Source organism: Muntiacus reevesi, chromosome 9 (assembly GCF_963930625.1).
Source record: "Muntiacus reevesi chromosome 9, mMunRee1.1, whole genome shotgun sequence".
Taxonomy (NCBI): domain Eukaryota; kingdom Metazoa; phylum Chordata; class Mammalia; order Artiodactyla; family Cervidae; genus Muntiacus; species Muntiacus reevesi.
The window spans coordinates 7,133,476-7,195,971 of NC_089257.1; the positions used below are offsets into that span (position 1 = coordinate 7,133,476).

General features: G+C 38.0%; 3 protein-coding genes and 4 pseudogenes across 3 annotated transcripts; all 7 read left to right on the forward strand.

Annotated features, from left to right (window-relative positions):
• Positions 1-6,141: 6,141 nt before the first annotated feature.
• LOC136175130 (olfactory receptor 5F1-like) lies at positions 6,142-6,985 on the forward strand (annotated as a pseudogene).
• Positions 6,986-24,850: 17,865 nt separating this feature from the next.
• LOC136174934 (olfactory receptor 10AG1-like) lies at positions 24,851-25,768 on the forward strand. Its single transcript, XM_065945199.1, has one exon. It carries the CDS (start codon positions 24,872-24,874, stop codon positions 25,766-25,768), a length of 897 nt encoding a protein of 298 aa, XP_065801271.1. The 5' UTR covers positions 24,851-24,871.
• Positions 25,769-30,728: 4,960 nt separating this feature from the next.
• On the forward strand, positions 30,729-34,440 carry LOC136175413 (olfactory receptor 5F1-like; annotated as a pseudogene).
• Positions 34,441-37,802: 3,362 nt separating this feature from the next.
• LOC136175414 (olfactory receptor 5F1-like) lies at positions 37,803-38,759 on the forward strand. The gene has a single exon (XM_065945717.1). The coding sequence runs from the start codon at positions 37,803-37,805 to the stop codon at positions 38,757-38,759; it is 957 nt and encodes a 318-aa protein (XP_065801789.1).
• A 1,081-nt stretch (positions 38,760-39,840) lies between these two features.
• On the forward strand, positions 39,841-55,074 carry LOC136175415 (olfactory receptor 10AG1-like; annotated as a pseudogene).
• A 651-nt stretch (positions 55,075-55,725) lies between these two features.
• LOC136175129 (olfactory receptor 5F1-like) lies at positions 55,726-56,670 on the forward strand. Its single transcript, XM_065945439.1, has one exon. It carries the CDS (start codon positions 55,726-55,728, stop codon positions 56,668-56,670), a length of 945 nt encoding a protein of 314 aa, XP_065801511.1.
• A 4,801-nt stretch (positions 56,671-61,471) lies between these two features.
• On the forward strand, positions 61,472-62,313 carry LOC136175116 (olfactory receptor 5F1-like; annotated as a pseudogene).
• Positions 62,314-62,496: the final 183 nt, after the last annotated feature.

The following is a 62,496-nucleotide window of genomic DNA, read 5'->3' on the forward strand; positions in this document are numbered from 1 at the left end:
TTCTGTCGCCATTGTTGTCTGTTTCCTCCTCTAGAACATCAATTGTTTGAAGGCAGGGAGCATGTCTTTTTCACTTCTGCATTTTTTAAACCAGGCACTAACTCGTGTTCAGTATTCGCTTACAGAGTGAATGACTGGTTCAGTGGATGGCTAAGGCGCAGGGTTGTGCACACTCTACTCTCTCATATATGCTTTCTGTGATGGAGGTGAGGGGGTGAGTGCAAGCCCCGCTCAGCCCCCAGCTCCTGTCTCACCTTAGCGGTGCCAAGCCTTGTGACTGACTTCAGTGAGATCCCTGCCTGCTCTTTCTACCTGGTCAGAGTGTCCTTAGGACTTTAATTTTCGTGCACTCACTTATCTTTAGATGTGCTGTTTGCATTATTGTATCATTTACATAATCTTTAAGTCTGATTGCAAAGTCTGCTAAGCAACTTCTCATGAAGGGCAAAAGATGATTTCTGAAGGCCTAACAAACTCTTCAATTGACAAACTAAAGACCCAAACTGTGGTTTTCTAAGAAGCATTTGCTGTTGCAAGTGGCAGATTCATGCCTTTGCATTCCATACTGCATTTGATCTTCTGATTCTCATAGTTGTTTTTACCTTTTATTGCACAACTGCTGTGTTCCAAAATGTTAAGTGCAATTTCTCAGTCAATCTTAACAGTTGATCCTCAGCCCCATTTTGCAGATGAGTTTCAAAATAGATGTGAACTGCTCAAAGTCACATAACTGGAAAGTGACTCAATTAGGATTTGAACTTGGTTGTGGTTGGCTTCATAACTGAAGCTCTTTCTGTTTTGACACAGTGTTATTCCACTATGACTAATTTTGTTACATACCAGTTTATTGTCAAGCTTCATCCTAATGACCCTCCAACTTTCCCCATGAGTTTGAGCAGAGCCATTGGATATTTCAAAAAGGAATCTTTTTTCAACGTCTGTCATCTATGGTGAAAAAGTAAAGTAAAAGTAGAACTACCACATTAACTATCAGTTTTACTCCTGGATATATATCCAAGGAAAACAAAAACACTTTCAAAAAGGATATATGCTCCGGAATGCTCACTGCAACCTTGTTTATAATTGCCAAGCTATGGAAGCAACCTATGTGCCCATCCATACATAGATGAATAAATAAAGATGTAGCATATAGGGGGAGCTTTATAATCAGTTTCAATTTCAACACAGTTGATTAGTCTGTTTATATTTTCTGTTTCTTCATGCTTCAGTCTTGGGAGATTGTTCATTTCCAAGAATTCTTCCAGTTATTCCAGGTTGTCTGTTGTGTTGGCATGTTGTTTGTAGTTGCTTGTAATATGATGCTTTTTATTTCTTGGGTGTCTGTTGTAACTTCTTTTTCATTTATCTCTTCATCACTTTGAGCCAGCTTCCTTTTTTTCTTGATGAATCTGGCTAGAGGTTTATCAATTTTGTCTTCAAAAGGACCAATTTTCATTTCATTGATTTTTTTTTCTATCGTTTTCTTCATTTCTATTTCATTTATCTTTGTCCTGATCTTTTTGATTTCTTCCCTTCTGCTAACTTGGAGTTTTCCTTGTTCTTTCTCTAGTCACTTTAAGTATGATGTCAGGTTGTCTTAGGTTGTGATTTTTCTTCCTTCCTGAGTTAAGACTGTATCACTATAAAATTTCTTCTTAGATCTGCTTTGGCTGCATCATAAAGGTTTTGGATGATTGTCCTTTCATTTTCATTTATTTCCAAGTGTTTTTTGATTTTCTGTTTTATTTATTCTGTGATCCACCGGTTGTTTAGTAGCATATTAGTTAGCCTCCATCTATTTTATTTTATTTTATTTTTCTCTGGTGGTTGATTTCTAATCTCATAGTGTCGTGGTTGGGGAAGATGCTTGATGTGATTTTGATTTTTCTTAAATTTACGGAGGTTTGCTTTGTGGCCCAGCACATGGTGAATCTTGGAGAATGTTCCCTTGTGCACATGAGAAGAATGTGTATTCTGCTACTCTTGAATGGAATGCTCTATAAGTATCAATTAAATCTATCTGACTTAACATGTTATTTAAGGTCTGTGTTTCCTTATTTGTTTTCTGGATGATCTGTCCATTAATGTGTTACTGTCATTTTCCCTTCTCCTTTATTTGGCTGTGTTTGACTTATATATTGGGATGCTCTTATGATGGGTGTGTATATGCTTACAGTTATTGTATCATCTTCTTGGGTTGATCACTTGATCATTATGCAGTGTCCTTCTTGTCTTTTATACTGGTCTTTATTCTAAAGTATATTGTGTCTCACATGAGTATTGCTACTGCACCTTTCCTTTGATTTACATATGCATGGGATCCCCTCTTCAATCTCTTCACTTTCAGTCTATATTTGTCCCTAGGTCGAAGTGGATCTTTTAAAGACAACATACATACCATATATACCATATATCATATATACTTGTGTTTTTATCCATTCAGCCAGTCTGTGTCTTTTGGTTGGATGGCTAAGTTTAGTGTTGTACTTGAGTTTCTTTTTCTTTATCTGTGTGTGTTTCTGTTGAATTGGTTTGTCCAAAGTGTTCATTTGGGTTTTTCTGAAGACCTGAATGAACTCTTTGGCCAACCCAATAGATTTTTGGTTTCAGGTTACCATGAGGTTTTGATATAGTAGTCTGTATATAAACAAGATTGCTTTAAGTTGTTGGTCTTTTAATTCTAAATGCATTTCCAATATACTGCCATTGTGATCTCCTCTATCACAGTTGCTGCTTTTGATATTATATTTGTGTGCAAATGATTTCCCACCTTTCCAGTAGTCATGTACAAATGCGAGAGCTGGACCATAAAGAAGGCTGAGCGCCTAAGTATTGATGCATTCAAACTGTGATGCTGGAGAAGACTGAGAGTCCCTTGGACATCAAGGAGATCAAACCAGGCAATCCTAAAGGAAATCAACTCGTTGGAGGGGAATTGAGAGGAAATTCCAAAGGAAATCCCTCATTGGAGGGACTGATGTTGAAGCCTAAGCTCCAATACTTTGGCTACCTGATGGAAAGAGCCAAGTCGTTGGAAGACCCTGATGCTGGGAAAGATTGAGGGCAGAAGAAGAAGGGGGAACAGAAGATAAGATGGTTGGATGGCATTATTGACTCAACAGACAGGTGTTTGAGCAAACTCTGACAGATAGTGAAGGACAGGGAAGCCTGGCATTCTGCAGTCTGTGAGGTCACAAAGAATCAGGCACAACTTGGCAACTAAATAGACACAACAACTCTATGTTTGCCTTTACTGTTTAGCTTTTCCATTTGTAATTTTCTAATTTCTGGTTGTGGTCTTTTTTTCTTTTTCTTTTTTATTTTTTTCTTGTGCTTAGAGAAGTTCCCTTAAGATTTGTTTGCAAAGCTGTTCTTGTGGTGCTGAATTGCCTTAGCTGTTGCTTTTCTGTAAATCTTTTGATTTCTCCATCAAATTTGAATGTAAACCTTAAGGATTCTTATGTTGACTATGATGGCTACTCCATTTCTTCTAAGGGATTCTTGCCCACAGTAGTAGACATAAAGTTCATCTGAGTTAATTCACCCATTCCAATCCATTTTAGTTTGCTGATTCCTAAAGTATCGATGTTCACTCTTGCCATCTCCTGTTTGACCACTTCCAATTTTCCTTGTCTCCTGGACCTAACATAACAGGTTCCTATGCAATGTTGCTCTTTACAGAATCAGACTTCGCTTCTATAACCAGTCACATCCACACCTGTATGTTGTTTTTGCTTTGGCTCTGTCTCTTCATTCTTTCTGGAGTTATTTCTCCACTGATCTCCAGTAGCATATTGGGCACCTACTGACCTGGGGAGTTCATCATTCAGTGTCCTATCTTTTTGCCTTTTCATACTGTTCATGCAATTCTCAAGGCAAGAATACTGAAGTGGTTTGCCATTCCCTTCTCCAGTGGACCACATTTCATCATAACTATCCATCATGACCCATCTCTTAGTTGGCCCTACATGGCATGGCTCATATTTGCATTGAATTAGATAAGGCTGTGGTCCATGTGATTAGATTGGTTAGTTTTCTGTGATTACAGTTTCTGTCTGTGTGCCCTCTCATGCCCTCTGCCTGTTCGTACTGTCTTACTGTGATTTCTCTGACCTTGGACGTGGGATATCTCCTCTTGGCCACTCACTGCTGCAGTGTGTTGCAGACTAAGAAGGAGTTTAGGGGTTTACAATTAAGAGGGACAAGCTACCATGTGTAAAATAGATGGACTACAGGGATGTATTGTATAACATAAAAAATTATAGCCACGGTCTTGTAATTTTTTAAAATTTTGTTTATTTTTAATTGGTGGAAAATTTTTCTTGGTTTCTGCTGTATAACACAAACCCATTATAATTATATATCTAATTATTTATGTATATAACTTATACTATATATAATTTATAGTTATGCATATATTTATACATAGATAATTATACATAGGATAATTTTATCCAATAAATTCAGGGTATGTATATATATATATATATATATATATATATATATATATATATATTCCCTTCCCTCTTGAGTCTCCCTCCCCTTCCCCTATCCTACCCTACCAGCTCTTTGAATAGAGTAAAATCTGCAGAAATACTTAATTACTATGCTGTTCACTTGAAACTAGTACAATATTGCAAATCATGTATACCCAGATTTGAAAAGTTAAACATTCTTAATCCATTGTCTTAATGCTCAGGGCATAGTATTCTTTTAATCAAACGATGTAGTTAGTGTCCCCTTTGCATTTCACTCAAGAAGAGAGTTAGAAGTCAAACTGACCCAAACCAAAGGAGGAGTACACACACATATACACAAAGGGAAGTGTAATAATTTTATGTGGGTTATGTACCTTTTTGATTAAACTTAACTTATAAATAAAGAGGCAATTAACTATCCAATTAAAATTATTATATTTACTTAGACAAAAAATTTTTAAGTAATATAGAGATCAGAAACCACTTTATGATCCAAGTGCCACATGCTTTATTTCCTTTATTTCCATATGATCAAAGTGCTACATAATGTTTTATTCAGTTGTCTGCATATGATCACATGTTAATTGCTTTGAGACTGAAGCTTCTGTCTTAAGAGGACTGACTCACAATTAAAACCTATAATCTAGTCCCCATGGTTACCCAACCCTCTTTAAGGAAAGCAAAATAAAAAGGCAGTCATGTGTATATGCTCAGAAGGTGGCTTGAATTTTTTGCAGAGAGGTAATTCAAAGTTTTATGACTTTTTATTTCATTTAAAAAGTGTAAATCTTTTTATTTTAAATTTCACCTGAGCTTATTAAGAATTCTAGTAAAAAGGAAAATCATGGATAGCACAACTAAGACTCTAAGAAGGAAGCTATAAATACCTGTTGCTGTCATTCACTGCTGAGGACAGGTACAGTATATGCAACTACGTGGAATTAATTTGATAACATGCTTTTTAATGAGTGCAGTTGTTTTGGTCCACTTGCAAAACACTGAAAAAGCATTCTTAAGAATGTCATAGATGTCAAACTATTGGTTATTCACAGTAGGCACTGTTTTTGCTGCTTGAAGAACACCGGAGAGATTTCTGGATGGTGATGCGTGAATCTTGCTGTTGAAGAGTATACAGAGCAGTCTTGATGAGAAAAGAAGGCTTTTGAGCTGACCTTACATGCTTGTGCAGAGGATGAGTGAGAACTCAGCAAGAATAGTTCTATACTTTGCATTTTGGATGTGAGTGGGCTAGAAGAGAAAGAATGAATGTATATGCTGCATTTTCAGAAACTTAAGTGGACTATACAGACTTTGACCAGCAAACAGGGAGTTCCACAACCCACATTCAATACAATTGCTTATTGAAGTCCAATGCTTGTTCATTTGTCCACTAGTTTCCCCTTTACTACAGGCCCTCTGGAAATTGGTGATGGACAGGGAGGCCTGGCATGCTGAGTCCACGCAGTCTCAAAGAGCCAGACATGACTGAGCAACTGAACTGAACTGAACTGATAGTCACCCTGCTTGCTCTACTATATTATCCCAGGGTTTTATTTTTTCTATGTGTTAGTAACTTCATTAACACTTCTACTATTTCTTGTGAAATTTGGACAATGACATATTTGCAAGGAATACAGGTTTAAGCATACAACATCTTTAACAAATGGCCAGAAATAATTGTACTTTGCTGACAGAGTTCATCCTGTTGGGATTAGCAGACACATTGGAGCTACAGACTATCCTTTTCTTTCTTTTTTTGGTGATTTACACACTTACAGTTGTGGGAAATATTGGAATGATCCTTTTAATCAGGACTGATTCTCGACTTCACACACCTATGTATTTCTTCCTGGCAATCCTGTCTTTTGCAGACGTTGGTTATTCATCCACCATCACTCCAAAGATGCTGGTAGTCTTTTTAACAGAGAAGAAAACCATCTCCTTTGCTGGTTGCTTCCTGCAGATGTACTTCTTTATAGCCTTTGCCACAATTGAATGCATCCTTTTTGGGTTAATGGCCTATGACCGCTATGTGGCCATATGCAACCCTCTCCTTTACTCCTTGATCATGTCCTGGACGGTCTGCCTGAAAATGGCCATAGGGGCTTTTGCAGCAGGTCTGTTGAACTCCATGGTTCACACAGGTTATGTGAGCAGCTTGCCATTCTGCAGTTCCAATGTCATCCATCACTTCTTCTGTGACACTCCTCCAATTTTGAAGCTCTCTTGTTCTGACACACGCCTGTATGAAAGCATCTTGTCCACATTCGCTGGTGTGAATATAGTTGGAAGTCTACTGGTGACCCTCACCTCCTACTGCTGCATTCTCTTCTCCATCTTCCGTGTGCATGCAGGGGCGGGGAGGCGCAAAGCGTTCTCCACGTGTGCGTCTCACCTGACAGCCGTCATCCTCTTCTATTCCACCTCCATCTACACTTATCTGAGACCTACTTCCAGCTACTCTTTGAATCAGGACAAAGTGGCTTCTGTGTTCTACACAGTGGTGATCCCCATGTTGAATCCTCTGATCTACAGCCTCCGGAATAAGGAAGTAAAGAAGTCTTTATGGAATATGATTACTAGGAAAAGGGTCCCTTCATTACTGGGGTTGTTTGGATAATTTTCTGAACTAAATGGAGTATTTAATGAATTTTAAAATACTGGTTGAAGCTTACTATGATTGTGGGCTTCATTTTCTTAACCTTGTAGAGTAAATATTGAACTTTAAAATGCCGGATCAACTTACAATTTTTCATTAGAATATCTTTATGTAATCATGTTGTGTTTATATCCAAATATATGAATCCAACTGGAGATGGAAATTGCAACCCGTCTCCAGGATTCTTGCTTGGGAAATCCCATGAAAAGAGGAGTCTAGAGGTCTTCTCTGTTTGTGGGGTTGCAAAGAATTGGACATGACTTAGCAACTAACCTTCATATGAAATTCTAAAACTTTCATCTAATTGTTCTATATTTCCACTGGGTTCTCAAAAGTACGATGTGTTTCAATGAAAGTTTGGTTAGAGAATAAAAAGGTTAATTATTGGGCTTCCCAGGTGGCATAGTGGTAAAGAATCTGCCTACCAATGAAAGAGATGCAGGGGACAAGGGTTCAACCTCTGGGTCAGGAGGACCCCCTGGAGAAGGAAATGACAACCCCCTCCAGCATTTTTACCTGGAACATTCCCTGGGCAGAGGAGCTTGGCGAGCTGCAGTCTGCCACGGGGTAGCAGAGTGGGAAATGCCTGAGTACCTGATCATTTAGAGACAAAGTTACAGTATCATATAATCTAATCGTATAGAGTATTTTTAAGATCCATTTAGCTTTTCCTTTGACCTTCTATGTCAGAATTAATGATTAGTATTAATAAGAGATAATGATACATTACATATGTCAAAACTACTTAAAATTGATTTCCATTTTAAGTTTTTGAATTATTTCCCCAGGGGATGCTTAAGTCATATTTCAATACTCAACTTTTAATTGTAGCAGTAGACCTTTTATTTCCCTTCTCACCCTCATGCACATATATGTTCATTAAATAATAAGTATGAGCTTATACAAACATATACTGTCAAGAAAATTGCTGACTGACTGGAATGCACCAATTAAAGTAGCACTCTTTGGATCCCTTTCATTCTCCATAGATTTTCCAATGCTCTTCTCACTTTCTCTCTCCCAGACTGAGACATATACACAAACCACAAGCACACACATTTAAATATGGCAATTTTTAAATAGTACATGGCTCCAAAGTCGGTAGGTCAATGCTCAGTGAATGAATGTGACACGTATTCTTTATAACAAGTTCATGGATTTCCTGTGTATGGGAATCTGTCATCAAGTTAGCAATTAAAATGAGTTAAGTGTGTTTTAATGTTAAAGTTAAGCATTATATGAAGCAAGCTAGGAAGCTGGCTTAGTAGGACTCTGGAGGAAACGGGGTGGGAGCCCGGACTTGCTGAGGAGACAGGACCTGAGACGCTGTCAAGCTAACCTTATGCCTGGCACGAAAGGTCGGTCCGCTCTAACATCCATCGCCCTGTGTCCACATAGGTGACCTTCACCAAAGGGATATTCATGAAGTCATCAATTTGTCGGTTCACCCCTGGACCCTGCTCTCACCCCAAAGGTCCAAATGGGCATCTGGTCCTGGAGGCCATGCAGGGGACTAACCAGGCTGTCTCAGAGATGGTTCACTCCTTCACTGAGCGACTCACCCACATTTTTCTGCACCAGCTGGCCGCTCATGGGCTGTGTTTTTCTGCATCCCTTGTCCTGAGGATTCAGTGAAATCATTTACATGGTCAAGATATTTCATTAATAAATATCAATATTATACTCCTTGAATCAAACACTTTAATTTTCAGTATAATTTAGAAATAGAAACAATGTTTGGGAGATTAAATCCATTTATCCTGTGATATAGGGCCTCCCTGGAAGCTCAGAGGTAAAGATCCTGCCTGTTAATGCAGGGAACACAGGTTTGATTCCTGAGTCAGGGAGATCCCCTGAGGAAGGAAATGGCAACCCACTCCAGTTTTCTTGCCTGGGGAAGCCCATGAACAGAGGAGCCTGGTGGGCTGCAGTCCATGGGATTACAAAGAGTCGGACATGACTGCGTGACTAAACACCAAATTCTGAGTTTTAGGTTATATGCATATCTTATTTTGAACCTTGTTCTCTAATCTCTAAGTCTAGTCTCTTATATTTAGCTACTTTCATTTGCAAAGTCTTTAAATATTTTCAACTTTGGGAAGAATTACCACTTAATTATATTTATTAATTTTAATTAAGTGAATATGTGCTGCTTATGTAACTCAAGATTATTTATTTAGCCTTTAATTGCTTGTGAAAATTATTTTAAAATCATATTTTCTTGTTCATTCAAAGAATTTATGTAAAACATATTCAGAATATTTTTTTATATTCTTTGACTCAAAAGAAATTTAGAATGTAAAAGCATTGAGACGTCTAATTTTTAGTTTGATTTTATCCTTCTCTTCTTTAGACTTTGACAATATTTATTAAACCCTCCCTTATGAATGTAGCATCCTTTTGCACCTTTTGCTGTTCACATTTTGTTCTGTTTTTCTAATGTCCCTGTCTTATTTCACTTAAACATTTAATGTTACCACCTACCACTTATCGACCATGTTTTGCCTTATTCAAGAGTTTTTGAATATTTTATTTACTAAAGTTAATGAATTTTGAAACCCATGCCTTTATGCTTTGCTCAGTAAATATTCATCAGCAATTTGAGAAAGCAAACACTAACTTGCAAACCCGTGAATGTCATAAAGTTGGAAAATTAAGCAAACACACTGGAAAGGATGAAATAATCACAAAGATTCAAATATACAACCTCCCAAAAAGATGAAATTATTGGAGTCCTGCATTTAGGAAGAAGAAATGTGCAGAAACAGTAGGTATTAATATATAAAAATAATGTTTTATTTACATTTGTTAAATATAACTAACATGCACAAAAATAATTTTCATTAGTTCATTTGAAAATAGGAAGGCTTACAGTTTGTAAACAACTATTAGGTAAAGGGTAGTGGTGGGTTTAAGTGAAACAACAAGCCTGTTCAACTTCACACAACTCAAGTAAGTTAAAACGTAGTGTATTAACTTATAATTATGCTTTAAAAGACAAAGATAAGTGATATTATGTCAAGAAGACAAAAATAAATGGTCGTGTGTATGGAAAAAAGTAGAATATAAAGTTGTTGAATAAATTTTAAAAGATACAATCTGCAGTAAAAGAAAGCACTATGAACTTTATTGAAAATAAGTAGATTTATTGAAATATATAAATTTATAAAAGCAATTTTAAAACAAATAGTCTTTTAGAAACTGTATGGAATATATCTCAGATAGAAGGTATGGCATCAGAAAGCAGAAATTTGGTCATTTGTTGCTAAACTTAGGTATAATTTACTTGTTTGGCTGGGAAATTGGTAGGTATCATCTTTTTATCTTTAAATTTTGTGGTTTTAATCCTACTGTGAAGACACTGCATATACCTACACTCCATCCTTAAGTCTCAAAATAATCTGTGGGATGTTTAAGTCGCTTAATAAAAATTATTACTCTAGAGTTGTTACTAAAGAAGGATGAATCTTGGCCAAGGAATTTCAAGTTTTTGCAAACAAGAGATAACTGGTTGAAGAACTATGTCAAAAACTTGGTTTCTGAATTGGGCTCCAAGTCCTCAACTTCCTGAAATTGTATGATCATTGTAACCTTGTGTTATAAAACAAATAAACCTATAAGATATCATTCATTATCCATGTTTGTGTTCATTCTGTTTCAGAGTCATCAGCACACTGGTAAGAGAAGACAGAAAGATGAAAAGAACATACAGACCTGGAGAGTACATGGAGATACAAAGTTTATCTAAATGCAATGCCGACTCTTGCTTTAGTATCAAAAAAAAAAAAAATTATTGCAAGATGCATGATGCTGAGCATCTTTTCCTTACATTTTCTTTTAGATGTTTTGTGGTTCCAGGGCTTATATTTATCCTTAATCAATTTGAGTTGACTTTTGTTCATGCTGTAAGATAGTTGTCCAATTTCATTCTTTTATAGGTGGCTATACAATTTTCTCAGTATTATTCATTGGAGAACTGGCCCATTTCCCACTGAGTGTCCTTGGCCCTTTGTCAAACATTAGTTGACTATACACAAATGTTAGTTGACTATACACAGCCGTGTTGTGTGGTGTGCAGGATCTTCGTCCTCCACCACAGATTGAACCCAGGCCCCTACAGTGGAAGCCTGGAGTCTGAACCACTGGACCACCAGGGAAGTCCCTAAAAGACTTGGTCTTAATGCTCACGAGGGGTCCAGGAGACAACATTTTAGGCCTGTAAGGAACAGAAGCAGAGTATTCTTTGCAATAGTGAAGACATGGAAGCAACTTGAATGTCCATTAGTGGATGAATAGGTAAGGAAGATGTTATATGTGTATGTGCATGCACACACACAAAATGGAATTATTAAAAACAGGAAACTTTGTGATTTGTGACAACACGGATGGACCTTGAGGGCATCATGCTAAGTGAAAAACTAACCAATCTGATCACATGGGCCACAGCTTTCTCTAACTCAATGAAAATATGAGCCATGCCATGTAGGGCCAACCAAGACAGACAGGTCGTGGTGGAGAGTTCTGACAAAATGTGGTCCACTGGAGAAGGGAATGGCAAACCACTTCAGTATTCTTGCCTTGAGAACCACTTGAATAGAATGAATAGAATGAAAAGGCAAAAAGATAGGATACTGACAGATGAACTCCCCAGGTCTGTAGGTAACCAATATGCTACTGGAGATCAGTGGAGAAAAAACTCCAGAAAGAGTGAAGAGATGGAGTGAAAGCAAAATCAACATCCTGGTGTGGATGTGACTGGTGATGGAAATAAAGTCTGATGCTGTAAAGAGCAATATTGCATAGAAAACTGGAGTGTTAGGTCCATGAATCAAGACAAACTGGAAGTGGTCAAACAGGAAATGGCAAGGGTGAACATCAACATTTTAGGAATCAGGAAACTAAAATGGACTATAATGGGTGAATTTAACTCAGATGACCATTATATCTACTACTGTGGTCAAAAATCCCTTAGAAGAAATGGAGTAGTCATCATAGTCAACAAAAGAGTCCAAAACCCGGTTCTTGGATGCAGTCTCAATAACAACAGAATGATCTCTGTTTGTTACCAGGGCACATCATTGAATCTCAGGGTAATCCATGTCTATGCCCTGATTAATAACGCTAAAGAAGTGGAAGTTGGACGGTTCTTTGAAGACATACAAGAACTTCTAGAAGTAAAACCTAAAAAAGCTTTCCTTTTCATTATAGGGGATTGGAATGCAAAAGTCAAGAAATATTGGAGTAACAGGCAAATTTAGTCTTGGTATACAGAATGAAGCAGGGCAAAGGCTAATAGAGGTTTATCGAGAGAACATATTGGTCATAGCAAACACCCTCTTCCAACAGCACAAGAGAAGACTCTACACATGAATGTTACCAGATGGTCAATTCAGAAATCAGATTGATTCTATTCTTTGCAGCCTAAGACGGAGAAGCTCTATACCGTCAGCAAAAACAAGACCAGGAGGTGACTGTTGCTCAGATTGTGAACTCCTTATTGCCAAATTCAGATTTAAATTGAAGAAAGTAGGGAAAACCACTAGACCATTCAGGTATAACCTAAATTAAATCCTTTTCATTACACAGTGGAAGTGAGAAATAGATTCAAGGGATTAGATCTGAGAGACAGAGTGCCTGATGCACTATGGACAAGGTTCGTGACATTGTACAGGAGGCACGGATCAATATTGTCGCTAAAACAAGAGATACAAACAAGCAAAATGGCTGTCTGAGGAGGCCTTACAAATAGCTGTGAGAAGAGAAGTGAAAAGCAAAGGAGAAAAGAAAAGATATACCCATTCGAATGCAGAGTTCAAAAATAGCAAGGAGAGATAAGAAAGTCTTCCTCAGTGATCAGTGCAAAGTAATAGAGGAAAACAATAGAATGGGAAAGACTACAGATCTCTTCAAGAAAATTAGAGATACTAAGGGAACATTTCATGCAAAGATGGGCTCAATAAAGGACAGAAATAGTATGGACCTAACAGAAGCAGAAGATGTTTAGAAGAGGTGGCAAGTATACACAGAAGAACTGTACAAAAAAGAACTTCATGACCCAGATAATCACAAAGGTGTGAAAACTCACCTAGACCCGGACATCCTGGAATGAGAAGCCAAGTGGGCCTTAGGAAGCATCACTATGAACAAAGCTCATGGAGGTGATGGAATTCCAGTTGAGCTATTTCAAATCCTGAAAGATGATGCTGTGAAAGTGCTGCACTCAGTATGCCAGCAAATTTGGAAAACTCAGCAGTGGCCACAGGACTGGAAAAGGTCAGCTTTCATTCCAACCCCAAAGAAAGGCAATGCCAAAGAATGCTCAAACTACCACACAATTGCACTCATCTCACACACTAGTAAAGTAATGCTCAAAATTCTCCAAGCCAGGCTTCAACAGAATGTGAACCAAGAACTCCCAGATGTTCAAGCTGGATTTAGAAAAGGCAGAGGAACCAGAGATCAAATTGCCAACATCTGCTGGATCATTGAAAAAGCAAAAGAGTTCCAGAAAAGCATCTATTCCTGCTTTATTGATTATGCCAAAACCTTTGACTGTGTGGATCATGACAAACTTTGGAAAATTCTTCAAGAGATGGGAATATCAGACCAACTGACCTGCCTCTTGGCAGGTTCAAGTATGTCAAGCCTGTGTGCTGTCACCCTGCTTATTTAACTTATATGCAGAGTACATCATGAGAAATGCTGGGCTGGAGGAAGCACAAGCTGGAATCAAGACTGCCGGGGAAAATATCAGTAACCTCAGATATGCAGATGACACCACCCTATGGCAAAAAACGAAGAAGGCCTAAAGGGCTTCTTGGTGAAAGTGAAAGAGGAGAGTGAAAAAGTTGGCTTAAAGTTTAGCATTCAGAAAGCAAAGATCATAGCACCTGGTTCCATCACTTCGTTTCAAATAGGTGGGAAACAGTGGAAACAATAACAGACTTTGTTTTGGGGGGGCTCCAAAATCACTGCAGATGGTGACCGCAGCCATGAAATTAAAAACTCTTGTTCCTTGGAAGGAAAGTTATGACCAACCTAGACAACGTATTAAAAAGCAACGACATTATTCTGCCAGCAAAGGTCTGTCTAGTCAAGTGGTTTTTCCAGTAGTCATGTATGGATGTGAGAGTTGGACTATAAAGAAAACTGAGCACCTAAGAATTGATGCTTTTGAACTGTGGTGTTGGAGAAGACTCTTGAGAGTCCCTTGGACTTCGAGGAGATCCAACCAGTCCATCCTAAAGGAGTTCAGTACTGAATATTCATTAGAAGGACTGATGTTGAAGCTGAAACTCCAATTCTGGCCACCTGATACAAAGAACTGACTCTTTTGATAAGACCCTGATGCTGGGAAAGATTGAAGGCGGGAGGAGAAGGTAACGACTGAGGATGAGATGGCTAGATGGCATCATCAACTCAATAAACATGAGTTTGAGAAAACTCTGGCAGTTGATGATGGACAGGGAGGCCTGGCATGCTGCAATCCATAGGGTCGCCAAGAGTTGCACAGGACTGAGTGACTGAACTGAACAGATACATATATGTTTCTTCATGGTCTCTCAATTCTGATGCTTTTGTTTACATTAGCACCATACTAGTTCAATAGCTATAACTTTTGAATATCATTTGAAGTTTGGAAGTGTGATCACTCCAGATTTGCCCTTGCTCAAAATTCCTCAACTGCAATGGTTTTACCTTGCTCAATGTGTAAGGAAACTTAATGTAGTTGGTGCTAATTAATGAACAGCTTCTATCTGAATACTTTAAAAATTACACCTCTCAGAATAAAGCAATGTGAAAGGGATTGTTGCTATTTCTGGTGTTTTTTTTTTTTTTTTAATTTCTCCATTTACAAATCCATCCATGAAACTTTAAAAATCAATTTGAATCCAGCAAGCAGTGGACTTAGTCATCCTATAAACAGACCTGACGTGGGCAATCATGTCATAACAAAGAAGATGAAAAGAATGGAATCACAGAATACACTTTTAATAAGAGAAACTGAAATGGAAGAAGAAACTGATGACAAGATGCTTGTGAGATGTATTCAGTAAACAATCTCTTGGACAGAATCTGAACTCAGTGACTCAGATTTTAGCATTAATGTACTTTATGTATGGGTGTGAGACTATAAAGAGAGCTGAGCACTGAAGAATTGCTGCTTTTGAAATGTGGTGTTGGAGAAGACTCTTGAGAGTCCCTTGGACTGAAAGGAGAGCCACCTAGTCAATCCTAAAGGAAATTCGTCCTGAATATTCTTTGGAAGGACTGATGCTGAAGTGGAAGCTCCAATACTTTGGCCACCTTATGTGAAGCACTGACTTATTGGTAAAGACCTTGATGCTGGGAAAGATTAAAGGCAGGAGGAGAAGGGGATGACAGAGAATGAAATGGTTGGATGGCATCACTGACTTGATAGATGTGAGTCTGAGCAAGCTCTGGGAGTTGGTGATGAACAGGGAAGTCTGGCATGCTGCACTGCAGTCCATGGGGTCACAAAGAATTGGACATGACTGAGCAACCTAACTGAACGGAACTGAACCTACCAGGTATGAGCTGATAGCTCTTTTGTGGTTTTTATTTGCAAGGCCCTGCTTATTAGTGATGTTGAGTATCTTTTAATACACTTGTTGACCATTTATATATATTCTTTGAAAAGATGTCTTCAAATAAGTTGCCGTTTTAATCTTTTTATTTTATTTTATTTTATTGCTATTGAGCTGCATAATATATTTTAGATATTAACCTCTTATAGAATATATGACTTGGAAATATATTTTTTCCATTTCAAGATAGGCTTTTTGTTTTGTTGATGTTTTCTTTTGCTGTGCAGGAGATTTTTAGTTTGATGCGGTTCCTCTTGTTTATCTGTGCTTTTGTTGCTTAAGATTGACTGGTTTGATCTCTTTGCACTCCAAGGGACTCTCGAGAGTCTTTTCCAACAACACAGTTCAAAAGCATCAATTCTTCAGTGCTCAGCTTTCTTTATGGTCCAAATCTCATATTCATACATGACTACTGGAAAAACTATAGCTTTGACTAGACAGACTTTGTTGACAATGTTATATCTCTGCTTTTTAATATGCTGTCTAGGTCTGTCAACTTTTCTTCCAAGGAGCAAGCTCTTTTAATTTCATGGCTGCAGTCACGTCTGCAGTGATTTTGGAGCCCGAAATAAAATCCTATGTCACTGTTCCAATTGTTTCCCCACCTATTTGCCACAGAGTGATGGGACTGGATACCATCATCTTAGTTTTTTGAATGTTGAGTTTAAGCCAGTTTTTTCACTCTCCTCTTTCACCTTCATCAAGAGGTTCTTTAGATCTTCTTCAATTTCTGCCGTTAGGGTGATGTTATCTGCATGTCTGAGGTTATTGATATCTCTCCCAGCAATCTTGATTTCAGCTTGTGTTTCATCCAGACTAACATTTCACATGATGTACTCTGCATATAAATTAAATAAGCAGGGTAGCAATATACAGTCTTCATGTACTTCTTTCCCAATTTTGAACCAGTCTGTTTTTCCATATCTGGTTCTAATTGTTGCTTCTTGACCTGCATACAGATTTCTCAGGAAGCAGGTCAGCTAGTCTGGCATTCCCATCTCTTGAAAAATTTTCCACAGTTTGTTGCGACCCACACATTCAAAGGCTTTAATGTAGTTAATGAAACAGAAGCAGATGTTTTTCTGGAGTCCCTTGGTTTTTGTATGATCTGATAGATGTTGGCAATTTGATTTCTGGTTCCTCTACCTTTTCTAAATCCAGCTTCAACATTTAGATATTCTTGGTTCACATGCTGTTGAAACCTAGCTTGGAGCATTTTGCATACTACGTTGCTAGCATGTGAGATGATTACTATTGAGTGGTAGTTTGCACATTCTTTGGATTGCCTTTTTTTGGGAATGGAATGAAAACTAACCATTCCCAGGAGGTTATCTGATGTCAAAATGAAAAGAGATAACAAAGTTAGCAAATGTGGTTATGAGAGAATCCTCATACATTGCTGGTATGAAGGTAAATTGGTAGAGTCAGTATAGAAAACAATATAAATGCATTTCAAAAATAAAAAAAACAATAATTACTATATGACACAGCAATCCATTTCTGAGTAAATATTCAAAAGCAATAAAATGTCTCAAAGAAACATCTGAACTCCTTTGTTTAATACAAAATTGTTCACAATAGCCAAGATAGAAGAACAATATTTTTGTCAACAGATAAATGAATAAAAGTGGTGTGGTATTATATGAAATGAGTTATTATTCAGTGTTAAAAAATAAAGAAATCCTGGCATGAATGATAACATGGATGAACGTGGAGGACATAATGCTAAGTGAAACAGGCCAGACACGAAAGACACATACTGCACGCAGCACTTGTATGTGTAATATATATTTAGAAAATAGAACTCATAGGAGTGGAGAGTAGAAACACTGCTTGCCAGGGAGAGGGAAGGTGTTGTTCAAAGGATACAATCTTTCTGTTGTAAAATTAATTCCAAGGGAGGCTTTCCAGGTGGTGTTGGTGGTAAAAGATCCACCTGCCAGTGCAGGAGATGCAAGAGATGTGGGTTCAGTTCCTGGGTTAGGAGGATCCCCTAGAGTAAGAAATGGCAACCAATTCCAGTACTTTCACCTGGAGAATCCCATGGACAGAGGAGCCTGGCAGGCTACAGTCCGTGGCTCACAGTGTCAGACACAACGGAAGCAATTTGGCACATGGCACACAAGTTCTATGAATCTCATGCACTTCATGATGACTGTAGAGGATAATACCGTAAATTTGCCAAGAGAAAAAATAGTTGTATGAGGTGATAGATGCGCTAATTTGATTTTGGTAACTCACAATTTATAGATATATTAAATAATCACCTTGTGTACTTTAAATATATTACAATGTTATAACTTGTAATAGTTTTACATTACAGTTTTGCCAATCATACTTTAATAAAGCTGGAAACAAAACAAAACCACCATTATATTAGTGTTTAAATACCACTCCTTAATTCCTACCATGGCTCTAAAAACTTCAGATTATATGAACAACTTGATTGAACAAGGAAAACTTACCAGAATTATTTTGCTTTTCTATCTCCTCAAGAAAATCAAAAGTTAATCTGATTTGTGCTATCCTTTACATAATTCATCTCTAGTTTTGAATGTTCATGCCATTTACCCTTGAATAGAAAAGCCATCAGGGCCCAGCAATCAGATTTAGTATCTTTGTGATCAGCTCCCGGAGACTTTACGTTTCACAGGAAAGCAGTATAAAGTCGACCTAGACATGATCTACAGTTCATGAGGTAGTGGCCATACTCACTTTTTCACTTCTTCAATGGCAAAAATTTGACTTTCTTCCATGAAAAATGACAAATCAATATTTTTAAAATTTTGTCACAAAATAGTCATATAGAAACATCGTATATTCCAATAATACAAATTTAAGACATTTCCACTTGTCAAGATTACTGAACTACCTTTTTTCCCATTGGATCAAAAATGAAAGAGAACATGACAGATGTGATTACTAATGTGGAAAGACTCAATGATGAAGGTATAAATTATTGAGTCCTTCAAAAGTCCCATAGTTCTCTAACTAGATGGTGCAATACTTGGAGCTGAATGTGTATCAGCAAAAAAGACAAAAGTCTGAGAATCAAGGAATTATGACAAGAGAGAAAGTCAAATCATGGAACACATTTTAAAACATAATATAATAAAGGTCAAACTAGCTATTAGATAAAGAGCACTACAATAGGAATGCTTGCCTTCACCTGCAAGAAAAATGGGTTACTTGTCATAGAATGTGACATACCAGCTCTACCTCAGAGATGAACAGGTGACTGGCAGTCAGATCCTGTCACCAATTTACAGACACCAGTTTAAAGTTGTCTGTGTCTCTTGAAGAGTAGAGCACCACACCTGATAAAGCTAGATTTTTATTGAACACTGCAATAAATAAAGTGCTTCCCTGGAGGCTCAGAGGTAAAGAATCCGCCACCAACGCAAGAGATGCAAGATCAATCCTTAGGTCAGGAAGATTCCCTGGAGAAGGAGGTGGCAACCCATTCCAGTAATCTTGCCTGAGAAATCTCATGGACAGAGGAGCCTGGCAAGCTACAGTTCATGGGGTCCCAAAAGACCAGACACAACAACTAGACAACAACAACAATAAGTAAATAAATAGGTAAAGGCTGAATACATGATGATAAGGAATCATCCTGCAATGCAGGAGACCCGGGCTCGAGACCCGGGCTCAATACCCGGGTCTAGAAATTCCTTGGAGAAGCGAATGGCTACCCACTCCAGTACTCTTGCCTGGAGAATTCCAAGGACAGAGGAGTCTGAGGGTTACAGTCCATGGCATTGCGAAGAATTGGACATGACTGAGCGACTGAACTGAACTGAACTGACACAGCCTACCAAAGATTCAGAGCAGCAATAAAAATTCAATCCATCTTTCTCTCTTATTAAGTTTAAAGCCCTTATGTCATTTTCCAACTTGAGCAACTTCAATAGAAAACTTGAAACCCTGTGTACTACATCCTCTTGTTAAAGCTTATTTTTTCTTAAATATATACCTATAATTAAAGAAAAATCCAATACATGGAATGAACAGAAGGCCATAACTCATAAACAAATTAGATGATCCATGAACACTGGAGAATTGGCAAGATATATCTTGTGAAGTTAAGAAATGGTGCATTAATAGTTGGAAATTTAGTATCCAGTGAATTCATACACAGATATAGATCAAATTTGAGATTCTGAATGTCTCAAGTAGCCTTTCCCAGCAGGAGAATTGCTCCATTTCCCTAAGATGTAGAGGATGGGGAGACAGGGACAAGGGTGTGGCCAGGTGGCGGGAGCTCCTCAGACCATATTCCAGAGAGAGAAACTTCGAGGCGGCACTAATTGACCCAGAGGCTGTCAGAGTTAGTTTTTGTTACCACTTGATAAGCAGTTTATTGAGTTTAAAAATACAGCATGTCATGTAGAGAAGATTCTCCTCAACAAATCAGAGGGTACTTTTTATACCTAAGTTGTACTGATTTAAGCAAAATATGAGCTTCTAGGAAAGTTAAGAATGGATGAATTTGTCACTTGAATACATCAAATCAGATGTTTATATTAAAAAGACCATATTTTTGTAAAAGAGCAACATGTGGTGATTTTTAAAACAAAAGGTAAGCAGCTATAATTTTACCATGGTTAATTTATTATAGCATATTTTTAATTCAACAATCAGAAGAAATACAAAATTTTTTTTTCCAAAAAAGATTCATTTATGAGATAAATTTTCTGAACTTGAGATAAACAGACTGTAACTGATTAAGGTCATTTATTTTTAAAATGATAAGTGAAATACTAAATGGATATTATATCAACTTGCTGTGAAGAATTTTATTTTACCTTATTTATTGATATTGCTCAGAATATTAAATTCAAAATAATTACCATGGAATGAACTGTGAAGCCCATTGAATTTTGATTAACAAAATGGACTCTGGCATTACGCTGCTGAATTTGACATCATTTAAATCACACACTAGCTTCTTGACATTGTACAAGTTACTTAATCCTTCCATGTCTCTGGCTTTTTATGAAAATGTGAATCATTAGAGTATCTATTTCATTTATATTGCAATAAATGAGGTAACAAAGATAAACAAGGTTAGTACATAATCTGTTTAAATGTTGTTAGCAACAAAACATTTATTTCAGATAACCACGCCTCTCTCCTTTCCATTGTTATGACTGTTCTTGTGTCTAGTCACTAAGCTATGTCCTACTCTCTCGGATCCCATGGAATATAGCCTGCCTCCTCCACTGTCCATGGGATTTCCCGAGCAAGAATACTGGAGTGGTTTCCCTTTCCTTTACTGGAGAACCTTCCCAACCCAGGGAGGAACCTGTGGCTCCTGCATTGGCAGGTAAATTCTTTATCGCTGAGCCAGCAGGGAAGCCCACTGCTATGCTTGTTTCTGCCAAAATAGAAAAAATCGGTAAAGGATGGACTGGAGTTCCCATGTTGGAACTGCCAACAATGATTAATTGTTAATGGAGAGAACAGATCAACTTCTGGAAAGATAATAATCAAAGAAAGTTATTTATGGGGGTGTTTCAGATATTAAATAGGATTTGAGTTAGATTTTTAATTTAACTTTGCTTTCTATAACATAGTCTTCTTGTCTCATGTTTTCTTAGTACAACCATTAGAGTTGGCATAGATAAGAGAAGAAGATGCATTGAGTCCTGAAAGTTAGAATGTTTTTTCCCAAGATACTGTTTTTGGCCTGTACCTACCCAGCATAAAGTAATGCACTAATTTTAACTCAGTATTCCTGACAAAACACTGCCTTGTACATTCTTGTCTCTCTTAGGTTGAGAAAAAGTCCACTCCAGGGCCGGATACATATAGCTAATTTCCAAAATTTAGTTTTAAAATAATAATGATAAATACAATAAGTATTATGATTTTCATAAGGAAGAATGCCCTATAGGACTACAACCATCCATTCAAATCAAGTAGTTACATAGTTGATGCTACTTGCCCCTCAAAACAACTGAGTTACATCTTATTGTTACTGTATATATTTTCAACCAACAAAAAACAAGCTCTGGTAATTTAAGTACAGATATATTACAAGAATATATCTAAGTTTAATTTTAAGTCACTCAATGTCAGAATCTTTGGCCAGTGAGTACTTGAATTTGTTTAAATGGACCATGATTGCTGAGATGAGTAGAAAATCTACATGCATGCAGTTGCCTGTCAAGAAAGCCTTATATATAAGCTACTCATCTATGTAAGGGCTTGACCAGTTTTTGGAATATGAAACTGAGTAAGTAAACGAGTGCATTTTTTTTTCCTGGAAAATATTTTACTGTGTTTTCTTAAAAGTAAAAATAAAAGAAGAATTCTGTGATACCCTAAGATATGACAGTCTTCCTCAAGTTATTTTCTGGACCTCCCACAACACCTTTTAATTCTCACTGCATAGACTACACATCCCAGGTTTCTGCCTGACTCATCTGCCTGAAGCCACACTAGTTTCTGAGTTTGTAATGACAGAAACTAAACTCATTATTTATGCTTAGTGTCCATAGTATATAATACACTTTTTATTTAGCACATGCTTAGTATTAACAGCTTTCCCCAATAAACTACAATATATATGATAAAATATATATATGACAAAATATATATTGATTTACTGTCGGGTTTGATCCCTGGGTCGGGAAGGTTCCCTGGAGGTGGAAATGAAAACCCATCCAGTATTCTTGCCTGGAAAATCCCATGGACAGAGGAACCTCGTGGGTTACAGTCCATGGGGTCACAAAGAGTCAGACACGACTCAGCAAATGAAGACACGCACACACACATTCGCACAAACATCTGTGTCGCTGAAAATTTAATCCCCCCTTTCCTCAGCTGGTTTTCAAATGCTATCATTTCTGAAGAAAAATAAAACATATATACATACACAGAGGTATAAAATCTTGAAAGTGTGAGTTGAGATAACATGAAAAAGTAGCTACCTAAAAGTGAAAAGAGGAAATAAAGGGCAAAGAGATCAGAAAACGTAAAGATAGAGATGGCAAGAGAGGATTCAGAGACGTGCCCCAAGGCTGAGTTTGAGCGACATATCCTTAATATTTGAACTAGAACTTCTCAGAACTTCTCCTTTGTCTTGACACTTTTTTGAGCTGTAGACAGAGATGAAACAGGTGGGAACTTCTGCCTTTAGAATTCACTCTGAAAAATTAATCACTGGCTTAAGGATAATTCACTACAATAAGAAGGGGAAAACTTGAAATTAATGAGAGCTAAGAAATTAAAGTAGAAATGGTAAATATTTGAGTTGTCTGGCTTTTGTGTCAACAGTGGGAAACTGGAGAGCTCCTTAAAAGAAGAGAGGGGAGTTGTGCTCTAAAGGAAGCAAAGGCAAATTAGGGAAATGAAGGTAAAAGCTAAAAAGAACGCATGACAGTGTGGATCTAGGAAACTGCAGCAGTCTGTGAAAAAGGTCACAGTTTAGCATTAATGAAGGTGGGCTGGAAATCACAAAAAAATGATTTCTAGGAAGCAGTCTGGTGATGGGGAGATTAAATTTGTTTGATGAAAATGCTTAAGTATTAAAATGAGTTGATTAGAGAAATGCTACACTGCATTTACCACTGTGTATTTGATAGTTATTCAGATTCAGATATTTAGAATATATATTACTCATTCAAAATGCATTATACACACATATAATGCATATATTAAGAAACTCATATTTAAAGATAAGAAAACATACAAATGGACATCTTACGTTTTGTCTGGCATGAACTCTGAGATTAAATTCTCTTAGACATTTTATTTTCCCTTTTTCTTATTTAGTTGCCCTGTAAAGGCTATAATCTTTTAGTTTTTGTTGTTTAGTCACTAAGTCGGGTCTGACTCTTTTAGACAGTATGCCCTGTAGCCCGCCAGGCTCTTCTGTCCGTTGGGATTTCCCAGGCAAGAATACTGGAGCATGTGGCCATTTCTTTCTCCAGGGTATCTTCCTGACCCAGGGATGAAACCCGCGTTCACTGCATCTCCCCCACATTGCAGGCAGATTCATTACCACTGAGCCACCTGGAAACCCCCATAATCTTACTTAAGAACTTCTAAAGGTCTAAAATTTGGTAAACAGGTTTATTGGTCATTAAGATTTTTGAGGGGCCATGGTAGGGGTGAGGACATACTCCAACAGTTTTTATTGACTTTATGTCATGTTCTACAGTTCAAGTGAACGTGTGACCTGCTATGATGTTTTATTTCTAATATTAATTTCTATGATATATTAAGTGGAATATTGTCCTCTATGATGGAGGCAAGAAAAGAGTTCTAATTTTTTTCTGTCTGGGATCTCAGCCTCTTTCCCAGTGAGTGAGTGACCCAGGCTGACTTGAGCTCCATCTTGCAGTTGAGTGTTATGATCACCATGCCCTTTGGTTATCTGAGATGGTTATCTGAGATGGAGCTCACTTCAAACCAGATGTGAAAGACTCTTATGAACTAATTGCAAATTAGAAGGTGCCAGGCAGAAACAATTCAGCTAAAAAGCAAACAGCAGGAAGGGGAAGGTATTTCTTCAGAGAATGTCTCAAGTTACCAAGAGCTGTTCTTGTCCTGAGAAGAGGCTGCTTTTCATGTTTGCTCTTATTTTACTGTTGTCTGTCTTTCTGTGTTGTTCATATATTCAAAATCTCTCACATGAGTCAAAAGAATAGAACTCAAGATTTTTTGTTTGTTTGTTTTTACATTGTGGAATTTGAGGATATTGGATTTCATATATCTTAAACACAAAACAAATACAATTTTAAATGGATATATATATATATATATATTATTCTGTGTGTGAGCATGCATTAATTCCCTTCAGTCATGTCTGACTCTTTGCGACCCCATGAATCCCCACCCTCCTCTGGCCATGGGATTCTCTAGATGAGAATACTGGAGTGGGTTACCATGCCCATCTCCAGGGGATCTTCCCAACCCAGGGATTGGACTTGTGTCTCTTACATCTCCTGCATTGGCAGACAGGTTCTCTATATTCTGTCAGTGAAGTTAACATCATCAGTTTATTTTAACCCATTTCACTGCTGGGTCCAGTGAATTGAAGTGACTTCTAAACCTTTTGTTCGCAGATGGGATCCAGAGGACGAAATCCCCCAGAGTGGAACCAGACTACATTGATGGAGTTCATCTTGCTTGGCTTCTCTGATATTCCTGACCTTCAAGGATTTCTTTTTGGGGTGTTTTTGATCATGTATATGATTATTCTGATGGGAAATAGTCTCATTATCATAATAACCAAGATGGAGCCTTCCCTCCAGACTCCCATGTATTTTTTCCTAGGGAATTTTTCTTCCTTGGAAATATGCTATGTATCAGTCACTGTCCCCAGGTTATTAGTAGATCTCTGTAGTCAAAACAGAACTATATCCCTTCCGGCTTGTGCTGCTCAAATGTATTTCTTTCTGGTGTTTGGGGCCACCGAGTGCTTTCTCCTGACCGCGATGGCTTATGACAGGTATGTCGCCATTTGCAACCCGCTGCTATATCCTCTCCTCATGAACAGCAGGCGGTGTGTCCAGCTGGCCGCTGGCTGTTGGGGCAGTGGAATTCCAGTGCATGCAGTGTTGACCTACCAGATCTTCTCTCTACCCTTCTGTGGCTCTAACCGGTTGAATCACTTCTTCTGTGACATACCTCCAGTGCTCAAGCTTGCCTGCGGGGACACCCTTATAATTGAGATGTTAGTTTATGTGGTCGCTGTTCTAGTTGTCACTATTCCTTTTATGTTGATTCTTGGATCTTATGTGAGAATAATTGAGACCATCTTGAAGCTGCCTTCAGCCACTGGGCAAGCCAAGGCCTTCTCCACCTGCTCTTCCCATCTCATGGTTGTGGCTTTATTCTTTGGATCAGGACTCTTTACATACTTAAGACCAAAGTCCAGTCATTCTATAGGAATGGACAAATTTCTCTCTCTTTTTTATACCATTGTCACACCAATGTTTAACCCCATGATATACTGTCTGAGAAATAAAGATGTTATGGTGGCAATGGGAAAATTTTTACTGAAATGAATTGTAATATGACTCAAAAGCATCACTTCATAAAATTTGTTTCTTATTTATTATAGTCTTCATGAACTAATCTCTGCTCTTTTCCAATTTTTCTATGAATCTGAATTATTATAAATAAGTGATATCATATGTCTAGATTAAATAAAGCCTCCTGCTATTTTTAAATAACGAATTCATCCCAAACTCAGTTCAAGGTATTGAAATCTCTGAAATAAGACATGGTGGTGTTGGTTTAGTCGCTAAGTCTTGTCCGCCTCTTGTGGCCAGGCTGCTTTGTCCATGGGATTCTCCAGGCAAGAATAGTGGACTGGGTTGCCATTTCCTTCTCCAGGTGATCTTCCCATCCCAGGTATTGAACCGGGGTCTGCTGCATTGCAGGCAGATTCTCTACCAATTGAGCTACGAGGAAATAATAACTGTTCTCATAGCAGTTATTAATGGTTGTTGTTAGTGTTGGTGCTTTATAACATTCAAGAATATTGCCTACATGCATGCATGAATGCTCCATTGCTCAGTCCTGTCTGACCCTTTGCAGCCCCATGGACTGCAGCCCCCATGCTCCTCTGTCCATGGGATTTCCCAGGCAAGAATACTGGAGTGGGTTGCCATTTCCTCCTCCATGGGATTTTCCTGACCCAGGGATCCAACCCATGTCTCCTGCATTGGCAGGCAGATTCTTCACCACTGACCCACCTGGGAAGTCCCACTGTCTATATATTCTGATTAAATGAGAGTATTCAAGCTTATATCTCCGGTGCCAACATATTGTCTGAAAAAGAATAGGCATCAAATCTACTGTATTAGACTAAAATAATGACTTGTAGCAAAGTATATCAGGTCTAGTACTTTTGGCCCCAGTTGAATCTAGATGAGCACTTGAACTGAAAATATGACATCATTTTTCAAGACATAAAATGTTAACTTGGGGCAGATATACCTCTGCTGACTGCACAAAATGATGGGAAGAGGAAATTATAGCCTGTTGAATTTGAGTTCAGAAAGTCTTTCCAGATTTTCCTTGTGAAATGTGGCAAGGCAGGTCAAGAAGTTTGTTTGTTTATTTTTTTCACCACCAAACACCTCTCGTGAAGACAACACTGGAAGCCAGTTTCTAGAGTGAGGAAACTAGACGTTGCTGGGAGATAGCCCCTAAAGTTGCCGGTATAGATGTGACCACCTTGATGAAAAAGGGTGGTACCTGTATGTTCATCAATCACTCTAAGTGTGGATAGATAGCTGTGAGTCTTACAAGAAGGAGAATCAATGTAGATGCTCCTAAACATACCCCTGTTTCTACAAGAATTAGAGAGGGAAGAATCTGGGGATGCCTCCAGATACACTGGTAGGGCATCCTCAGATACTGGCTTCTGAATATAGTATTCATCTCAGAACACACTACCTGCTTGAGGGTATGAAGAGACTGTCTTATTTTACAGGAAAAGAACCATTTTTTTGGTCAGTGTCAGTGCCAAAGAGAGATTTTCCACAATGGCCAGTTCATTGATCTCCTGGGTACAAGATCACTTCTTCAACATAACATGCATAGAGTCCACTGAGTCCCACTGAGTCAAAGTCGCTCAGTCGTGTCCAATCTTTGTGACCCCATGGACTGTAGCCCGCCTGGCTCTTCTCTCCATAGAATTCTCTGGACAGGAATACTGTAGTGGGTAGCCATTCCTTTCTCCAGGGGATCTTCCTGACCAGGGATCAAACCCAGGTTTCCCACATTGAAGGCAGATTGTTTATCATCTGAGTCACATGCATAGAAAACCTTCCCAGCTGTTTCCTTGGTTTTGACCACTTAAATCTTATTCTAAACTGGGCATTTCTCTCTGAATATGCCTTTTAGCACTCTATGTATTATCGTTTGCTTTGGAACGTACTTCCTAGTGTTAGTCAGTCATGTCTGATTCTGCAGTCCCATGAACTGGATCGCACCCAGCTCATCTGTCAGAGGAATTCTCCACGCAAGAAGACTGAAATGGGTAGTCATTTTCTGCTTCAGGGGGCCTTTCCAACCCAGGGATCTGACCGGTGTCTCCTGCATTGCAGCAGTCTCTTTACCATCTGAGTCACTGGGGAAGCCCCTGGGACATCCTTATCCTCCCTCAAATACCCAGGTCAACATTGGCCAGTGAAGAGGTCTGTTCTACTCTGATTTTAGAGGGAAAATTTCAATGATACTTTGTAAGAATAAACTTACATGAAAAATATTATGAATATTATTAGAATTAAATTTCTTTAAAATGAGGACAAAATGTATTACACAGACCAATAGTTAACAAAGGAATTCAGAGCTTTTAATTAGTAGATAAATTATAGGGCAGATTGTTTAGACGTGAAGTACCGCTATGAACATAGGGGCGCATATATCTTTTTCAATTATAATTTTGTTTGGATATATGCCCAGAAGTAAATTGCTGGACCATATGACAACTTTGTTTTCAGTTTTAAGAGGAACCTGCATACTCTTTGCAATAGTAGCTATATCAATTTGCATTCCCACCTACAATGTAGGAGGGTTCCCTTTTCTACACACCTCCAGCATTTACTATTTGTAGTCTTTTTAATGGGCTTCCCTTGTGGCTCAGCTGGTAAAGAATCAGCCTGCAATGTTGGAGACCTGGGTTCGATCCCTGGGTTGGGAAGATCTCCTGGAAAAGGGGAACAGCCACCCACTTCAGTATTCTGGCCTAGAGAATTCCATAGATTATATAGTCCATGGGGTCGCAAAGAGTCAGACACCACTGAGTGACTCTCACTTACTTAGACTTTTTAATGATGGCTGTTCTGATATGTGAGGTGCCACCTCATTGTAGTTCTGATTTGCATTTCTCTAATAATTAAGAAAGTTGAGAAGTTTCCATGTGCCTGTTAGCCATCTATATGTCTTCCTTGTAGAAATGTCTAGTTAGGCCATCTGTCCATTTTTGGATTGGCTGTTTGTTGTTGGTGGTGTTATTGAGCTGTTTGTATATTTTGGAAATTAAGTGCTTGTTAGTTGCATTGTTTGCAAAAATTTTGACCCAGTTGAAAGGTTGCCTTTTCACCTTGTTTTATACTTTCCTTTCCTGTGCAAAAGCTTTTAAGTTTTATTTGGTCCCATTGGTTTATTTTTTATTTTATTTTTATTGCCTTGAAAGAGTGACCAAAGAAATTGCTCCTGTAGTTTATTTATTTATGTAAATATTCCCTCCTTTCATATGGGCACCCAATGTAGTTTATTTCACGTTGTGACTTGTGTATTTGATGAGGAAAATCTGTAGTTAATCTCTATGTAAGTTAAGAATCACAACCTCAAAAAAAGACAAATGCATATGTGCTCTGAGGCGTATAGTAATTCCCAGTGGCTATCTATTTTACATGTGCTAATATAAGCTTCCAGGTAAACCTGTGGCTGATTGATATTGACATCGGGCAAAAACCAACGCAATTCTGTAAAACAATTATCCTTCAATTTAAAAAAATAAATAAATTTAAAAAAAGAAAGAAAAAAGGAAAAAAAATTCAATTCTGAAACCATAAAAAAGTGTGTTTTCACATTATTGCCTTACTTGCTCAGGTGGAGTATTTCTTCAAACAGTGGGTGTAGTTAGTGTTCCCTTCTCATTTATTTCACTCAAGAAATAAGCTGGATTAACACAGGAATGGGATAAGTTCCTTGTACTAAGGAAACTATAATAACTTGATTGGGGATGTGTACCATTTTGGAATAAGTTAAGACTACAGAGAAAACGTATATTAAATAACCAATCAAAATTAATAGTTTTTAAACTTTGGCAAGAAACACTAAAGTAGCAAAGAGAACAGTAACTACCTCATGAGTCAAGGTCCATATGGTGTTTCATTGCATCTGCCTGCATGTGATCACATGTAATTACTTTTGATAATGGAGTTTCTGCCTTTAGGGGGTTGATTTCATAATTAAATCCTATAATCTAATCCCCATGGTTACTCCACCCTCTTTAAGAAAAAAACAGTATAAAAGGGCAGCAATCAACATATATTCAAAAGGTGTCTCAAATTTTTACAAAGATATAATTCAAATTTTCTCTGCTTATCATTTAATTTTAAAGGACAATTTTACTATTTTTGTGCCTCAGCTGAGTTATTAGGGATTATAATACAACAGGAAACAGTAGACTAGACAAGTTAGTACTAAGACAGATGCTATTAAGTATGTGGTGCTGTCTCGGTCACTTACTGCTGTGGACAGGTATATGGCATTAATTCTGTAGTGAGGTGTATAATGAGAACAGTTGTTTGATTTACTTTAAAACACTACAGAAATATTCTTATGAACATGAAAGATGTCAAAATAGTGGTTATTTGAAATGGATTATTTTTGCTATTTGGAGAATACAAAAGTGATTTCAGAGTGGTGATACATGAATTTGGGGTTGAAGAATTTAGAGAGCTGTCCTTATGAGAAAAAAAAATCCATTTGAGTTAATTCAAATACCTGCTAACATTTCAGTAAAGATAGTTCTGTACTTTGGATGTGGCCTAAGAGAGAAAGAATAGAACATAGATGTTGCATTTGCAAAAAACAGAATTGAAACATGGATTTAAATCAATTATTTAAGAGTCATGCAACCGAGATACAACACAGTGAATTGCTTAATAAATTTCAATGCTTACTCATTTGTACACTAATTTTCCTCTTGCTTTGGTTACTTTATTTGGTATGCTCTGTTGTCCTTAGTTTTTATTCATGTTTGATGTACTTTGTTAATATTTATCAATAATTTATTAATATTATTTATTACTATTTCTACTATATCCAGCAAACTTTTTAAAGGGAAATATTTACACCTAATGTAAGTTTAAGTCGAAATTAAAAGATGTTATTCATTGGCAGGAAAGCTATGATAAACCTAAACAGTGTATCAGAGCAAAGACATCATTTAGCAGACAAAGATCTGTATAGTCCAAGCTATGGTTTATCCAGTAATAATCTATGGGGATGTAAGAGCTGGACCATAAAGAAGGCTGACTGCTGTAGACTAGATGCTTTTGAACTGTGGTGTTGGAGGAGACTCTTGAGAGTCCCTTGGACTGCAAGGAGATCCAACCAGTCCATCGTAAAGGAGATCAGTCCTGGGTGTTCATCGGAAGGACTAATGTTGAAGCTGAAACTCCAATACTTTGGCCAACTCAAGTGAAGAGTTGGCTTATTGGAAAAATAACAATTCTGGGAAGGACTGGGGACAGGAAGAGAAGGAGATGACAGAGGATGAGATGGTTGGCTGGCACCACCGACTCGATGGACATGAGTTTCAGTAAACTCTGGGAGTTGGTGATGGACAGGAAGACCTGGCGTGCTGCAATTCATGGGGTCGCAAAGAGTCGGACACGACTGAGAGGTGCTGGAGAAGACTCTTGAGAGTCCTTTAGACTGCAAGGAGCTCAAACTAGGCAATTCTAAGGAGATCAAACCAGTCAATTCCAAAGGAAATCAACCCTGAATATTCACTAGGGGGATTGATGCTGAAGCTGCAATACTTTGGCCACCTGATGCAAAAAGTCAATTCACTGGGAAGAGAATTAAAAAAACCAACAACAACAAGCTGATGCTGGGAAAGATTAAAGGCAAAAGGCAGAGGGTGGTGGAGGATGAGATGATTAGATAGTATCACTGACTCAATAGACATGAATTTAAGCAAACTCCTGGAGATTGTGAAGGACAGGGAAGCCTGGAGTGCTACAGTGCAGATGGGGTCACAAAGAGTCAGACACAAGTTAGTGACTGAAAGCACACACACTAGGTTATTTATAATCAATGGCCAGAAAAAAATTATCTTTCACTGACTGATTTCATCTTTTCAGGATTGGCAGACACACTGGAGCAGCAGGTTATCCGCTTTTTGCTCTTTTCTGTGATTTACACACTTACAGTTGGGAATGTTAGGGTGATCCTCTTAATCAGGACTGATTACTGACTTCACACACCCATGTACTTTTTCCTGGCTAAGCTGTCCCTTTGTGGGTGTTTGTTATTCATCCATCATGACTACAAAGATGCTGGTAGGTTTATGATCAGAGAAGAAGACCATCTCGTTTGCTGGCTGCTTTCTGCAGATGTACTTCTTTTTTTTTTTTTTTTTTTTTTAATATTATTTTATTAGTTGGAGGCCAATCACTTTACAACATTTCAGTGGGTTTTGTCATACATTGACATGAATCAGCCATATAGTTACATGTATTCCCCATCCCGATCCCCCCTCCCACCTCCCTCCCCACCCGACTCCTCAGGGTCCTCCCAGTGCACCAGGCCCGAGCACCTGACTCATGTATCCCACCTGGGCTGGTGGTCCGTTTCACCATAGATAATATACATGCTGTTCTTTCAAAACATCCCACCCTCACGTTCTCCCCCAGAGTTCAAAAGTCTGTTCTGTATTTCTGTGTCTCTTTTTCTGTTTTGCATATAGGGTTATCGCCACCATCTATCTAAATTCCGTATATATGTGTTAGTATACTGTAATGTTCTTTATCTTTCTGACTTACTTCACTCTGTATAATGGGCTCCAGTTTCATCCATCTCATTAGAACTGATTCAAATGAATTCTTTTTAACGGCTGAGTAATATTCCATGGTGTATATGTACCACAGCTTCCTTATCCATTCATCTGCTGATGGGCATCTAGGTTGCTTCCATGTCCTGGCTATTATAAACAGTGCTGCGATGAACATTGGGGTGCACGTGTCTCTTTCAGATCTGGATTCCTCAGTGTGTATGCCCAGAAGTGGTATTGCTGGGTCATATGGCAGTTCTATTTCCAGTTTTTTAAGAAATCTCCACACTGTTTTCCATAGTGGCTGTACTAGTTTGCATTCCCACCAACAGTGTAAGAGGGTTCCCTTTTCTCCACACCCTCTCCAGCATTTATTGCTTGTAGACTTTTGGATAGCAGCCATCCTGACTGGCGTGTAATGGTACCTCATTGTGGTTTTGATTTGCATTTCTCTGATGATGAGTGATGTTGAGCATCTTTTCATGTGTTTGTTAGCCATCTGTATGTCTTCTTTGGAGAAATGTCTGTTTAGTTCTTTGGCCCATTTTTTGATTGGGTCGTTTATTTTTCTGGAATTGAGCTTCAGGAGTTGCTTGTATATTTTTGAGATTAATCCTTTGTCTGTTTCCTCATTTGTTATTATTTTCTCCCAATCTGAGGGCTGTCTTTTCACCTTACTTATAGTTTCCTTTGTTGTGCAAAAGCTTTTAATTTTCATTAAGTCCCATTTGTTTATTTTTGCTTTTATTTCCAATATTCTGGGAGGTGGGTCATAGAAGATCTTGCTGTGATTTATGTCGGAGAGTGTTTTGCCTATGTTCTCCTCTAGGAGTTTTATAGTTTCTGGTCTATACCCATTCCTATACACTAACAATGAAAAAACAGAAAGAGAAATTAAGGAAACAATACCATTCACCATTGCAACAAAAAGAATAAAATACTTAGGAGTATATCTACCTAAAGAAACAAAAGACCTATACATAGAAAACTATAAAACACTGATGAAAGAAATCAAAGAGGACACAAACAGTTGGAGAAACATACCGTGTTCATGGATTGGAAGAATCAATATTGTCAAAATGGCTATTCTACCCAAAGCAATCTATAGATTCAATGCAATCCCTATCAAGCTACCAACGGTATTTTTCACAGAATTAGAACAAATAATTTCACAATTTGTATGGAAATACAAAAAACCTCGAATAGCCAAAGTAATCTTGAGAAAGAAGAATGGAACTGGAGGAATCAACCTGCCTGACTTCAGACTCTACTACAAAGCCACAGTCATCAAGACAGTATGGTACTGGCACAAAGACAGAAATATAGATCAATGGAACAGAATAGAAAGCCCAGAGATAAATCCACGAACCTATGGACAGCTTATCTTTGACAAAGGAGGCAAGGATATACAATGGAAAAAAGACAATCTCTTTAACAAGTGGTGCTGGGAAAACTGGTTAACCACTTGTAAAAGAATGAAACTAGAACACTTCCTAACACCATACACAAAAATAAACTCAAAATGGATTAAAGATCTAAATGTAAGAGCAGATGTACTTCTTTTCGGCCTTGGCCACAAGTGAATGCATCCTTTTTGGGTTAATGGCCTATGACCACTATGTGGCCACATGCAACCCTCTCCTTTACTCCTTGACCATGTCCAGGAGAGCCTGCCTGAAAATGGCCGCAGGGGCTTTCACTGTAGGACTCCTGACCTCCATGTTTCAAATTAGTTGAAGAAGCAGCTTCGCATTCTGCAGTTCTAATGTTATCCATCACTTCTGTGACTTTCCTTCAATTATTAAGCTTTCAATTTCAGACACATATCTGTATGAAATCATCTCATGTATAGGAGCTGTTGTGAATACAGTCAGAAGTTCAGTGGTGATCCTCACTTCCTACTCCTACATTCTCTTCTCCACCTTTTGTATGCATTCAGGGAAGGAAAAGTGCAAAGAATTCTTCACATGTGCCCCTCACCTGACTGATATAATTCTGATTTATTCCATCTCCATCTACACTTATCTGAGACCTACTTCCAGCTACTCCCTGACTCAGGATTAATTGGCTTCTGTGTTTTACATGGTGGTGATCCCCATGTTGAATCCTCTGATCTACAGCCTCAGAAATAAGGATGAAAAAAAGGGTTTATGAAATGTAATTACTAGGAAAAGGGTTCCTTTATTTTGTGAGTGGTTCATTTTCAGGACTAAATGGACTATGTCTTGAAATTTGAAATACTGGTCAAGCTTATTTTCATTAGAGCATTGTCTATGTAATCATGTTCTGTTAATACTCAGTTCAGTTCAGTTGACCAGTCGTGTCTGACTCTTTGCGACCCTATGGACTGCAGCATGCCAGGCTTCCCTGTTCAACACCAACTCCCAGAGTAAACTCAAACTCATGTCCATTGAGTCAGTGATGCCATCGAACCATCTCATCCTCTGTCATCACCTTCTCCTTCGACATTCAATCTTTCCCAGCATCAGAGTCTTTTCAAATGAGTCAGTTCTTCACATCAGGAGGCCAAAGGATTGGAGTTTCTGCTTCAGCATCATTCCTCCCAATGGATATTCAGGACTGATTTCCTTTAGGATGGACTGGTTGGATCTTCTTGCAGTCCAAGGAACTTTCAAAACTTTTCTCCAACACCACAGATCAAAAGCATCAATTCTTTGACATTCAGCTTTCTTTATAGTTCAACTCTCACATCCATGTATGACTACTGGAAAAACCATAGCTTTGACTAGACGGTCCTTTGTTGGAAATGTAACGTCTCTGCTTTTTAATAGGCTGTCTAGGTTGCTCATAACTTTTCCTCCAAGGAGTAAGCATCTTTTAATTTTATGGCTACAGTCAGCATCTGCAGTGATTTTGGAGCCCCCCCAAATATTTTGTTACTGTTTCCCCATTTATTTGCCTTGGAGTGATGGGAACAGATGCCATGATCTTAGTTTTCTGAATGTTGAGTTTTAAGCCAACTTTTTCACTCTCCTCTTCCACTTTCATCAAGAGGCTCTTTAGTTCTTCACTTTCTGCCATAAGGGTGGTGTCATCTGCATATATGAGATTGTTGATACTTCTCCCTGCAATCTTGATTCCAGCTTGTGCTTCATCCAGTCCAGCATTTCTCATTATATACTCTGCATATAAGTTAATATTATGCAGCATTTATTTGATAAATATAATTTATCCCCATTAGGTAAGAGCATAGAACTTTCTTCTAATCACTGTATATTTCACTAGATCCCTAAAATAGAGATTATAAAGAAATTTAGATTAGGGAAATAAAGGACTAAGTATATAGAGACAAAAGCAACAAGGTCACATGAAATGAACTGTTTAATGAATTTTCCCTTTTTTGATGTTTTGTTTTCACCATTTATGATTTGTAAGCGATATATATTACTGGTGGCAAAATATTTTAAATTCATAATATATTTCCATTTTATTTTGCTGAATCATTTCCTGGGCATAAGCTTAAATAAAATTCAAGAATGTTATTTTGAATGTAATAGTAAACTCTTCAGCTTTTATTTCCTTTGTTTCCACAAATGCATACATATTCACTAATATATAAATATGAACTGTGTGCAGTGTTCTATATAGAAAAGAGCTGTTTAGCTAAAAAGCACAGTTAGACCAGCTTTTTTCTATTCTTTTCTTTCCTTCTCCAACATATCCTATTCTTCTATGAGTCTCTTCTCCAGAGTGATACATATACACAAAGCACATGAACACACACTCAGTTTTGTTTAATTAGGGCATAGTTCCAAAACAGGCATATCAGTGTTTAATGGGTGAAACTGACATATTCTGTATAATAGACTCATGGATTTCCTGCTTATGGTAATCTTCTGTCGACTACCAGCAAAATTCTTTAAAGTTAATCTGAATGCTAAAAGCACGTCTTAATATGAAAGTGGAATGGGAGTGACTTAATAGAACTCAGGAGGAAATTGAGAGGGGGTCAGCTCTTGTTAAGATGGTAACTTTATTATATAGTTTTTGGAGAGAAATTCCCCATGGCCCTTGCCTTGACCTTGCTGCTGAAGTGGCACCTGATAGAAGCTGTGATGTTCAAGTCAACTGGCATGCGGTGAAGCTGACCTCATGACCTGTCATAATGCTGTCATCCAGCTCAGACATCTAGGTCCCTTTGCGGCCCACATAATTCATACTGGTCGGAAGAATATTCATGAGTTTAGTAGCCAGCATCTTCTCCGATTTATTTCACTCAAACAGTGTTGGATTTCAGGTTAAACTTACCCAGAAATGTGGTGAGTTACATACACACCTTTACACACAGACACACACTCACACATATGCATACGGGGGGAGAATCATAATTTTGGAGTGGGTTATGTACCCTTTTGGAATAAGCTAAAATTATCAAAAAATAGGCAAGTAAATAGCCAATTAAAAAAATTGTTTATCCTTGGAAAGCAACTTTAAAGTAACACAGAGATATATAATCAAGTTATGATGAAAATCCGTACAGTGTATGATTCCATTTACCTGTATGTGATCATATTTTAATTACTTTTGAGAATGGAGTCTCTGCCATTAGAGTATTGACTCATAATTAAAAGCTATAGTCTAGTCCCCATTGTCACCCAACCCTCTTTCAGGAAAAAAAAATCCAGCTTGTGTATATATTCAAGACGTGTCTCAAATTTTTACACAGAAAGAATCCATACTGTCTCTGATTTCATTTCACTTCAAACATGAAAATTGTCTCTCTATAATTTTTATGCCTCAACTGACTTATTAGAGAAGATTCTGATAAGAAAGAAAATAGCAGACCAGATGAATTAGCACTGGGAAGGATGTTATTGGGTACATGCTGCTGTCTCTATTGCTCCCTGCTGAGGACAGGTGCAGTGACTGCTAGTATGGGCACTGATCTGGTCACGCGTTTTGTAAATGAGAACAGTTGTGCGGTTAAATTTTAAAATGCTACATAATCATTCTCAAGAATATAATAGGTGTCAAAATACTGGTTATTTGAAACAGGCTATGCTTGCTGCTTGGAGAACATAAAACTGATGTATGGATGGCAAGTCATACATTTTGAAGATGAGGGAATATAGAGTCGTCTTTGTGAGAAAAAAATGCTTTTGAGTTAAATAAAAACCTCCTCAGAGAATGGGAAAGACTTCAGCAAGGTTAGTTCTGATATTTTGGATATGGGCAATAGGAGAAAGAATGGAACATGAATGCTGCATTTGCACAAAACTGAAGAGAAACATGTGAACTTAGACCAAGGATTTGTGGATGCCTCAACCTACATTTAATACAGAGAATCGCTTAATAAACTTCAGCATTTATTCATTTTTTCACGAATTTCTACATTATTTCAGTTGCTCTATTTACTATACACTTTTATCCAAAGCCTTTCCCCACCCCCCCGCATGTGTCACTAACTTCATTAGCATTCCTATTACTTCATGTAAACATTGAACAGTGAAATGTTTCCATCTAATGCAAGTTGAAGCATGATATATCTGTAATAAATGGCCAGAAAAAATTATACTTCACTGACAGAGTTCATTCTGTTGGGATTAACAGACACATTGGAGCTACAGGTTATCCTCTTTTGCCTTTTCTCTATGATTTATACACTTACATTTGTGGGGAATGTTGGGATGATCTTCTTAATCAGAATGGATTTCCGACTTCACACACCCATGTATTTCTTCCTGGCTAACCTGTCCTTTGTGGATGTTTGTTATTCATCCACCATCACTCCAAAGATGCTGGTAGATCTATTATCAGAGAAGAAGTCCATCTCCTTTGCTGGCTGCTTTTTGCAGATGTATTTCTTTATAGCCTTGGCCACAACCGAATGCATCCTTTTTGGGTTAATGGCCTATGACCGCTATGTGGCCATATGCAACCCTCTCCTTTACTCCTTGATCATGTCCAGGACGGTCTGCCTGAAAATGGCCACAGGGGCTTTTGCAGCGGGCCTGGTGAACTCCATGGTAAACACCAGCTATGTAAGCAGCTTGCCATTCTGCAGTTCCAATGTCATCCATCACTTCTTCTGTGACAGCCCCCCACTTTTTAAGCTCTCCTGTTCTGACACACGCCTGCAAGAAAGCATCTTTTCCACATTCGCTGGTGTGAATATGGTTGGGGCTCTGCTGGTGATCCTCACCTCCTACTGCTGCATTCTCTTCTCCATCTTCCGTGTGCATGCAGGGGCGGGGAGGCGCAAAGCGTTCTCCACGTGTGCGTCTCACCTGACAGCCGTCATCCTCTTCTATTCCACCTCCATCTACACTTATCTGAGACCTACTTCCAGCTACTCTTTGAATCAGGACAAAGTGGCTTCTGTGTTCTACACAGTGGTGATCCCCATGTTGAATCCTCTGATCTACAGCTTCCGGAATAAGGAAGTAAAGAAGGCTTTATGGAATGTCATTACTAGGAAAATGGTCCCTCTATTTCTAGGATTGTTGCCTTAATATTCTTGACTAAACAGAGCATGTTTTGATGTTTTAAAGTGTGGATCAAGTTTACTGTATTTCATTAGAATATTTTCTAATTAATAGTGTTTTATTATTACTCATGTACTTGTATCCAATTGGGTATAAACTGACTGATATAAAATGTGTATTAGACTGTTACAAAATTATAAACTTTCACCTGATTATTTTATATTTCTGTTGCATTATCAAAATCTGTGCTTATTCATAAAGAAATCATGGTTAGAGAATGAAGTTATTAAGTATTTAAAGACAAAAATGACAGTATCACATGAAACTAGCCAAGCAAAGAACTTAGAATTTTCAGATTATCTTTTCCAGTGCGTACGTTTTCACCATTTATGTTTTGTGATAGATTCTTATATAGCACATATGACATATTTTTAGTTTTGAATAGATTCCCATTTTATTTCATGGAATAATTTCCTGGGGATATGCTTAAATCAAAATTCAGGAATATCATTTTAATAGTAAACACATCAACTTTTATTTCTGTTATTTCTACAAACATATTCATTATAAAGAAATTATGAATTTATATAAAAGAATGCAATTTAGAAAACTGTTCTCTGATTAGAGTGCACCATTACAATAGTTTTTCTTCTATTGCCCTCTTCCCTTCTCAAAAATTTCCTATTCTTTTCTCACTTTCTGTCTTCCATGTGATTTATACACTCAAAGCTACCTCACACACATTTAGCTACTCCAGAATTTAATTAGCTCTACTGATAGATGTTGACATTGAATGGATGTAACATACATATTATGGAAATCTATCAATTAACAATAAGTAATCAAAATTAATCATAATACTAAAGCTAAGCAATAATATGAAGGTGAAATGGAAATTGGCTTTTTAGAACTCTGGAGTAAAGTTAGTGGGGTTCAGGGTTTGCTAAAAAGATCAACTCACATATAATTTTTGAAGGAAATTCTCCATGGCCTTCCTTTGCTCTTTCTGCCAAAGTTGTGTCTGATAGAGGCTGCGATGCTCAAGTTATCTGGGGTGTGGCAGAACAGATCATGATCTGTCACAAACGGTCATTCAGGTCAAGCGCCCATGGCCCTCTGTGGTCTGAAGAACATCCATGGGGTAATTCGTCTTGTCTCTGCACCCCTGGGCTGTGCTCTCGGTCCATATTTTTTCTCTGTTCCTGGAAGCCCTGCAACAAGCTCATCAGGCTGGTCTCAGCAAAGATTCACTCCTTCACTAACTGACTCACCTGCATTCCGCTGCACCAGCCAGCTGCTCTTTGGTTGGTCTCTTTCTACTTTCTCTGTCGTAGGTATTTCTGGGATCAAGATAGTTCACTGATAAATACTAATATTCTTCTCCTTCCACTAAATGTTTTACTTTCTAGTGAAACTTAGGAATAGAAACATGGTGTTCAGGATGAAATTGAGTTATTCTGAGATTTGGGTGTTTTGACATATTGCCTTTAGACCATGTCACTGTTCTCTAACTCAGCCTTCTACATTTAATTAATCTTGTTTAATTAAGCTTGCAAATATTTAAAACTTTGGGAGGTTTTTTTTTTTTTTTTTTTTTTTTTTAAATTAATGGATATGCTCCTTATATCTGGAGAAGGAAATGGCAACCCACTCCAGTATTCTTGCCTAGAGAATTCCATGGACAGAGGAGTCTGCTGGGATGCTGTCCACAGGGTCAGAGTCGGACACAACTGAAGCGACCTAGCATGAATGCATGCATTGGAGAAGGAAATGGCAACCCACTCCAGTGTTCTTGCCTGGAGAATCCCAGGGATGGGGGAGCCTGGTGGGCTGCCGTCCATGGGGTCGCACAGAGTCAGACACGACTGAAGTGACTTAGCAGCAGCAGCAGCAGCTCCTTATATACATTTAGACTAATTTTTAACCTGCAAATTTTGCAAAATGTGTTTTTAAAATTATTGTATGTTCTTTCTTATTAGGGCTTCCCTCATAGCTCAGTTGGTAAAGAATCTGCCTGCAATGCAGGAGACCTGGGTTCAGTCCCTGGGTCTGGCAGATCCGCTGGAGAAGGGAAAGGCAACCCACCCCAGTGTTCTTGCCTGGAGAGCCCCATGGACAGAGGAGCCTGGGGGGCCATAGTCCACGGGGTCACAAGAGCCGGACACGACTGAGTGACTAAAGCGCCACCGCTGCCTTTATGCCTGTGTGAGCCTGTTTGCTCTACTCCACACTGCTTCCTGTTTGTCTGATTTTCCAAGTCCTTTATCTCATTTGAAAGTTTAATGTTACCACCTTTTCCAAATATACAGTTATCAATACATGTTTTGCCTTATTCAACTGTTTATGAGTAATTTATTCACTGAAAGTAGTGAAGTTTGAAACCTACATCGTTGGCTTTGTTTTGCTCTACATTAGTGTTTAGGTCAGATAAATCAGGCTTATAATAGCTGCGAATGTCACAGTTTGGAAAAGATGGAAAAAAGTAAGTAAGCAAGTTGGAAGGAATGACATAATCCATATTCAGTAACCACATGAATCCAAATTAATAACTAAAAAGGGGGATATTACTAAGAAACAGAGTGCTGAATTTAGGCAAAAATAAGTGAAGAAAGTGTTTGATATTAATGTATAATGATGATTTTTTAAATTTAGTTTGTTAAACAGAAATTTCATAACAGAATTTTCATGGGTCTACTGAAAACTGAAAATTATACATTTTGTAAGGAAAAATTAGGTAAAAGTTAGTACTGAGATTAAGTGAAGAAATAATCTTATTTCACTTCATACTGCTCAGATTAAATTAAACACAGTGTATTAATTCATAATCACATTTCAATGGGCAGAGATGAAAACATATGATGTCAAAAAGGTAAAATGTAAGTAGTTAGGTGTACAGAAAATATTCTAATATGAAGTAATTGAATTGATGTGAGAATATTCAATCTGTAGAGATTAATGTACACATAATGACAATGAAAATATGTAGTTGCAAAGATACAGCTTTATTGGACATTATATAACTTTATAGGAACAATCTTAAGGCAAATAATTTTATTAAAACTATATGGAACATATGACAAATAGAACTGTGGCACCAGAAAACAGAAATTTGGTCATTTTTTGCTAATGTGGGATACAACTTATAGCTTTGGTGGGAAAATGCTGAAATTCTCTTTAAATGCTGTAATATTAGTCCTAAAATGGAAACATTGCATGTACCCAGACACCACCCTTAAGTCTCAAAATAGTCCCTGGTATATTTTAGTTATAGAATAAATATTATTCTCCTCAGATTTGTTACTAAAAAAAAGGTAGTAATTATTGGCCATGGGGTTTCAAAGTTTTGCAAACAAGAGATCAACCTGATGATGAGCATAGCAAAAATTCTGAACTAATAAATTGGGTTCAAAACATTCAATCTCCTGAAATTGTCTCATCACTTAAACCTTGCAGTGTAAAAAATAAAATGTTTAAATATAATTTATTAACTGTGGTTGTGTTGTGTGTGTCAATCATTAACTCACTGGTAAAGGAAAACAGGAGAGATTAAAATACATAGATCTGCTACACATATGCATGATTCTACTTCATATCCCTGATATCAGAGCTCAAGTTGTGTCCATTCAGTATGGAGGGGGAAATGGAATAAAATTCCCAAGTGCAAAAAAATTACAACTACAGAGGCAAAGACAGAAAGATTTCCTCTAGGTTCTTATTCACACAGTTGCAGGAAATGGCCTAGTTGAGCTGTTTGGTGTAACAGGCACTGTGGAACCAGTGACTTGGAGCCAGGTGAGTGCAGTTATGTGGTATATAATGACCACGTGGAATGAGGGGGCAAGGGTGAAGGATGTTCTTGGATAATTTATGCAGAGGGAGAGGAGAACAAAAACAATGCCTCTGCACTAACTGGTTGAACTATGACATAGATAGGAAACTCCTATAATTCGAAGACCTGAGGGCTCTAAAGAAGGGATTCCAAGACAACATCCCAGGTTTAGGGGAAGCTACCTGTGATGCTTTTGTTCAGTCGCTCACTCGTGTCCAAGTCTTTGTGAGCCCATGGCCTGCAGCACACCTCGCTTCCCTGTCCTTCACTATCTCCCGGGGTTTCCTCAGACTCGTGTCTTCTCCAGTGTACAGCTCCACTCTTAACAATCATTCAGGGTCAGGTGGCTCTGATACTGGTCAGCTCCATAGTTTCTAGGATCATTCTGAATGTGTTCTTTCCTATTTCATTGCCAAGAACTGAGTCAAGCAAGTGGAACGAGAAACCGGAAAAGCATTTGGGTTTCTGTGGAAAAAGATAAATGAAGGAGAACTGCATTGTTAGTGGTGTTTCAGTCTCTTTCATGGTGTATGATACAATCATGAGAACCAAGGAGAGATAGTGAAGGGAATTAAGGAGAGAAATGACATGATTTTATCTACCTCATAGAAAAAATACTGTCTTTGAAAGAGAAGAGATTGATGAAAATTAAGTATGAAAAATAAAGTTGTATAAAGCATGTTTCAATATAAAAAGTATACAAAAATATAAATTTTTAAAATTCCCATAAAAATAGGAGGAAATGAGTGAAATTAATTAATCTTTAGAAGAAACAGTAAGCATAATTTGATGACTGACTAATGTAGGTTAAATCGATGAAGAAATATAAATACATCATATTTTCTCTGGTGGTTGATTTTATGTATGATAAAATTGAGAATGAAAACAAAGAAACAAGTTTGGAAAGAAACTGTATGTAGATGCTGTGACCATTTCTCACAATATACGTACCATATCATCCCTAGTTTCCCAAATGGGTTATTGCAACCACATCTTAAGTGGTCTGTCTGCTTCCAACTTTGGTGCACTAAAGTGTATTGTGTTGCTCTGTCATAACATCTCTCAGACATTTTCCTCACTACTAGCAATGGAAGAGTACACATTATATATGATTTAGTTCAGTTCAGTCACTTAATCATGTCTGACTCCTTGTGATCCCATAGACTGCAGCATGCCAGGCCTCCCTGTCCATCACCAACTGCCAGAGTTTACCCAAACTCATGTCCATTAAGTCGGTGATGCCATCCAACCATCTCATCCTCTGTTGTCCCCTTCTCCTCCTGCCCTCAATCTTTCCCAGCATCAGGGTCTTTTCAAATGAGTCAGCTCTTCCCATCAGATGGCCAAAATAATGGAGCTTCAGCTTCAACATCAGTCCTTCCAAAGAACACCCAGGACTGATCTCCTTTAGAATGGGCTGGTGGGATGTCCCTGCAGTCCAAGGGACTCTCAAGAGTCTTCTCCAACACCACAGTTCAAAAGGATCAATTCTTCTGAGCTCAGCTTTCTTTATAGTCCAACTCTCACATCCATACATAACCACTGGAAAAACCATAGCCTTGACTAGATAACCTTGTTGAAAAGTAATGTCTCTGCTTTTAATATGCTGTCTAGGTTGGTCATAACTTTCCTTCCAAGGAGTAAACCTCTTTCAATTTCATGGTTGCAATCACCATCTGCAATGATTTTCGAGCCCAGAAAAATAAAGTCAGTGACTGTTTCTCCTATTTGCCAATCTATTTGTCATGAAGTGATGGGACCAGATGCCATGATCTTAGTTTTCAGAATGTTGAGCTTTAACCCAACTTTTTCACTCATTTCTTTCAGTTTCATCAAGAGGTTTTTTAGTTCTTCTTCACTTTCTGCCATAAGGATGGTGTCATCTGCATATCTGAGGTTATTGATATTTCTCCCGGCAATCTTGATTCCAGCTTGTGCTTCATCCAGCCGAGCGTTTCCTATGATGTACTCTGCATATATGTTAAATAAGCAGGGTGACTATTTACAACTTTGATGTACTCCTTTTCCAAATTGGAACTAGTCTATTGTTTCTTATCCAGTTCTAACTGTTGCTTCCTGACCTGCATACAAATTTCTCAGAAGGCAGGTCAGGTGGTCTGGTATTTGCATCTCTATCAGAATTTTCCAGACTTTATTGTGATCCACACAGCCAAAGATTTTGGCATAGTCAATAAAGCAGAAATAGATCTTTTTCTGGAACTCTCTTGCTTTTTTGATGATCCAGCAGATATTGGCAATTTGATCTCTTGTTCCTCTGTCTTTTCTAAATCCAGCTTGAACATCTGGAAGTTCATGGATCACGTATTGTTGAAGCCTTACTTGGAGAGTTTTGAGCATTACTTTACTAGCGTTTGAAATGTGTGCAATTGTGTGGTAGTTTGAGCATTCTTTGGCATTACCTTTCTTTGGGATTGGAATGAAAACTGATCTTTTCCAGTCCTGTGTCCACTGCTGAGTTTTCCAAATTTGCTGACATATTGAGTGCAGCACTTTCACAGCATCATCTTTCAGGATTTGAAAGATCTCAACTGGAATTCCATCACCTCCACTAGCTTTGTTTGTAGTGATACTTCCTAAGGCCCACTTGACTTCACATTCCAGGATGTCTGGCTCTAGGTGAGTGATCACACCATTGTGATTATCTGGGCCATGAAGATCTTTTTTGTATAGTTCTTCTGTGTATTCTTGTCACCTCTTCTAAATATCTTCTGATTCTGTTAGGTCCATACCATTTCTGTCCTATATTGAGTCCATCTTTGCATGAAATACTCCCTTGGTATCTCTGATTTTCTTGAAGAGATCTCTAGTCTTTCTCATTCTATTGTTTTCCTCTATTTCTTTGCATTGATCTCTGAGGAAGGCTTTCTTATCTCTCCTTGCTATTCTTTGGAACTCTGCATTCAAATGGGTATATATTTCCTTTTCTATTTTGCTTTTGGTTTCTCTTCTTTTCACAGCTATTTGTAAGGCCTCCTCTGACAGCCACTTTGCTTTTTTGCATTTCTTTTTCCTGGGGTTGGTCTTGATCCCTGTCTCCTATACAATGTCAAGAGCCTCTGTCCATAGTTCCTCAGATACTCTGTCTACCAGATCTAGTCCCTTAAGTCTATTTCTCAGTTCTGCTGTATAATCATAAGGGATTTGATTTAGGTCCTACCTGCATGGCCTATTGGTTTTCCCCACTATCTTCAATTTAAGTCTGAATTTGGCAATAAGGGGTTCATGATCTGAGTCACAATCAGCTCCTGGTCCTATTTTTGCTGACTGTATAGAGCTTCTCAATCTTTGGCTGCAAAGAATAAAATCAATCTGATTTTGGTGTTGACCATCTGGTGATGTCCATGTGTAGAGTCTTCTCTTGTATTGTTGGAAGAGTATGCTTGCTATGACTAGTGCATTCTCTTGACAAAACTGTATTAAGCTTTGCCCTGCTTCTTTCAGTAATTTGGCTATTACTCCAGGTGTTTCTTGACTTCCTACTTTTGCATTCCAGTCCCTTATAATGAAAATGGTATCTTTTTTGGTATTAGTTCTAGAAGATCTTGTAGGTCTTCATAGAACTGTTCAACTAAAGCTTCTTCAGAATTACTGGTCGGGGCATAGACTTGGATAACTGTGATATTGAATGGCTTGCTTGGAAATGAACAGAGATCTTTCTGTCATTTTTGAGACTGCATCCAAGTACTGCATTTCAGACTCTTTTGTTGACTATGATGGCTACTCCATCTTCTAAGGGATTCTTGCCTACACTAGTAGATATAATGGTCATCTGAGTTAAATTCACCCATTCAATCCATTTTTTTTTTTTTTTTTGCTGATTCCTAATGTCATCTCCTGTTTGACCACCTCCAATCTGCCTTGATTCATGGACTTAACATTCCAGGTTGCTATGCCATATGGCTCTTTATAGCATTGAACCTTGCCTCTATCACCAGTCACACCCACAGCTGGGTGTTGTGTTTGCTCTGGCTCTGTCTCTTCATTCTTTCTGGAGTCGTTTCTCCACTAATCTCCAGTAACATATTGAGCACCTACCATTCTGGGGAGTTCATCTTTCAGTGTCCCTTCTTTTTGCCTATTCTTACTGTTCAATGGGTTCTCCAGATAAGAATACTAAAGTGGTTTGCCATTCGCTTCTCCAGTGGACCACACTTTTTCAGAACTCTCCACCATGATCTGTCCACCTTGGATGGCCGTACAACACATAGCTCATAGCTTCATTGAGTTAAACAAGGCTATGGTCCATCATTGAGTTACAGTTAATCTAACTGAGGTGATTAGGTTTTACTTTATGATTCAATAAATAAAGGCTGAATGCATGAATTATTTTACATAGTTTAGCAAAGATTCATAGTGCAAAAAAGTAACACTACAATCTCTCATATGTATGTAACTTTCAACTAAAGATAAATTCTATATATGGTGTGAAGAGAGGACCTTAACTCATAACAGACTAGATGATGGGTGAATTCTAGATAATTTCCAAATTCCTTTCTGTGTGGTTAAAGAATGGTATTTTAATACTTTTAAATTTTGTATGCACTGATTGCATAAATAGATACTGCCCAAGATAAGACTGTGAATATCTTAAACAGCTTTACCTAGGAGGAAAATTACCCTACTCTCCAAAGACATAGAGTACTTGGAGACACATAAGGGGGCGTGGGTAGGTAGCTAGTGCTCCCCAGACCATATTCCATAGAGAGAGAAACTGTTGCAGCACTAATTGACTTGGAGGAGGCTGTGTTTACTTCTTAAGTTGTCTCAATAAACAGCTTATTGAGGTTAAAATTGGAGTTTGTCATGAAGAGATGTCTCCATGGTAAAAACAGACCATTTCTATTTAAGTGCACTAATTGATTTAAGGTATGAGCTTCAAGGGAAAATAGTAAGGATTGAATTAGTTACTTGAATAATCCAAACCAGACATGTATATTACATAGGGCAATATTCATTATAAAAGAGAATGGCATAGTGACTTCTTCACAACATTAAAAAAAAAAAGGTAAGCAGCAAGTATTTTCACCAGCTTACTTTATAGCAGTGTATTCTTTATAATTAAGAAATGAAAAAAGAATAAAAAACTTCCTTTCAGTCAAATTCATTAATGAGATAAACCTCCTGAACTTGAAATATGCAGGCTGTAACCACAAGAAATCAGACTCTCGTTTTTATGACTGTGAGTGAGATGCTGCATTTCGCACTTGCTTTCTGGTAATTATCCAGACATAGGTATTTTAAATAGATATTAAATGACCTTCACATGTCTATAATGCATTTTGCATATTCACAATATCTATGCAGTTTCATAAGTATACATGCATACTCATATATATATCTGGAGGTAGAAACATATGCAAAAGCTGACTTTGCATTTGTCTGTTGTCAGACCTGTGGCTATTATGATCAAATTTCTTTACCCATTTTTTCTCTTTTTCTTATTTAATTGCTGCTAAAGACCTCAGAATTATCTAATTACCTTTCAAGGTCTGACATGTAAAATATAAGTAGAAGCATTTTCAGAAGAAAGGGCCCTCTGTTACCTAGAGCAATTCTTATCCTAAAAATAGGCTACACAACATATTTTTGTTTTTGTTGTTGTCTGTTTTACTGTTACTCACAAACCCATAATCTTTAATGTGAGCCAAAAGAAAGTCTAAGATTATTTTTTATTTTTACATTGTGGTATTTTAGGATGCTGGATTTGATGTATCAACAAAAATACAACAAAAAAAAATGGGTAGCTATCATGTGAATTGATTTGAAATCATTGAATTATTTTGTCTGGTTTTACTGCTGGACAGGGTGCATCTGAGTGACTTTAAACATTTTTTTATTTATTTATTTTACTGTACAACACTGTATTGGTTTTGCCATACATTTACTTGAATCCTCCATGGGTGTACACATGTTCCCCATCCTGAACACCCCCCCCCCAACCTGCCTCCCCATCCCATCCCTCTGGGTCATCCCAGTGCACCAGCCCCGAGCACCCTGTATCATTCATCGAACCTGGACTGGCGATTCTTTTCACGTATGATAATTTACATATTTCAATGCCATTCTCCCATACCATCCTTCCCTCGCCTTCACCCACAGAGTCCAAAAGACTGTTCAATACATCTGTGTCTCTTTTGCTGTCTTGCAGACAGGGTTATCATTACCATCTTTTTAAATTCCATATATATGCATGAGTATACTGTATTGGTGTTTCACATTCTGGCTTACTTCACTCTGTATAATGGGCTCCAGTTTCATTCACTTCATTAGGACTGATTCAAATTAATTCTTTTTAATGGTTGAGCACTATTCCATTGTGTATATGTACCACAGCTTCCTTATCCATTCATCTGCTGATGGCCATCTAGGTTGCTTCCATGACTTGGCTATTGTAAACAGCGCTGCGATGAACATTGGGGTGCACGTGTCTCTTTCAATTCTGGTTTCCTCAGTGTGTATGCCCAGCAGTGGGATTGCTGGGTCATATGGCAGTTCTATTTCCAGTTTTTTAAGGAATCTCCACACTGCTCTCCATAGTGGCTGTACTAGTTTGCATTCCTACCAACAGTGTAAGAGGGTTCCCTTTACTTCTCACCCTCTCCAGCATTTATTTCTTGTAGCCTTTTGGATAGCAGCCATTCTGACTGGTGTGTGATGGTACCTCATTGTGGTTTTGATTTGCATTTCTCTGATAATGAGTGATGTTGAGCATCTTTTCATGTGTTTATTAGTCATCTGTATGTCTTCTTTGGAGAAATGTCTGTTTAGTTCTTTGGCCCAATTTTTGATTGGGTCTTTAATTCACAGATGGAATCCAGAGGATAAAATCCACCAGAGTGGAAGCAGACTACATTGGTGGAGTTCATCTTGCTTGGCTTCTCTGATATTTCTGACCTTCAAGGATTTCTTTTTGGGATGCTTTTAATCATGTATAGAATTATTCTGATGGGAAATAGTCTCATTTTTATAATAACCAAGATGGATCCTTCCCTCCAGACTCCCATGTATTTTTTTCCTAGGGGATTTTTCTTCCTTAGAAATATGCTATGTATCAGTCACTGTCCCCAGGTTATTAGCAGATCTCAGTGGAGAATCTAGAAATATATCCTTTCTAGCCTGTGCTTCTCAGATGTATTTCTTTCTGGTGTTTGGGGTCACTGAGTGCCTTCCTCTGACTTCCATGGCTTGTGACAGGTGTGTCGTCATTTGCAACCCACTGCTGCATTCTCTCCTCGTGAACAGTAGGCTGTGTGTCCAACTGGCTGCTGGCAGTTGGGTCAGTGGAATCACTGCATGCATAGGATTTACTTACCAGATCTCTCTAACCTTCTGTGGCTCTAACCAGTTGAATCACTTCTTCTGTGATGTATATCCAGTGTTTAACCTTGCCTGTGGGGACACTTTTATGATTGAGATATTAGTTTATGTGATTGCTGTTCTAGTTGTCACTATTCCTTTTATGTTGATTCTTAGATTTTATATGAGAATAGTTGAGACCATCTTGAAGCTGTCTTCAGCACTGGGCAAGCCAAGGCATTCTCCACCTGCTCTTCCCATCTCATGGTTGTGGCTTTATTCTTTGGATCAGGACTCATTACATGTTTAAGACCAAAGTCCAGTCATTTGATAGGAAGGGACAAATTTCTCTCTCTTTTTTACACCACTGCCACACCAATGTTTAACCCTATGGTATATTGTCTGAGAAACAAAGATGTTACGGTGGCTTTGAGAAAATTCCTACTAAAATTGGACTGTGATTTAAAAATATTAATTCATAAAATTTGTTTCTTATTCATTACAGTCTCCACTCAATTTCTGTTATTTTCCCATTAGCTGTGACTTCATATTATAGGTAAATGTTCTGTTATTTTTATATCACATAAAGTCTGATGTCATTTTAAATAAAAAAAAATAATCTCAACCTCTATTCAGGGTATTGAAATGTTTGATATAACACATAGCATTCATTAATGGGTCTTGTGAACTGTTGTTGCTTTTTAATTTTGCAGAACATTGCCTATGTTTTCTCTTTCCAATGAGATTATTCAACTTTCTTTCTCTAGTCCCAATGTATAGCCTGAAAACTAATAGGCATCAAATTAGCTTTATCAAAACCACAATGAGGTACCATTACACGCCAGTCAGGATGGCTGCTATCCAAAAGTCTACAAGCAATAAATGCTGGAGAGGGTGTGGAGAAAAGGGAACCCTCTTACACTGTTGGTGGGAATGCAAACTAGTATAGCCACTATGGAAAACAGTGTGGAGATTTCTTAAAAAACTGGAAATAGAACTGCCATATGACCCAGCAATACCACTTCTGGGCATACACACTGAGGAAACCAGATCTGAAAGAGACACGTGCACCCCAATGTTCATCACAGTGCTGTTTATAATAGCCAGAACATGGAAGCAACCTAGATGCCCATCAGCAGATGAATGGATAAGGAAGCTGTGGTACATATACACCATGGAATATTACTCAGCCGTTAAAAAGAATTCATTTGAATCAGTTCTAATGAGATGGATGAAACTGGAGCCCATTATACAGAGTGAAGTAAGTCAGAAAGATAAAGAACATTACAGTATACTAACACATATATACGGAATTTAGATAGATGGTGGCGATAACCCTATATGCAAAACAGAAAAAGAGACACAGAAATACAGAACAGACTTTTGAACTCTGGGGGAGAACGTGAGGGTGGGATGTTTTGAAAGAACAGCATGTATATTATCTATGGTGAAACGGACCACCAGCCCAGGTGGGATACATGAGTCAGGTGCTCGGGCCTGGTGCACTGGGAGGACCCTGAGGAGTCGGGTGGGGAGGGAGGTGGGAGGGGGGATCGGGATGGGGAATACATGTAACTATATGGCTGATTCATGTCAATGTATGACAAAACCCACTGAAATGTTGTAAAGTGATTGGCCTCCAACTAATAAAACAATATTAAAAAAAAAAAATTAGCTTTATCAGATGAAAAGACTAAAAGCATGGTGTAGCAGGCCTGCTATTGATAGTTCCACTAAAAGATGAGTGTTTGAGAGAAAATTATATTCGAGGCATCATATTCAAGACACAAAATGTTAACTCACTGGCAGTTGTACCTCTGCTGACTGTAGAGAACAATGGGAAGAAGCAGAGATCATTTGTTGCATTTAATTTGAGAAAGGCTTTCCAAATTTTCCATATATGCTGGTAGGGCATCTTCAGAAACTGGTTTCTGGACTTAGTTTTCATGTCAGAACATACTACCTGCATGAGAAGAATATAGTTTTTAGAAGAACCATTATTCTGATTGATAAAGGGTGGCAAAGAGAGATTTTCCAGCCATGACTGACTCGCCGACTTCCTGGATACAAGATCACTCCTGCAGAGATTTCCTTCAACATAGCATGCAAAGAAAGTCTTCCCAAATTTGATTCTCTGGTTTTGAACACTTATTCAGGCTCAAAAATCTTATTTTTAACTGGGTGATTTGCTCTGAATATGCCTTTTAACATTCTGTCTATTACTATTTGCTTTGAGACATCCTTATTTTCCTCAGTGAGATGGTGACTGAAGCCATTAAATTAAAAGATGCTTGCTCCTTGGAAAGAAAGCTATGGCAAACCTAGACAAAGTATTAAAAAGCAAAGACATCACTCTGCTGATAAAGGTCCATATAGTCAAAGTTATGGTTTTTCCAGTAATCATGTATGGATGGGATAGTTGAACTATAAAGAAGGCTAGGTGCTGAAGAACTGATGCCTTTTAATTGTGGTACTCAAGAAGACTCTTGGCAGTCCTTTGGCATGCAAAGAGAGCAAGCCAGTTAATTCTAAAGGAAGTGAATACTGAATATTCATTGAAAGAACTGATGATGAAGCTGAAGCCACAATACTTTGGCCACCTGATGGGAAGAGACAACTCATTGGAAAAGACCCTGATGCTGGGAGTGATTGAGTTTAGGAGGAGAAGGGGGCAAGAGAGGATGAGATGGTTGGGTGGCATCACGGACTCAACGGACTTGAGTTTAAACAAACTCTGGGAGATGGTAAAGGATGGGGAAGCCCGGCATGCTGCATTTCATGAGTCGCAGAGTCAGACACAGCTGAGTGACTGAACAGCAGCATAGGATATTAAACAGAGCTCCTTGTGTGTATATATACGCATGCACGTGCGGGCACACACTCACACACATACTATGACCTTGCTGGTCATCTATTTCGTAAATAATAGTTTGTATCTGCTAATCCTAAACTGCAAATTTGTCCCCCTACCCTTTTTTTCCTTTGGTAACTATAAATTTGTTTCCTATGTTTGTGAGTCTCTTTGTTTGGTAAATAAGTTCATTTGTATCATTTTTTAGATTCCACATATAAATATCATACCATATTTGGATATTTGCCTTTCTGTTTCTGAGTTGCTTCATTTATGAACATAAAGGAGCATATATCTTTTCGAATTATAGTTTTATTCAGATAGATACCCAGGATTGTGATCGCTAGATCATTTGGTAATTCTATTTTTTATCTTTAAGGAACTTTAATAAGATTTCCAAAGTGGCTGCACCAGTTTGCATTCCTACCAACAATGTACTAGAATTTCCTATTCTCCATCAGCTCTCTAGCATCTATTATTTGTAGATTTTTTTGTTTGTTTTTTAATGGTGGCTATATTGACTGGTGTGAGGTGACACCTCATTGTAGTTTTGATTTACCTTTCACTAACAACTCTTGCTGTTGAGCATCTTTTCATGTGTCTGTTGGTCATCTGTATGTTTTCTTTGTAGAAATGTCTAATCAGGTCCTGTCAATTTTTTCTTGGACTGTTTTCTATTTTGCTGTGTTGTTGTTATTGAGTTACATGGGCTGTTTGTAGATTTTGGAAATTAAGCCCTTGTCATTTGCATGGTTTGCAAAAGTTTTTACACAGTCCTAAGTTTTCTTTGCATTTTGCTTATGGTTTTGTATGCTGGCAAAGGCTTATATGTTTCACTAGATCCTATTTATTTATTTCAATTTTTATTTCTACTACCTTGGAGTTTGAACTAGAATATGTTGCCATGACTTATTTATTTCTCTCTGCAAACAGACTGTCTTCATATGGACACCTAGTGTGATTCATTTCTCTTTGTGATTTGTGTGTTTGGTATGGAATATTTGTAGTTTAAATTCTTTGTAAGATCAGAATCACAGACAATTTCAACAAACAAATGTAATTACAGAATTTTTAAAGTATGTTTTTTTAATATATTGTCTTATTTAATCAGAGTATTTAAAAGGGTTTTTAAAAAGGGTTGAAGTGAGGGTCATTTTCTTATTTATTTCACTCAATTACTGAGTTGGAATAAAGGCTAAACTCACTGAGACAAGGGAGGTGTGAACACACACATGAACACACATAAACTCAAACAGAAAAGGAAAAATAATAACTTGGTAGTGGGCTCTGCACCCTTTTGGAATATGCTAAAGCTACAAGGAAGCAATTAAACAGCCAATTAAAGTTAATATCTTATAAACATTGGGGAAACATTAAGGTAACAAAGAGATCAATAATCACATGAGGATGCAGGATCCACATCCCGTTTGACTGCATCTAACTGCATGTGATCTTATTTTAACTACCTCTGAGATTAGAGTTTATGCCTTTAGAGGACTGATACCACAATCAAGACCTGTAATCCCATCCTCATGGTTACCCAGTCTTCTTCACGGAAGACAAAATAGAAGGCAGCAATGTGTATATGCTGAGTGTCTCAGATTTTTACGAAGAGGTAATTTCAAATTTCTCTGCTTTTCATTTCATTTAGAAAATGAAAATCTTCATTTCACTTTTGTGCCTCAACTGAGTTATTTGGCTTTCTAATAAAAAAAGAAAACAATAAACTAGACAAGTGAGTAACGGGAAGGATGCTGCTAAGCACTTGGCGCTGCCATTGACTGATGGGGACAGGTACAGTGTGTGCTAATAGTAATGCATTGCATTAATTTGATAGCGCGCTTTGAAATGAAAGACGTTGGCTTAATTTAAAACATGACAAAATCATGTTTATGAGTATGATAAATGTCAAAATGGTGATTATTTGAAATGGACTTTTTTTACTGCGTGGGGAATAGAGAAGTGATTTTCTTTTTTTTTTTTTTTTTTTTTTTTTTTTTTTTTTTTTATTTATTTTGTTTTATTAGTTGGAGGCTAATTACTTCACAACATTTCAGTGGGTTTTGTCATACATTGACATGAATCAGCCATAGAGTTACACGTATTCCCCATCCTGATCCCCCCTCCCACCTCCCTCTCCACCCGACTCCTCTGGGTCCTCCCAGTGCACCAGGCCTGAGCACTCGTCTCATGCATCTCACCTGGGCTGGTGATCTGTTTCACCATAGATAATATACATGCTGTTCTTTCAAAACATCCCACCCTCACCTTCTCAAACAGAGTTCAAAAGTCTGTTCTGTACTTCTGTGTCTCTTTTTCTGTTTTGCATATAGGGTTATCGTTGATTTTCAAGTGTTGATGCACAGATTTTTTTAAATTTATTTATTTTAATTGGAGGCTAATTACTTTCATAGATTTTAGAGTTGCAGAATATATAGAGTGGTCCTGAGGAGAAAAAATTGCATTGATTTAAACTCACATACCTGTTCAGACCATGGGAGAGACTTCAGCTAGAAAAGTTTGGTACTTTGCATTTTGGATGTAGGCTAGAAGAGAAAGTATAGAATATATATATTGCATTTGCAGAAACTGAAGTGAAATATGTGTATTTAGCACAATAATTTGAGAATCCTTCAACCCAGATGTATTTAAACATGGAGAATTGTTTAATAAATTCCAATGCTTGTTCTTAGAGAAGGAAATGGCAACCCACTCCAATATTCTTGCTTCCGAAAATCCCATGGACAGAGGAGCCTGTTGGGCTGCAGTCCATGGGGTCACAAAGAGTCAGACATGACTGAGCGACTAAGAACAATGCTTATTCACTTTTTCACTAATTTTCTTCTTGCTTCACTTTTTCTATATATTGTGCTCTGTTATCCTAGATTTTTTTTTTCATGTGTGACTAATTTTATTAGGCCTACTACTACCTGTAACCTTTTGAGAGGAAAATATTTAGAGTGAATTCAAGTTTAAGCATAAAATTTCTGTAATAAATGGCCAGAAAAAATTATACGTTGCTCACTGAGTTCATCCTGTTGGGTTTGGCAGATTCATTGGAGTTACAGATTACCCTATTTTGCCTTTTTTCTGTGATTTATACACTTACAGTTGTGGGGAATGTTGGAATGATTCTCTTAATCAGAGCTGTTTCCCGACTTCACACACCCATGTATTTCTTCCTGGCTAACTTGTCCTTTGTGGATGTTTGTTATTCATCCACCATCACCCCAAAGATGCTGGTAGATTTTTTATCAGAGAAGAAAACCATCTCCTTTGCTGGCTGCTTTTTGCAGATGTATTTCTTTACAGCCTTGGCCACAACTGAATGCATCCTTTTTGGGTTAATGGCCTATGACCGCTATGTGGCCATATGCAACCCTCTTAATTACTCCTTGATCATGTCCAGGAAGGTCTGCCTGAAAATGGCCACAGGGGCTTTTACAACAGGTCTGTTGAACTCCATGGTTCTCACAAGTTGTATAAGCAACTTTCCTTTCTGCAGTTCCAAAGTCATTCATCACTTCTTCTGTGACAGCCCCCCACTTTTTAAGCTCTCATGTTCTGACACACGCCTGTATGAAAGTATCTTGTCCATATTCGCTGGTGTGAGTATCGTTGGAAGTCTGCTGGTGACCCTCACCTCCTACTCCTACCTTCTCTTCTCCATCTTCCGTGTGCATGCAGGGGCGGGGAGGCGCAAAGCGTTCTCCACGTGTGCGTCTCACCTGACAGCCGTCATCCTCTTCTATTCCACCTCCATCTACACTTATCTGAGACCTACTTCCAGCTACTCCCTGACTCAGGACAAACTAGCTTCCGTGTTCTACACTGTGGTGATCCCCATGTTGAATCCTCTGATCTACAGTCTCCGGAACAGCGAAGTGAAGAAGGCTTTATGGAATGTAATTAATAGGAAGAGGATTCCTTCATTGCTGTGATTGATTAATTTTCTGAATGAATTAGAGTATATAGTTTAACTTTCAGAAACTGGATCAAGCTTATCTTCATTATAACCTAATCTGTATAACCATGTTCTGGTAATGTTCATGGACACGAGTCCTGTTAGATATAACTTATCAACTTAGGTAAGATCATGAAACTTTTTTTCTAATCAATGTATGCTTTCCTATAGGTTTCTAAAATGTGATTTATTCATAAAGTTGTCTTGGTTATAGAAATAAAGGGTAAAGTATCTGGAGATAACTTTTGCAATGTCACATGAATCTAGTTGTGTATTATATTTGTAATTGTCAGCTTTTTTACTGTATTTTTTCAACATTTATGATTTGTAAAGGGTTGTATATATCACATGTGCAAAAATGCTTTCAATGTAGATTTCCACTTTATTGAATTAGGGCTATAATGCTTAAATTTTAAATTAGTAATATCATTTAACTGCTATAGTAAACATGTGGACTTTCATTTCCTTTATCCCCAAAAACATATACTTATTCATTAAAGAATATATAGGAATTTGTTTAAATGTATTTTGTTTAGAAAACTGCTGTCTGGTTAGAAGGCACCAATTGCAACAGCTTTTCTTCTCTTCCCATCTTTTCTTCTCAAAAATTTCCTGTTCTCTCACATTTTCTCTCCCAGACTGATCCACATATTATACACAAAGCCACATGCACACGAAGTCAGCTATAGCAGAGTTTAATCAATGTATAGTTCAAAGTAGGTAGATCGATCTTTGAAAGATAAAACAGACCCATATCCTTTAAAAGTGTCTCATGGATGTTCTGATAATGGAAGTGTTCTCCCAGTCATCAATTAAATCCATTAAAGTTAATCTGTATATTATATTAAAGGTAAGCAACAATATATAGGTGGAATAGAGTGGCATAGTAGAATTCTAGGGGAAATTGAGTGGCATTCAGGGCTTGCTAAGATGCTAAACACACTGAGAGCTTTTGGAGGGATATTCCCCGTGGCTCTTTCCTTGTCCTTGCTGCTGAAATTGCTCCTGATAGAAGTTGCAATATTCAAGTCATCTGGGATATAACAAAGCAGATCTCATGACCTGTCACACCATCCAGTGCCCTCTGCTGTTCACATATTCCAGCTGGGTCTGATGAATATTCATGTAGGCATGTAGTTAGAAGTTAGTGTTTCCTTCTAATTATTTCACTTAAAAACAGAGCCTCCATTTGGCTCAGTTGGTAAAGAATTTTCCTTCAATGCAGTAGACCTGGGTTCGAGACCTGGGTTCGATCCCTGGGTTGGGAAGATCCCTGGAGAAGGAAATGGCAACCTATTTCAGTGTTCTTGCCTGGAGAACTCCATGCACAAAGGAGTTCAGCAGGCTACAGGCCAGGAGGTCCCAAAGAGTCAGACACAACTGAGTGACTAACACACTCACTTTCAAGAACAGAGCTAGATTGAGGGTTAACTCCAGCCAGATAAGTGTAGGGGTATGCACACACGCAAAAAAAGGGAAGGATCATAATTTGGTAGAGGATTATGCAACCACTGGAATCAACTAAAACTTCAAAGAAAGAGAAACTTAAATAGATCTTTTTTTAATTTGGCAAATAGCTTTGAAATAACAGAGCAATCAGAAAGTTCCATATAGTGTTTAATCACATCTACTTGCACGTGATCATATTTAAATACTTCTGAGACTGCAGTTGTTGCCTATAGAGGGTTCATGACACAATCAAAACCTATAATCCAGTCTCCATGGTTACCCAACCCTCTTTAAGGAAAGCAAAATAAAAGGGTAGCAATATGCATATACTCAGAATGTGTCTCAAATTTTTACAAAGTGTTAATCCAAAATTTCACTGCTTTACATTTCATTTAAAACATGAAAATTGCATTCTTTATTTTTTTTGTGTGCCTCATCTATGTTATTAAGGGTTCTAGTAAAAACAGAAATAATAGACTAGACAAGTTAGTACTGAGAAAAATGCTGTCAAATACTTGGTACAGTCTCTGTCATCCCCCGCCATAAAGAGATAGAGTGTGTGCTTCCACACGGCATTCATTTGATAGTGTGCTTTGAGAGGTGAACAGTTATTTGTGTACCTTAATACACTGCAGTTCATCATTAAGAATATGATAGATGTCAAAATATCAGTTATCAAACTGGGCTATTATTCTTCCTGCCCGGAGAACACACAAGTGGTTTCCAAGTGACCATGCATAAATTTTGGATTTGAAGAATATAGAGAGCAGACTTGAGGAGAAAAAAAATAATAAGTTCAGTTAAATTCAAATACCTGCTCAAAGAATGGGAAAAAAACTTCAACAAGAATGGTTCTGTACTTTGCATTTGGATATGGACTAGAGGGGAAAAAATAGATCATAGATGCTGCATTCGCAAAAGAACCTTAGGTGATGGATGTGTATTTAGAGGAGTCATTTGTGAATCCCTCAGTCCAGAATTAATAGAGCCAATTACTTAATAAAATCCAATGCTAATCCGTTTACTAATTCTCCTCTGACTCTGTTTACCATTCTCTGTTGTCCTAAGTTTATTTTCCATATATATTTTACTTTATCATTATTTCTATTTCTGGTAAATTGTGCAACTGGAAATATGCACGCCCAGTTTAAGTTTAAGCATACTGTATCTGTAATCAATGGGCAGAAAAAGTTGCACTTCATTCACAGAGTTCATCCTGTTGGGATTAGCAGATACACTGGAGCTACAGGTTATCCCCTTTTGCCTTTTCCTGGTGATTTACATGCTTACAGTTGTGGGAAATGTTGGGATGATCCTGTTAATCAGGACTGATTCCAAACTTCACACACCCATGCATTTTTTCCTGGCTAACCTGTCCTCTGAAGATGTTTGTTATTCCTCCACCATCACTCTAAAGATGCTGGTAGATTTATTATCTGGGAAGAAAACAATCTCTTTCGTTGGCTGCTTTTTGCAGATGTCCTTCTTTATAGCCTTTGCCACACCGAATGCATCCTTTTTGGGTTAATGGCCTATGACTGCTATGTGCCATAAGCAACCCTCTCCTTTACTCCTTGATCATGAGCAGGATGGTCTGCGTAGAAATGGCCGCAGGGGCTTTTACAGTAGGCCTGATGAACTCCATGGTAAACACCAGCTATGTAAGCAGCTTGCCATTCTGCAGTTCCAACGCCATCCATCACTTCTTCTGTGACAGCCCCCCACTTTTTAAGCTCTCCTTTCTGACACAGGCCTGCATGAAAGCATCTTTTCCACATTCGCTGGTGTGAATATGGTGGGAACTCTGCTGGTGACCCTCACCTCCTACTCCTACATTCTCTCTCATAAAGTTGTCATCGGCCTCAACCAGCTGTGGTCCATGTTGTTCATCTCGGTCGATAGATATTCATGTAGGCCTGAGGTTAGTACTTATTTTCTCCTTCTGATTAATTTAACTCAAGAACAAATGTGGAATAAAAGTTAAAATTACTCTTCTAAGGGGAGGGATACACACAAACTTCACACAGGGAAAGCCAGTAGTGTGGATGTAGATTATATACCCATTTGGACTAAACTGCTAACACTACAAAGAAAGAAGTAGTTAAATAACCATTTTTAAAATAAAGCAAAAACTTTAAAAAGTCAGAAATCAGGAACTGTATTATAATGAAGATCGCACTAGTGTTTGATTTCATCACTCTGGGTGTGATCACATTTTAATTACTTTTGAGACTGTAGTTTCTGCCTTTAGAGGATTGATTTCACAATCAAAATCTATAAGCCAGTCCCCAGGTGTACCCAACCGTTTTTAAGGAAAACAAAATAAAGAGGCAGCAATGTGTATATACTTAGAAGTTGTCTCAAATTTTTACAAAGAGCTAATTCAAAGTTTCACTGATTTTCATTTCATTTAAAACATGAAAACTGTCTTCTTTTAATTTTTGTGCCTGAACTGATTTATTAGAGATTTTGACAAAAAAGAAAATACTTGACTAAGTAAGTTAGTACTGGGAAGAATGCACTAAGAACTTGGTGCTGTCATTCACTGCCATGGACAGGTACAGTGTCGTTACGATATGTCATTCATTTGACAGTGCGGTTTGTGATGAGAATGGTTGTTGCTTTACCACAAAATCATCCTTAACAATATGCTGTGCTGTGCTTAGTCACCCAGTCGTGTCTGACTCTTTGCGACCCCATGGACTGTAGCCCACCAGGCTCCTCTGTCCATGGAATCCTCCAGCAAGCATACTGGAGCGGGTTGCCTTGCCCTCCTCCTCTTAATAATACAACATATGCCCAAATTTTGGTTATTTGAAATGGGCTTCTTTTGCTGCTTGGAGAACACAAAAGCAATTTCCAGGTGGTGATGCATGAATCAATGGGTTGAAGAACATGCAGAACGATCTTGAGGAGACGAAAAAAAATGTATTTGAGCCAAAGTTAAGTGTCTGTTCAGAAGATATGGGAGAGACTTCAGCAAGGACATATCTTTAATCTATATTTTGTATGTGGGCTAGAAGAGAAAGAATACAACATAGATATTGGATTTGCAAACAAAAAAATTAATCTGAAATGAATTATCTGGACCTTGACCAGTCACTTTTTAATCCCTCAACCCGAATGGGATACAACTGCTTAATAAATTCCAACGGGCATTCATTTTTTTCTACTAACTTAACTATTATGTTAATTTCAGTATTCACTATGCTCTATGATCCTAAGGGTTAGGTTTTCTACATGCCAACCACTGAAACTCATTCGTATTTTTACTATTTCCTGTAAACTTTGGGCCTAATGTAAATTTAAGCATACTATACCTGTGACAAATGGCCAGAAAAAATTATACTCTGCTGACTGAGTTCATCCTCTTAGGATTAGCAGACACACGGGAGCAACAGGTCGTCCTCTTTTTCTTTTTTTATGTGATTTACACAGTGACAGTTGTGGGGAATGTTGGGACGATCCTCTTAATCAGAGCTGACTCCCGACTTCACACACCCATGTATTTCTTCCTGGCTAACCTGTCCTTTGTGGATGTTTGTTATTCATCTACCATCACTCCAAAGATGCTGGTAGATCTATTATCAGAGAAGAAGTCCATCTCCTTTGCCGGCTGCTATTTGCAGATGTATTTCTTTATAGCCTTGGCCACAACTGAATGCATCCTTTTTGGGTTAATGGCCTGTGACCGCTATGGCCATATGCAACCCTCTCCTTTACTCCTTGATCATGTCCAGGACGGTCTGCCTGAAAATGGCCACAGGGGCTTTTGCAGCGGGCCTGGTGAACTCCATGGTTCACACAGGTTATGTGAGCAGCTTGCCATTCTGCTGTTCCAATGTCATCCATCACTTCTTCTGTGACACTCCCCCACTTTTTAAGCTCTCCTGTTCTGACACACACCTGCAAGAAAGCATCTTGTCCACTTTTGCTGGTGTGAATATGGTTGGGGCTCTGCTGGTGATCCTCACCTCCTACTCCTACATTCTCTTCTCCATCTTCCGTGTGCATGCAGGGGCAGGGAGGCGCAAAGCGTTCTCCACGTGTGCGTCTCACCTGACAGCCGTCATCCTCTTCTATTCCACCTCCATCTACACTTATCTGAGACCTACTTCCAGCTACTCTTTGACTCAGGACAAAGTGGCTTCTGTGTTCTACACAGTGGTGATCCCCATGTTGAATCCTCTGATCTACAGCCTCTGGAATAAGGAAGTAAAGAAGGCTTTATGGAATATGATTACTAGGAAAAGGGTCCCTTCATTTCTGGGGTTGTTTGGTAAATTTTCTGTATTAAATAGAGTACACTGAAATTTGAAAAGCTTGATGTAAGTTAGTTTCTCATTAGAATATT

Excerpts from the sequence above, each read along its gene's own strand:
- LOC136174934 (XM_065945199.1), top strand. The coding sequence starts at position 24,872 with ATGGAGTTCATCTTGCTTGGCTTCTCTGATATTCCTGACCTTCAAGGA.
- LOC136175414 (XM_065945717.1), top strand. The coding sequence starts at position 37,803 with ATGGCCAGAAAAAATTATACTTCACTGACAGAGTTCATTCTGTTGGGA.
- LOC136175129 (XM_065945439.1), top strand. The coding sequence starts at position 55,726 with ATGGCCAGAAAAAATTATACGTTGCTCACTGAGTTCATCCTGTTGGGT.